Source organism: Grampus griseus (assembly GCF_964374135.1).
Source record: "Grampus griseus genome assembly, chromosome: 6".
Taxonomy (NCBI): Eukaryota; Metazoa; Chordata; class Mammalia; order Artiodactyla; family Delphinidae; genus Grampus; species Grampus griseus.
This window is the reverse complement of record NC_139000.1, coordinates 24938042-25010130: the sequence shown is the minus strand read 5'-3', so window position 1 is coordinate 25010130 and position 72089 is coordinate 24938042.

The following is a 72089-nucleotide window of genomic DNA, read 5'->3' as shown; positions in this document are numbered from 1 at the left end:
GCTGCCGCCACTCTGGCTGAATGACATTGAAATGGACGCCAACAAAGGGCTTCTTCCTGCAGTGTAGAATGTCACCTGACCAAGGCCCAGGAGCTATTATAATGCGCTGAGCTAAGCCTTCCAGAGCAGTGGGTAGGTGAAAAGAAGAGCTCTGGGCTGCGAATGAGATTGGAGGCCAGCCCAAGTCATTCTGAGATCCTTTCCAGCGGGGGACCATCTGTGATCCAGGACCCTCCTACCAGGCCCTCCATCGTACTCTTGGCTCCCCTCCCCCTTTCCTACCGTTTTCCAGCTCCACCTGTGTCCTTTCAGCTCCTCAGATGCACACAGCTCCTTCCTGCTTCAAGGTTTCTGGGCGTGTTGTTCTCGTGACCTAGAACACTCTTCCCTGTTCTTTGCAAGTCAGACTTTTCCACATAAATGTCCCCATCTCAGAAAGTCCTTCCTTGGCCACATAAATGGGTTGAATAGTGACCCCCCCCACCGCCCAAAAAAGATATGTTCACGTCCCAACACCTGGAAACTGTGAAGGTGACCTTATTTGGAAAAAAGGGTCTTTGCAGGTATAATCAAGTTCAACCTCTTGAGATGAGATCATCCTGGATTTAGGGTGAATCTTAAATCCAATGACAGGTGGCCTTATAAGAAGAGCAAAAGCATAGAGACACACAGGAAGATGAGGGTGATGGGCAGGTGGATGCAGGAATTGGAGTGGGCAGCCCAAGCCAAGCAATGCTGACAGCCACCAGCTGGACAAGGCAAGGGAAGGAGTCTCCCCTAGAGCCTTCAGAGGGAGTACAGCTCTGCTGATGCCTGGATTTCAGGCGTCTGGCCTCCATAACTGTGAGAGAATAAATTTCTGTTGTTTTGAAGCCACCAACTCTGTGCTATTTTGTTACAGCAGCCCTAGGACATAATACAGCATCTAATTTAAGCAGCTCCCCGCCACCCTCTGCATATACACATGGACACGTATTCACTATTCAGTCCATTTTGATACTTTCATGTCAATGATACGTTTTTAAGTATACCATCATCTGGGATGACTTGAGTTTTGTCCTTATTCCCACTTCTTGAGGGCAGGGACCACGCCCACACCTGTCCTTCTCACATTTCCGCAGCTCCTAGCACATTACTAGGTATATAGTATGTGCTCAAAAAAACTTATGAAATAAGATCTGAGTTTTCTGGCCTCATGTCTCTCCCAATGCTCCACTCCTACCACACTCCTCTCCCCACTGCCTTCCCACTTCTCAGTTCTTTCACACACACAACTCCCGTGGCCCAAAAGGCTGCCAGCCCCTTCTCTCCCTGGTGTACTCCAACTAGTTCTCCAAGGCGAAGTACACAGTGTTCCAGTGGAGGCACGGCCTAGTTCCTTCCACGTGGCCAGTGTTCCCGTCTCTGCTGCAACATGTAAAAGAGGGAACAGGATGTCTGAGTACTTAACTGACTTCCCACAGGCTTCATGCTCTTTGGGAGGCCAAGACCTTGCCTTGTTCATATCTGTAACCCAGCACCCAGCACAAGGCCCAGCACTGAACATACACGTCACACAAGTGTGTTAAATCAATGCATCCGCAGAAGAGGGCTATTATAATCCAGTTTTTAAAATATATTTTATTTTTCAGATTTACAGAAAAATTAAGAAGATATTGCATAGTTTCCATATACGCTGCACCAGTTTTCCCTCTTATTAACAGTATGGTACTTTTGCTACAATTAATGAACCAATTCCGACCTATTTTTATTAACTAAAGTCCATGTTCTGTTCAGATTTCCTTGTTTTTTACCTGATTTTTTCTGTTGTTATTGTTCCAAGACCCCATCCAGGACACATTACATTTAGTCATCATGTCTCCTTAGGCTCCTCTTTTTTTTTTTTTCTTTTAAATGATTTAGTTTCAACTTGACATTTTAAAACATTTTTTTTTTTACAGTTTTACTGAGGAATAAATGACATATATCACTGTATAAGTTTAAGATGTACAGAATTAAGGTTTGATTTACATATATTGTGAAATGATTACCACAATGGGTTTAGTTAACATCTATCATCTCATATAGATATGATAAAAAAAGGAAAAAGCAATTTAAAAATTTATAAATGTTATGAAATATAAAAGATTTAATACCTCTACCTCTCCTCTTTCATCCTCTCCCCAAAATTTTATCATGCTTTTAATTATATCAATAACCAGTGTTTGCTTCATTATATCAATGTAAATGTTGTTCACTGCAGAACCTATTAGTATACTGTGGTTACATGTCCCTATTTTTTATTGAAGTATAATTGACCTACAACACTATGTTAGTTCCTGGTGTACAACATAGTGATTCTATACTTCTATACATTACAAAATGGGCATCACAATAAGTCTAGTTACTATCTGTCGCCACACAAAGTTATTACAATATTATTGTCTATATTCCCCACTCTGTACGTTTTATCCCTGCGACTCATTTATTTTGTAGCTGGAAGTTTTTACCCTCTTAATCTGCCCCCTCCTTTCACTCATTCCCCTACCCTTCCTTGGGCTCATCTTGACTGTGACAGTTCTAGGCTCTCTTTGTTTTTGATGACCTTGATGGTTTTGAGGACCTTGATGGTTTTCAGGAGCACCTGTCAGGTGTTTTGCAGAATGCCTCCATATTGGAATTTAATGTTTTTCTCATGATTAGACTGGGCTCATGGGTTTTTAAGAGGAGGATGCCACAGGTGTAAAATGCCACATCATATTATCACATCGTATCAAGGATACATACTATCAACATGATTTATCGATCTTGATGTTGACCTTGATCATGTTGCTGATGTAGTATCCGTCAGGTTTCTTCACTGTAAAGTTATTCTTTTTCCCCCTTTCTATACTGTACTCTGGAAGGAAATTACTATCAGAAGCTACTTTTCATTTTTAAGCTATACTTATGCTTTAATTTAATAAGTAGTGCCCTAAGTCACATCCACCATTGATTAATTGTCACAACACTCTACATGGGAAACTGAGAGAGAGTTTAAACTATATTCCCAAGGTCATACAGTTAGTAAGAACAAAGATAAATTCAGTTTTATCTGACTCCAAAGTCTGACCTCCATGCCCTTTTTATACTGCTTCCCTAGAGTACTAATCCACTAAACTCTTTTTTTTTTTTTTTTTATTGCGGCACGCGGGCCTCTCACTGTTGTGGCCTCTCCTGTTGTGGAGCACAGGCTCCGGACGCACAGGCTCAGCGGCCATGGCTCACGGGCCCAGCCGCTCCACGGCATGTGGGATCTTCCCGGACCGGGGCACGAACCCGTGTCCCCTGCATCGGCAGGCGGACTCTCAACCGCTGCGCCACCAGGGAAGCCCTCCACTAAACTCTTTACATGGCCTTCTAAGTGTCCCAGGTCTTGCTCTGGTGAGAGTGAAATGGAAACCTAGACTGGCTGAGCAATAATTTACCATCTACACTGTCTCTGAAAGCCAGTTAACATGCAGATCTAGTCTGTGTACCAACATAAATTTCTTTATGCTCCCCCATTACCATGAACAAGAGTCACAAACTCACATCAGCTTTGCTTGGGGAATCAGACTCCAGCTTTGGCAATCTAGCTCAGCCATATAACACACTCAAAGTTGGGAGGAGTGGGAGGGCAAAAAGTGCTTTAGGATTATTTTCAAGGGTACAGGGAAGAAATGCAATGTAACATCCCAAACTTCAGTAAGTGACTTGAAGGCCCAAAGAGTGAAAGTGACTCGCCAAAGGCTACACACGGAGATACTGACAGAGCTGGAACTAGAACCAATGTCTTCAATTTGGCTCAGGACTGTTTTAATTTAAGACAAGTGCTTCTAAGAAGAAGCAAAGTCATGGCTGATCATTGTTTGCACTTGGCAGGCTCCATTGGTAAGAGCAGGGTCTGAGAAATGGGCTTCCCATCACTGGTGTGCCACTGTCTTCATACCACCCTGGTGCTATTTGGGGGGGCCATGTTGGGACATATAACTAAACTCCTATGAGCCTCATCTGTCCTCCATGAGTAAAATCCTTAGCCTTCTAGGTTAGCCAGGACTGACAGGTGAAGGAACCACAACAGGGTATATTAAAAGTTTGGAAGCACTAAATAAAGAGGGGGAGATTCAATGATCCAAGATCTGTTATCTTCCCTTCCAAAAAGGAAGACATCCTGGCTTCTCACTGAGGCCATTTCCAGAGCTTGGATATGAGACAGGATTGTAAGCCCACTGGTCTATAAGACCACAAACAGAAATCAGGTAACATGCATTGGACATGTTTTCTTTTACAGGGTTCTATGGGATTATAACATCAAGGGCTACTATGATAAGTCTAGGATATCAAAGACTATTTAGAGTAGATTCCTTTTAAAATAGTTGTATAATAATAACCTCCATTGGGGATTCCCTGGTGGCGCAGTGGTTGAGAGTCCGCCTGCCGATGCAGGGGACACGGGTTCGTGCCCCAGTCTGGGAGGATCCCGCATGCCGCGGAGCGGCTGGGCCCATGAGCCATGGCCGCTGAGCCTGCGTGTCCGGAGCCTGTGCTCCGCAACGGGAGAGGCCACAACAGTGAGAGGCCCGCGTGCTACAGAAAAAAAAAACAAAAAAAAAAAAACCAAAAAAAAACCCCTCCATAATGACAAACATTTGCAGAGAAATTTCTCTCCTATATCATCCCATGGGTATGATATAGGTGAACCTGATATTCCGGTAAACTTGACATGATTGTTCATTTTGGTGAACTTGACAGGATTGCCCCTATTTTACAGAGGAATAAATTAAAGTTTAGAGAAGTTAAGTCTCTTGCCCAAGGCTATGGAGCTAAAGCTGGGTTCAAGACTTCAACCATGATCTTTTGACAATTTGATGGTGATTATCTTTGTTTCCTATTTCTGTTTGTAACACACATGTGTTGATTCTACATAGCCCAGATATTCTAATTAGGTAACAACCAAAGAGGTAGTTTTAGGAGATGGATGAGATATTCTTTTTTTTTTTTTTTTCTTGGCTGCATCGGGTCTTAGTTGTGGCACATGGGATCTTTCATTGTGGTGCACGGGCTCTTTGTTGCAGTGCGTGGGCTTCTCTCTATTCTCTCTAGTTGTGGTGTGCTGACTCCAGAGCACACGGGCTCAGTAGTGGTGGCGCACAGGCTCCAGAGAACATGGGCTCTATAGTTGTGGCACGCAGGCTCTCTAGTTGTGGTGCACAAGCTCAGTAGTTGCAGCGTGCAGGCTTAGTTGCCCCGCAGCACGTGCGATCTTAGTTCCCAGACCAGGGATCGAACCTGCATCCCCTGCATTGGAAGGCGGATTCTTAACCACTGGACCACCAGGGAAGTCCCTGGATGAGAAATTCTAATTCCACAAATTGAAAATAAAAAGGAGAGTGAGGAGGTGAAGGAGTGTGGGTGGATTCTTAGGGGATCTTGTTGCTCTAGGGAAGGCCAAAGATGCACTGGGGAACTGGCTGAGGAGGAAGAGAAGAATAAGGTATAAGTGAAGCTACCAGAAGGGATGAGGGGAGTTTTGAGATGGGGACAGAGTGGGAGAGGTCTTAACCTTATACCTCTTTGACGTTTTCTCTGCCTCTCTCAGGCAGACTCTGTTTCTCCTCCCTCTGTGCTCCCTTCCCTACTTGTTCTGGGTAGCTCTTGGCACTACAGCTGCTCTTATAGGGGTGCTCTCTCCCATTCTGTGAGCTCCCTGAGGGCAGGAGCTGGTCTGATCCATTTCCATCAACCTAGCACTGCCCTGCAGAGAGCCTGCTACTATGTAGACATCAGACTAGTGCTGGTTAGTGAACAAATGAATAATGAATGAATGATGATTGATGAGATGGGTTGAAACAATCACTGGTCTACCTTCTTGGGACTTTGCTTTCTGTGATAAATCTCAAACAAAGTTCTTTTCAAGTGTGAATACAAAGGTTATGCAGAAGGAATCCTTAGAAATAACAGTGGTGGAGGGACACAAAGGGTAACTAGCTCAGTGGGGCTGAGTGGGTAGAGAACCCCTTTTGATAATGGATCAAATGGGTGCAGTGGGAAGACAACACCACCGTGCCAATAAAGTTTTGAGGGGCAATGACCGAAAGAGTTGGGTATTGAAGAGAAAAATCTTAAGACTATAGAGACAGATAGAGATAATACAAAAAATGCAAATACTTTTTAAAAATTCTAAGCAATAATCTAACTTCAAAGTGAGAAGTCAAAGGACAGGGAGGATTAGACAAGGGAAGAGGCATTTTCCTTCCCCTCCAGGGAGTGGTGGCTCAGGCATTGAGTCAGGGACGGCTACACTTGGAAGGTGCCCCCTGCTCACTAAAGGGAAGATTCTGAATATGAGGAAAATCAGGGTGTTTCTAGATGACAAGCAACGTCCATCAGTCAGTAAGTGAAGGCCACTCAAACTCCCTTTTTCAAGACTCTTTTCTGTTTAAAAACAAACGAAATGAGCTCTCCTAATATGTGGTTTCTGGTTATAGACATGACGACAGACCCAGCTCACCTTCCCCATTTCTATCCTCTCTCCAGGGCCCAGGAGTCAGGGATGAGAAGTGGGTGGAGGGTGAAGAGAGGAGTGACAGGACTGAGGTTTCTCAGAGGACAACGCTGGGGTGCAGGGGAAGTAATACTGGTAAGGAAAGCCAACTTACTGTGTGCTGGGCCCCGCATGGCATGTTTTTACCTAGATCACCACCTTTCATCCTTACCACAGCCCTGTGACATGGGCATATATATTACTTCCATTTTAGTACTGAGAAAACTGAGGCTCAGAGAGGTTAAGTAATTTATTCAAGATCATACAGCTCATTTGTGATGGAGTGAGGATTTGACTCCAGATTCTATGCTCTTAATTACCGTGGTGACTGCAACCCTCTCTTTTTCCCTGAGTGTCCGCAAAATATTGGTTGATATAATGGAAACATACATCACTTTGGAAATAGAAGTCATTAAAACAAGAGATATCTAGGAAAAACCAGAGAATAAAATGCCTAGCACACTGCCTTACATATAGTAGGTCTAAATCAACATTTCCCTTCCTTTTCACCTGGTCCCACATATAGGGCCCTACTATTATGGGTTCCTTTGATGAATAGAGAGATAGACCTATTAGTGTGTGCTTTGTCCTAAGGTTCCCTGGATGCATACGGGGTCTGGCTGTCAAGCATTCATTATACAGATAAGCAGGGACCGCTCTCTGAGACGGGGGTACGGGCCTAGTGGATGTGCACTTCTGGTCCTTGGTGGGGCGCAAGACCCAGGCCGCCTGCACGCTTCCTTCTTGCTGTGTTGGTTTTTGGGAAAGAATTAAATTCTCTCTGGGAAAGAATCAAAACATTTCTTGAGCAATAATGCAAAGAGAAGACGTCCAGCTTCTGGCATCTTCCACTTGGCTATTGTGAGTCAAGAGTCTTGTTGAGAAGAGAACAAAAAAGATTTCAAAATCCCCAAAGCTCCCTTACTTGTCCAGAACTACTTCTAGTGTGTTACTCTGAACAACTTGGAATATGAGGTGGGATAGGCTGCTGGAAACACAAAGAGGAAGAACAAAGGCATCCATTGCAGGGGTTCACGGAGAACAAATAGGAACAAGATCTCCTGGTCAGTGTTCTTACTGCCCCTGCCTTTTGAGGGGGTCAACACTTGAGGGCAGGGATAGTAGAACATTCCACTATGAGAGAATCAGAGCATTTCTTTGCTTCTCTTAGTATAGTAACAACAGTACTGACAAGAAAACATTAACAGCACCTAAGAGAGGTCACACTGTGGACACTTCATATGTGCCGGGTTTGAAGTCCGTTACATACACGATTTCAGTGAATTCTCACAACAGTCCCATGAGGCAGGTACTAGCACTCCTCCCATTTCAGAGAGGAGGGAATGGAAGCACAGAGAACTTGAAATAAATTTTCCAAGACCTCCAGCTACAAAGTGACTGAGCTGGGTTTCAAATACTCAAAAAATGATTCAGAGTCTGTGCTCTAAACCCCAGGACTCCACTGCTTCTTGGTCATGACATGAAGTTACACCTATTTTGAGGTTTACTATGTGCCAGGTTCTACTGTAAATGCATTACAAATATTATCTCATTTGATCCTTGATAATACTACAATACAGGTATCATTATCATCCCCACTTTGCACATGAAAAAACAGAGGCAGAGAGAAGTTTTAAAACTTTCATAAAACCATACAGCTAACAAGTATCACAGCAGAATTTGATTCCAGACAGTCTGGATCTGAGTCTCTGCTGACAGGCTGAGCCTCAGGATTCTGTAGGCCAGGAGGACTGGGCACATGGGGAAGACCCTGGGCCCTAAAGAGTGAGGGAGGAGACCTTGAGTCCATCAGCCACGGAAGGCAGCAGCCCTGGAAAAGAGTTGGTCCCTGATCTGAAGACAGCACTTATTCCCCTTCTCTTCTGTGTATTCATCAAGACTGACCTGGAGTAAAAGAAGTGTGACACTCCTCCCCAACCCCCTTCTCTCCTCCATCGTCATCAAAGCTCACCTGAGCTAACAGAAAACATTCCCAAATGACTTGTCTGTGATCTCTTCCCCCTGCAGCCAGACCCTCAGGTGTCACTTGAAACACAAGTCTGACCCTTTTACTTCTCAGGTTACAAACCTTCAATGGTTCTCATTGTCTAGAGCAGGAATCTGACAATGGAAATGGTCTATATCTGCATTGCCCAATACAATAGCCCCTAGACATACTGGGCTATTGAACACTTGAAATATTGCTTTTGCCACTGAGGAACTGAATTTTTTATTTTATTTAAATTAATTTACATAGCCTCATGTAGCTAGTAACTACCATATTAGACAGTGCGGGTCTAGAGTAGGAAGTCCCATGTCCGGAGCCGGACAATGAGACCCTTCCGGACCGAGGCACTGCCTTCTCACCAGCCTAGAGTGTCCTCATCACTCATCCTTCACCTGCAGCTACTTGCTGCGTCTCAGTCCAGCTGAGTTGTGCTGTGCTTCCACGCTTTGCACAGCACTGGGACTAGGGCAAGACAAGGGGGGCTTCTAGGACACGTGGTTTAGGAGGTGCTCAGGCTCAGTGTCGCGCAGTACAGAGTCTGGAAAGCCCTTCAGTGCCTTCCCTTCTCCATCAGTCCCCACTCATCCTTCAAGCCCCATCTCAAATGCTGCCTCTACTGGGAAGCCTTTCCCAACACGCCCAGCCAGAAGTGGGTCCCTTCCCCTCTATGTCACCTAGAGCTTACACAACACTTTGCCATTCTCCGTCTCACACTCAGCCCCTGCCTGTTTCCCCATCTTCTCCTCTGACTGGTCAGTTCTTTAAGACCAGGGACCATGAATCATCAACGTCTTCATTCTCAATGCTGTCCTAGCCAGAGAAGGGGTTTATTCTGTGAATGCAAATCAAATTACTGAATTGGATTTTTGTGGTAATGGAGGTCTTCCATTCATTTGGCCTGATCAGCAGTGACAGCACCTGTGGCCCCCCTTCCCCTGCCTCAATTTCAGACATGTTATAATTTGGGGTTAAGCCAGGACATGTGATGTCAGCAAACAGAAAGGAGGGGAGGAGAAGTGATTCTTATGACTTTACGTCTAAATTCTCTTCTAGGTCCACCTCGACCTCTCCTCTGCAGGCACCCCATTCCCCCCAACCCCTGGCCCGTCCACCCACGTGGCAGCACCTTCTCTTCCCTTCCTGTCACAACATGGCCGTGTTCTGTCGGCCTCAGCCAGACATTGGCCTCTGTCCCACCTCCTCTTTTATCTCCAGTAGAATTGGATACTATTGGTCTTGGCAACAACCTTGAGGCTACACTTGTTCCTCTACCAGCAGTAATTAGTTACTGAATAAACAGCAAGAGAGCCTCAGGATAGGCCCACATGCAGAACTTTCAAACTGGGTGGAAACAGTCAAGAGGTAATGAAACTTCTGCTCTGAATCACGTCTGGAGAATGAAATGTTAGAGAGAGCCAAATCCTGAAACACATGAGAAAAATAGGAGAATGGAGCACAGTTCTCGTTGGAGTTTCTGCGTCTTTGCAACATCGTTGGGAGGGGAGAAAAATTCATGTGGATGGGCAGGGCAAGGAGGCTGCTTAGCTAAACCTCCCTTTGCTCTGGGTTTTGTTCTCTTCTGTGCCCATGGTGTTGATGGAAGTTCTATGTCTGTGGATAGTTCAGAAGAGGTAAAAGTGTTGAAGATTCCTCTAAAATGTGGAACACCTAATATGGGACAGGAAATTACAGCCACCTGGGTTGCCTGGGGTCAGGGCTCATCTCAAACACACTCCTAATCGGAGGAGCTGCAGCCCAGAGTGGGGAGGTGCCTTGCTGAGTACGTGGAACACATTAGCAGCCAGGGATTCCGGGCCTTGAACCCGGGTTCCCTGACTCTCAGGTGATTGCTCTTCCTGCTGTAGCTCAACAACAGAGGGAACGTGGGTTTGGAAAATACAAGATGACTTTCTTTCTCAACTGTCTCCCCTTGTATCCTTACAAATGTCCCTGGCAGACAGAAGGGAGATTGAGAAGTTCATTATCAGCTTTGAGGCCGTCACACCTTCCCGATGGGGTGGACTGTGGGACAAGCTCAGAAGCTAGGGTCAAATAACCTGGGCACAAGTCCAGCTTCTTCCACTTTTTTGCTCCTGACTCTGAGCAAATTACTTAACTTTCTGGGCTTCGGCGTCTCGTCCACGAAGTGGGGCTGGTAACCCTGATTTCCCAGACAATTTATGGGATTAAATGAGATGATGGATATACGGTACCTAATTCAACAGATCCGTTTATCAAACTGAGCAGTTGCCCCGTGCCTACTCTGGGGACTCAGAGGTGCCAGTTAGATGCCCAGGAGGTGGTAGACGTCCATCACGGCCAGCTGGTAAGGGAAAGTCGGGGGTGGGGATGCCAGTGAAGGCAGCCCCATGGCTGCAGACGCCCAAACCTGAGGAATTGTCCTCACCCCCGGCGCACCCAGCTGCAGCCCCACTTCAGGCTGGGCTGAGCTCCGGCTGCCCCTGCCCCTCCCGCTCCCCCCAAGACATCTGGAGCCGCTGACACAAGCACCAGTGAGGTAATGTTTTTATTTGCTCTGTTTGTTTTTTGTTTATAAACCTGGGCTCCTGGGAGAAGTCAGATCCAAAGGCAGGTGGGAGACGTGAAGGTCAGCCCTGCGGCTGACACAGGACCACAGGGCCCCCGACCCAGCTGGGGAAAACCCCAGGCCACGATGCCTAATGAGCCTGTCCCAGCTGCCCTGCCCTTGCTCTGTTCCAGCCCTTTTCCTCCATGCCCAGGCCTGGGCGGGAGGCTGCTGAGGGAAAGCCGAAAAGGACCCTGCCCTGGAGACCCTCGGGGGCTCTCAGAAAAGGCCCAGAGGCCATTACACAATGCAATATGGTCGCGCTATGACAACAAAAGCTCATAGGATTCTTGGAGGATTAAATTTGTTAGAAAAGTTAATTATATTCAGAAAGGGAAACACAGAAGCTACAGAAGCAGCAAGGAGGCTTGGAACCCAGCGTTGGGGGTGGGATGTGCTGGAATCCATGCCGGGCTCAGCTTTGAGGGGATCACAGAGAAGTGTAAAACTCAATCCCTGGCCCCCCCAAAGCTCTTAGGTCTGATGAGAAAGAGGACATGTGAATAATCACATGACTGTATGACTCCTGCAGGAATACCCTCCAGCATCAGAAGCTCCTGAACTTCCTAGAGCCTGTCTCCTCTACCTGGACCTATATCCTCAGTATCATGATCCTTATCTTACATGGCCTTTGTGGGGAGCACATAGAAAGTGCTTCAAAATTGTCTGTCTGGGAAGTGGGGTCGCTAATCCACCTGCTTCCCTCCCCCATTGGTTAAGGATTTCTCTGTGGGGTGTTAACTTCCTTGCATTTGCAGGTTTGCCCAAGCATAGGTACTGAGAAGGTACCCATGGGTGTCCTACCTCATAATGTTAGAGAAACCCCAGGGCAGCCTGTGAGTGAGGTGGTGGTGCAGCTGGGGGACTGTGCCCCAGACCCCTGCAGCAGTGGCTGGAGCGAAAGATGGGTTGAAAGGGTGTGAGATGGGCACAGCAGACTGAATGCAAGCTCTCTGTGACAGCATGAGTGTGTAAAAATGTGAGAAGGAAGAGGGAGTCCATTTAGGCAACAGCTGTGACAGACCAGGTGAAAAATAGAGCACATCACTTGGAGTGAGTGAGGAGAAAGGGGAGGTACCATTCTGGAGGCCGTATTTTTTCTTTGAAATGGAACAGGGGGTTTCCCTTTCCCAGGTGGAGCGAAAACGAGTCCTCAGCTTTCCTGTAAGCCTCTACTAAGCAACTCACTGTCTGTGTGAAACAGAAAGGAATTCCAAAATCACGCACACAGGGCCGAGGCAGGGGCAGGAGTGTAGGCACAGGACTTTTTTTTTCCCTCCTCTACTTACTCTTACCTCCACAGAACTACTACCTTCTGCCCTGTCTTATAGACACTCAGTTCTGGAAAGACTCTTTTCATAGGTGGAGAATCTGACCACAATAAAGAGATATACCCAGGTTTACAAGGTAAGTAGGGATCAGAATCTCACCTGTAACCCAGGCCCAACTCTCATTCCTCTGCCGCTACCCTGTACCTCCCCTTTGTGCCTCGTTTTTGTACACTGCCAGCTTTCTCATCTTAGATTGGGCCTACAGATGCTCTGAGGTTTGGGGTCAGCATTCCCTAACCAAGCAAGCGAGCGAACAAAAAGACTTGCGTGTGTGCAGCCTTTAGAATATCTCATGCCATGTTTCAGCTATTACCTCTCTTAAGCCCCAATTCTCTCCTGTTTCACCCAGGATAAAACTGGTCCACAGAGTAATCAAACAACGTGCCCAAGGTCTCATGGCCAGAGGTGAGACCCAGGCCTGAAATCAGGTTTCCTGGATCTCTCTTCATTTCTAACATGGGATTAAAACCATGTCCATAGATGAAGCACACTAGCTTATAGCAGATTCTCATTAAATGTTGTTCTCCTCTCCATCTAGTCTGATGTCTTCCAACAAACCACGCTGTTGCTCCCATAGTTCCTCCAGCATGTGCATTCTGGAGGATTTTCTGGATTACTTTGCCCTTTATGAAAGGACAAGAATGCTATAGAGACCCCCTTCAGCTCAGACAACTTCTCTCATTGCTCTGAGCCCATGTCTCATGACCCTCAGGATAAAGTCCAGACCCCTTACCCTGACATCGAGGTGTCCCATGTGTACTCCAGCCCCTCCGATTCCGCCTTCTTTTTGAAACCATCCTGACCACGTGGGCACAGTTCCTTGCTCTCTCAGTTACAGCTCTATGGTGAGAGCACTCAGTAAAGTCCCTGCCTGTTTGGGGAATTGTACCCACTGGTAGACTGTGCTTCTTGAAAGTTAGACAAGCCTTATTCACATGGTGTGCCTCTGTTGATTAGCACAGAGCCTTGCACAGGGTAGTTACTCAATAAATATTCATTGAATTAATGCAGCAATAGATAAGTACACAAATTCAGGGAAACAATGAATGGGGATAATATAATGATACTTGCCCTTAATGAAAACGCAGAATTATTGTGGTAAAGATACAAGATGTGTGAGAGCAGGACAATCTATGAGGTGCCAGAAAAATATGGACCGTTATTCCCATGGGTTTATAAAAAGGAGCATGAGCAGTTAGCATGTGTGCTCACATGGTCTGTGTTGGTACCGTACGTGCTGCTGTTTGGATGGAAGGGTCTGAGGAGAACCTTTCAAAGTCACCCTGTTTATTGTTATGGAGGGAACCATGCTGTAGTGTCTGAATAGAGGCTGGCATAGAAAAGCACTCAGGTCATAATCAGATCAACAGGCAGATTCAAGATATAGGGCAGTCTACCACTTCCACATAGTGGGTCACCTGGAAATTCCAAAGGGCTCAAGATGATCTTAATTTCTTAACTTCACACAGCTTCTCGAAGACTCAATTTTCTCTACATTAAATGGAGACATAAGAGCAACTGCCTCCCAGAGTTGCTGTGTTAGGATCATGTAGATTAGACAATGCATGGCTGGAAGGTACCTGTCCTGGCGTCTGCCCCCTAGTAAATGCTGCCCTCAGTGATAACGGTATTGAGGAGGCTGGCAATAGACTGCTCCCAGATCCCAGGGCAGCACCGGGCTTGTAGGTTGTGCTATGTAATGTTTGTTGAGAAACAAATAAAGTCAGATAGTCCAGGAGAACTGAATCAGGCAAGAAGAATAAACATGTGGAGTGAGTTACTTGGGAAAACAATGGAAGCCAAGACTAAATGAGTTCATGAGAAATCAGGTTTGTTTCTTTGTAAGAGATAGATGAAAAACATGGTGAAAAAACAGGAAATTGGGATCCTGATGAACCAGAAAGAAGGGCAGTAATTGAAAAAAGCCAGATGGCTTCTTCTTTCTCTTAGCATTGGATCCACCCCACAACAAACAGGGAAGTACTTTATATGAATGATATTGTGGTCATTCAACCAGGCTGGACTGCAAGGCATGCTGGGGTCTCGGGGATTCTTTGGGATCCCTTGGCTGGGTGACTGACAAAAAGGTGAGATAAGGCTAATCTTTGATGAGATATGAATAGTGAGGATGAATGAGGGAGATTGATTCTAAGTGCCTACGCCAGCGACAACTAATTAGACCACAGATTCACTCTCTGGTTAGAATCTAGACATCAGGTAATGAGCAGCGGCCTTGAGAATCCAACTTGAGCAACTGCCCTACAGGAAAACTCCGTATTATTTGCTGACAAGGGGACCCAACCAGGTTCTCTCTAGAGAAGTTGTGAATATGACACGTAGAGAAAATTCAGTGAAAGAGTAAAAATAGTGCAGAAAGCTGTGAGTGGAGGGGGAAACAACTGAAGCTAGAAAGAGAAACAGAGGGAAGTACTGGAGTAGGGAGCCCAATGACAGCTCCTAAGGAGGCCAAAAATTCTAGGCTGCTGTTGCTTCTTGGACCACAAGGCATCATGGGTGCTGTGCTCCCTGAGGCCTGCAGAGCAGCTGCCAGTTTCTGGACCTTCCTTACTTCCCCGAGTATCTTTTCACAAAACCTCTGTATCTGAGGCAGCCCGACTTTTTGTTATCTGCAACCTGAAAGAGACACCTGTCCATGTGTCCAGTTTCGGGCTTGAGCTGAACCTACACTGAGAGCTACAGGGAGGGTCTGCAGAGGTGAGCCCTGAACCAGGTGTCTTCATTCCTCCAATCTGCACGCATGGTTGACCCCAGGTCTGCCAGGTTTAGGAAACAGCTCCATTTATTGACAAAAGGCCTGGGGTGGTAGGGAGAGCCCAGGCCTCAGAAAGAAGGCAATTTGAAAGAGACAGGTCCTTAGGACCCCAGCCAAGAGATCTAAGGTCTCAGACTAGGCATCTGTCCAAGCAAGAGATGGGGCTCATGTCAGGAGTCGGGGGCGTATGCCTGGGGTATCAGTGGGCATCACTTGTTGTAGATGGGGGTGCGCTTTAAGCAGCCCAGGGGCACAGACTGCCTAGTGGCACAGAGCCGCCCAGTGGCTACAGCCAGGCTCACTAGACACCAGTCATTGTTGACAGTGACCAGTGGCAGGAGCCATCTCAGAGCTAACTTGCTCGATTATGAACAAAACTGCTGAGTAGGCAGGGTAAGGCTGGACTTGTAAGCTGAAGGTTTCGCGGGTTGTTGGGGAGCCAGCCTGGGGAAGCAGGAGCTGACAGCTTCACTCGTGTTGCTCCGTATTGTACAGACATTGGCTAGATATACCCTCTGCTTTTCTCCAAGGTGTGGTGTTGTCAAGGCCATGTCCCAGTCTTTTCTGTACTTCCAGCGCTCAACGTGATGCCAGGCACATGGGAAGTATTTAGTAAATCACCACAGAATTTATGAAAAAGCATTTAGAGCTGGGGAAACATTGTCCTAAGAAAAGCACACACCTCAGATACCAGATCTCATCCTCTTCAACCCAAGATCTTCTCAGATAACTCTAGGTAGGATGTATTAATACACTACGTGCTTGCAGCAGACGCTGCTATGACATGGAAGGAACAACTTCTTACCTGCAGATACTGGCTCAAATCCTGCCTCTAGCAGTTACCAGCTGGGGGCATCACAGAGGGTTACCTAACATCTCTGGGTTTTTTCCTCATCTGTGAAAGTAGGAGATAATGCCTATTCATGGGATAACTGAGGCTTTGGTGAGACGACACAGCTGTGCTGTGCCCACAGCGCAGCTCGATAAACGTTTGTGGAATGGCAAATGCCGTTCTGGTGACTAAAGTTCACCATGGCTCGGTTCTGCTTTTTGCCTCGACTCATCCCCCCGTTGTCTGTCAAGGACCATTCAGCGTTCAGCCTGGTTCTTTCACAAACGAAGAGGGACATTCACAAGGTGGGCTGGCATCTGGTAGGAAGCCACAATTGGTCACCTACTGTCTATCCTTGGGAGATGCGCAGTGATAGGCTCTAAAAGGGGAGTCCTGGGCACCGAGCCTCTGAATACATCACTGGAGCCACTTCTCAGAGAAAGCCTGGGCACCTCCAGAGGGGAGACTCAGCAGTGCCAGCTGACTGGCACCCCTGGCAGCAGGGGGTTCATATTTTAGCAAGCCTCTGAGCTTATGCAAGTATCATTTGGGTTAGAGAAGCCACAGGTTTAGGTTTGCTAACTACATAATTAAATAAGGCAGAATGTCAAGAGAGAGGCAGAGAGGAAGGTTGTGGACTTAAAAAGCTGTATATTGAGAAAAGGCCATGATAATTTCTTTATATCTTCCCTGAGAAAAATGTGAACAGAGCAAGAGATTTCACCTGTGGAGGACTGGTGGAGGGCTGCAGGCTGGGGTGCGTCACTGAGGAGTGGGTGCACCATTGCACTCATTGCCTGGACAGGCTGAGCCACGCTCTCCGTGTATTATCACTCATCCACACTGTAGTCCTACACAATAGAGGTTACTACGCCTATTTTAGTGCAATGGAAACTGATATTCAGGTTCATTAAGCAATTCACCCAAACTCATGACATTATTTAGAGTCAGAGCTGGGACTTGTCTGTCCAAAGGGTATTGTTCTACTGAATCACATTGACCAGGGACTTTTCTGGTTTATAAATTACCTTTTAATGTAAATGGTACTTAATCTAGCAAAAGTCAGAGGAGAAGGATTGCAGGGTGAACCTTTTATTTAAGGAGGGTGTTGGGAACCTTCTAACCAACTTTCTGTTGCACCTCATCAACCTATGTATTTGGCATGTCACCGTAATTGCCCAATTGCCCAATGGTTCTACTGAGAGGCTCTATTCTCTTTGATCTCTCCGAAGCATGAAACTCTGTGGACCCATCTTTCCTCTTGGTTGGTTGCACCAGCCATGGACTTATGTGATAACCCCCCCAGTTGTTCTACCCGCTCAAGGCCCTCTCCACTCTAATCTATCCTCACAATGGAAGCCAAAGTGATCCTCCCAAAGTCTGGCTCTGTTTCACATCCCAGTTTTGCACTCAAATCTAAAGGGCTCTCTCTTTGCAGGTCACATTTAGTCCAGTTCTGTGGTCTGACATTCAAGGACTCCTGCAATTCTTTCAGTCGCCAACCTCTCACCTGCAGCCTATCAGAACTATTTACTGATCTGTAAACTCTGCTGTTATTTCTCACCTCTGTGCCTTTTCTCATGCCATCCCTAGAGATTTCTCCTAGGGATAAGTATCAAACTCACATTGATAACTCAAGCCTGAGGACAAACACTGCCCCTTTCCCTAATTCCACACCCCTTCCCCTTTGCACTGAACACAGTACCTAGAAAACGACTTGTGATCAAGAAATTCTTACACGATCATGCGTATATTAATGGAGTCCCTACTGTGGAGCACTGTGCTAGGTGCTGGAGAACTGCTGAGCTGAATTGCAGGAAGCCAGGTTTTTGCTATCTGGATAGACATGTTAATGTTTAGTCTCTTTTTGTGCTGCAATTAATTAACATTTGTAGTGAACTTCACAGTTTTAAAAGTATCTTTATATCCATGCTCTCATTTTATCTTCAACACGGTCTGGCGAAGATACATAGGTCAGAGCGTCACATCTAAGGCAAGGTTCAGAGAGGTTTGAATAACTTGTTTCAGATCATATACCCAAGAAGTAAGGAACTGGCTTTTCAATCCCTTAAATTCAAATTGCTTATGTTTGTGAATCTTAATTTCTACAGAGCTTGAGGCACATGTCTTTCTTTTCCTTTTTTTCAAATCAATTTTTAATTTTTCAACTATGTAATGCATGAATATGATTTTTTAAAAATCAAATACAACTAAAAGTCTTGTAACAAAGAATGGTAATTCTCGCTGTCCCTATTTACCAGTTCTGACCCCATATTCAGACATTTCAACTACTTTAACTGTTATTTAATTCATACTTGTGAATAAAGTTTGTATGCTATTTCTTGATATAGCAATTTTAGACATATATTGAGCTAAACATTATTTGTTGACATTATCCTGATATGGTAATTGAGTAATGAGTTCTCACACACCACCATCTTTGTGGGTGTGAAATCGTATTTCACTGTGGTTTTGATTTGTGTGTCTCTAATGATGAACGATGTTGAGCCTCTTCATGTGCTTATTGGTTATTTGTATAACTTCTTTAGGGAAATGTCTATTCACATCATTTGTCCATCTTTTAAACTGGGTTTTCATTTTATTATTGAGTTGTAAGCGTTCTTCATACATTCTACATACAAGTCCCTTGTCAGATGTATGAGTTAGAACTATGTTCTCCTTATACGTGGGTTATTTTTCACTTTATTGATAGTGTTCTTTGAAGTACAAACGTTTTCAATTTTGATCAAATACAATTAAATCTATATTTTCTACTGTTATTTGTGCTTTTGGTATAATATATAAGAAGACTGGGGCTTCCCTGGTGGCACAGTGGTTGAGAGTCCGCCTGCCGATGCAGGGGACGCGGATTCGTGCCCCGGTCCGGGAGGATCCCGCGTGCCGCGGAGCGGCTGGGCCCGTGAGCCATGGCCGCTGAGCCTGCGCGTCCGGAGTGTGTGCTCCGCAGCGGGAGAGGCCGCAGCGGTGAGAGGCCCGCGTACCGCAAAAAAAAAAAAAAAAAAAAAAAAAGACTGCCTAACACACTGTACTTTAAATGTATTCCTATATTTTTTTCTAAGAGTTGTAAGATTATAGCTCTCACATATAGGTCTATACAAATATTGAGCTATTTTTTGTATATAGTATTATTAAGTTTATTTTTAGATGGTTTATATCATTCAATTTATAAAATTAATTTACCCTCTTTTTACTATTAATATTTCAATTACCTACTACAGTTATAGAGAGAAGTTATTGATTTCTATATATTTATTTATTTGTAACCAGTAAGTTTTCTAAACTCTAATAAGTGCTTAGTGTTTTTCTTTTGTGATTAAGAACAGAATTTAATAACTGATTTTTAAATCTCCTTTTTAATAGATTTATCTCTTTGTACTTTATTTCACAGACATACTTCTAGAACAATGTTAAATCATAACAGATAATAGTGGACATCTGTGTTTTGTTCTTAAATTTAATGGTAATGCACCTGATGTTTAACTGTTAAGTCTGAAATTGACTTCTCATATTCTTTACCATGTAAAAATTATCCTTCTATTCCTTCTGTATTATTTCAAGTTTAACAAGGACAGTATGGTAAATTTCCTCATGACGATCATGGTTTTTTCCTCCTTTACCATCTGACGAGCGATGTAATGCAGTTATCAACATTTTCAGTATTGAACTATCCTTGCATTTCTGAAATGAATCCTGCTTGGTCAGAGTGCATTATTCTTTTAAGATACTGCTGGTTTGGATCTGCTCACATTTTATTTATTGTACTTGCACAAATGATGTTGCCCAACATCAACATATGCCAAAACCCCTTGCTTGGGCCAAGCCAAACTGTATTAGGAAAGTAAGGGGAGGTTAGCAAGAAAAGGCTCAGATGAGATTTCATGATCTCATTTCTATTCATTTTGGAGAATCTGGTCATTGTCCATCTGACAATGTGCTTCTTCTATATCACAGTTTCTCACTCCAAGGTCGTGCCCCTATTTTAGCAAAGCACAGAAAGAAAGTGCAGAAGTGTTACAGGGCAGTCCCAGTAACATAAAACTGCAATCCCACGGTAATGATACCACTATTTACCAAGTGTTTATAATATGCAGCGCTGTACTTGACACTACATATATTATTTCCTCCTCTTCTCCTTCTCCTTCCTCCTCCCCTTTTCTTCCTCTTCCTCCCCCTTCTTTCTTATTATTATAATAATTGGCTGGAAAACATATTGGGATATTAATTTGTGTTTTGCTTTTGATAAGAGGTTGGAAAAACGTGTCTGGAGAAAATTTCCCCCCTCTTGACAGAGTTATTAAAGGCCTTCGTGTTGCAGACCTGCAATAAGAAAGCATCTAAAAGACACCCTCATGCCTACTTCCACCTCCAGGCCTTCGTTTGAGGAACTCATTGAGGGAAGTTAGAATTTGGGGTGGAGAAGGAGACAGAACTGGCCCTACAAGGTAAGCAAAGGTTATCATCCCAGAGCCTGTGAGAGCTGTGAGGGAGCATGCTGTGGCAGGTCCCACAAGTGCCCAGGACTTATGCAGCATCCTTAGATGTGCCAGGATCTCTGATGGGGTGGTGCACAGTTGTCCCAGAATTGACCACTGAAGAGTGGGAGACTCTGGAGAGTCTGAGACCACTGCGATCTTTACAAAATAGTCCAATGCTCATGCTTAGCATGACAGCAAAGAGTTTCCTGTTTGTGAATGGAAATATTTTCATTTTAACATCTCAGTGAATAATTATGAACTTAAGAATTGAGTACGTTCTTCCATCTTTCAGGCACCATGTACATAGCCAAGAAAGGAGACAGAGCTCCCCTAAATTCCACCTTACCAAAGAGTGGTTAGGGAGCAAATTCCTATCTTTTATCTATACAACTCTCATACAAACCTTAGGAAGATTTTTGTTTTTACTATTATTCTCATTTTCAGATAAAGAAACTAGCGCATACCTGGAGAGGTTAAATAACTTGTCCAAGGTCATGATATCATTCTAAGTTGACCTGAGTTCAGAAACCATGGCTCAGCAATTCTGCTATGCTGCCTTAGTTTTAAAACAACAACATCAACAAAAAAGGTATTTCTTACTGAGAGACTATTTTGTGCCAAGCAAAAGCCTAAATGCCATATGTATGGATGGATAGATATGGATATATACATGTATGCATTTATTAATTTATTTATATAATCTCCAACCCCTATAAGAAATACTCAAGGATGTTCTTCCTATTATATTAATCATCTCACCTTATCATAAAGCAAAAGATGGAGAAGCATTCCATTAGTTGCTAGACCTAGTGTCTAGCCCCAGTTCTGCTGCTAACTCTGTATTTCAGTTTTTTCATTTGTGACATGAGAACAGCAAAACTTGCCTTTCTATATTATTATGGGTATTGAGTGAGGTATTGGAAATAGCGGGATCTTCTTAACTGTAAAAATATGTGCACACGTGGACCTTGCCTTCTATCGAAATTACAGTCTGTACTGGTCATTGCAACTGAGAGACTTTCTCAGCAGTTACCAGGATACTGAGATATACATTACAATGCAGAGGGGACCAAGACACCAGGAGTTGGACGCTGGCCTTGGAAACTGATTGTTTACATTTGTTTGTAGTCTCCTTGAAGCAGAGGTTAGGTCATAGTTCTTCTGGGTCTGGCAAAGTCAGCTGGAAACTGCTAATGGCCAAGCCATCCCAACGGATTGCTTCTTTTCCAGTCCTTCCCTGCATTCGGGGAAGGCAAACAGGATGCACTCTCATCACCACTCCAAGAAATCTCCTTTTGGTGGCTCTTCCAGGCAGCAGAAATGCTGGAACTTCCTGTTAGGCAGTCCATCCACAGGGCTCAGAGAAATGATCTCCTGGTATAAAGCAAGCCATCCCAAGAAATGTCCGAAGCCACTTGCTGTGCAGGTGTCTGCGCTCAGGATATCAAGGCACGTGGCTGTGTTCTGAGGTTGCTGCTTGGCATTGACCCCAGCCAGAGTTGCTCAGGACAAGCTGCTAATCCAGGAGAGTGAGGGAGGGGTCTAAAGTACTTGTAAGAGAGTCACTGCAGTCACCTTCACTGGGGTCACAGCTCCCCAAAAAGCAGCCAGACTATGTCAAAGGCCATGGGGGTTTCCGAGGAAAAGTAAGTAGGAAACCACTGAGATTTACAGATAGATTTCTTTTTCCATCAATATTGGGAAAGTGTGTCTGGAAATGAAGGTATTTTGGGGACCCAATAATAACCATGAGGATAGAGACCTGTCTTTTACTCTGTGCTCAAATGCCTGACATACTAGATGCTCTATAAATATTGGCTGGCCACTGAGGGAAGGAGTATTTTGGCAGCGATCGAGGTGGTCCCATTTGCTTGAGTCTTTGTACGATCGAACAATTTCTTCTTATGAAGGAATAAATTCTGCACTAACCCAGTTTCTTTCTCATCAAGAATTACAATGCCAGGTGTGAAGAGAGAAACAGCCCTAGGCACAGAATCAAAAGTTCTGGGTCTGAATATTGATGCCTCCCCTGACCAACTGTGTGGCCATGGAGAAGTCAAAGAATTTTGAACTTGAATCCCCTTACCTGAGAATTTAGAGTAATAATTCCTCCCTCAGAGTTTTTGTTTTTGTTTTTCATAATTCGGATCACACATTTGTGGGGAATCTGCCAGTACAGTTTCTGGGAGGTGGCAGTGAAGAGTAAGAGCACATCCTCTGGCATCAGAGCATCAGAATGTGTTCACACCCTGGTTCTGCCACTTATTAACTGTGTGTCTTTGGGTTAGTTACTTAACTTCTCTAAGTCTCCTCTTCTTCATCTCTAAGAAAAAGAATAGTAATATCTATTCCACTGGGTGGAGGGGATAATGAATGTAAATACTTAACATGCTGCCTTAGAGTATGATAAGAACTTATTATTATTATTAGAAAGAGGAAGTGATTTCTCATTTGCACATCAGTCTTTGATAAGATAAAAATGCTTATTGCTTCTTAAAGATTTTCCTTTCTTTCTTTTTTTAAATAAACCTTTAAGAGCATAGCCACTCCATGCCCTTGCAGAATTTTAAGGCAGCATATCATTTTTTGTATTTTTCCCTTCTTACTTCTTTTGGAATAGAACCACTAAAACATGAGAAAACTTTATAAACTGGATAACATCCTTTGCCCTTCCCAGATCTTCAGGATATAATCCAAGCTCATGATGCAATTAAGAAAGAAATATAAACCAAGGGACACCGATCCCACTGAGGCAACATGCAGCTATTTCTCCAGTGTGATCTTGCAGAGAATTCTCAGGTCAGACAGGGTTTCTGTGCCTCAAGTTTCTCATCTCTCAAAGGAGATTCCTGACTCACAGTGTTGAGGTGAGGCTCAAAATACGTGGTATATATGGAAAAGCCTTTAAACTGGAAGAAGACTGAGGGTACAAGTGCCATAATGCGGTCCTCAGCGCAAATCCTTTATGGTCCCTTCTGGGTGGTTGAAACACCCTCCAAGGATCCTGCTTAATGAATCAGCCACAGCTCTCAGAAGACGTACGATTTCTCCTCTACCATGATCTCTGCCCACATGCAATCGCAGCACTTCCATGATCGTCTCCTTTCACAGCTGACATCCCCCTTCTTCTTGTAAAGCAAAGAGGCTGCTTACAGAAATTCTGAAGGTCAGAATTCTCAGTCACATACTTCTGCTGCTTTGCGATCTTCATGAGTGACAAATGCATTCCCACAGGAAAGATCGTTCTCGCCAGAGCTGGCTCAACACCACCACCTCCATTCCCTACCTTATTCTCATTTTCCACTTGCTTCCTGTGAAACCCTGGGGAATGTTTGAATGAATCCTGTGATTAGAGGACGTTGGGGAGAGGAGCAAGGCCTGAAGCGCCCAGAACTAGTACAGGTTCCTATCTTGGCTACACAGGGCTCAACATTCAGAGGATTAATCGAGCTAGGTTACTTGTGGGCAAGACTGGGTCCAAATACCTGGCTGTCTGTGGTGTACCCTATGGTTTTACCAGATGCCGTGCTATATCTAACTTTATTCTCACAACATTGGGAGGTAGAAATAACTTCCCTGTTTTCCAGATTAGAGAATCGAGGCTCAGAGAGGTGAAGTAACCTATCTGAAATCACACAGCTGGTGAGTGGCAGAGATGGAATTTAAATGTGAATCTGCCTGACACTCAGCTTCAGGTTCTTTCCCCCCATAGCAAACTACCTCCAGACAGTGAGTTAAGATAAGTTTGTGGGCCAAATCCTGGAAATATTTGCCTTGGTAGTAAAGACATTTTCCAAATGAAAATAGAGTATTAATGAATAATTTCCCAAGGAGACTGAAATGCTGGAATGCTTGTGATAGCACTAATGAAAATCAGCAAATGTCTCAGCTGGGCAGTTTTCCTCCTGCATCTTCTAGTCTCAAAGACCCAGAGGTTATTTCTGATTACATCAGCAGCTTCACAGTCCCAGCTTAGGAATCTCGAAACCACATATGTGACTCACATGTCGTTGTTATAACAGTAGGAAACACATTAACTTCGGCTTTTAAGAGCGTTCAGTGAAAAGCCAGGCTTCCAGAAACCAGTTTCTCGGTTTGTGAAACACACAGTCTAAGCCTTACTCCTGATGACAGTGTCGTAGTGTGAGGCTGTACATTATGTGACCTGACAGCTCAACAGGACTATCTGCTTTCACAGACACATTCCATTGAACTTATAGCAGGTGACTAATGAGTATTTCAACACCGTGACATTTTGAGTTGCAAGCCATAGGGATTGCTATTTGATTGAAGAGTATATTAAAAATGTTTTTAAAAACTTGTATTACAAAATCATTCTGTGGAAGTCATAAACAAGAGTTCTTTCGGTCTCACTCAGGGCCGACAATAATGCTGGTCGATTACAGGCATTTCTGAAAGACGGAAGATGTCACAACTCTTTTTCCAAGAATATGCTGTTGATGTTTTCTTATAGATTTTTATGTGCTTAAAATCAGGGTTTTTCATAGCTGGATTACCAATGTGGAGTCTCAGAAATACTTAACATTCTGTAGTGTTAATGTGGGAGTTGAAGACCCAAAGCATGTTCCAGGGAAGAGGAATTGGGTAGGACAGGAATTCTTAGACGTAGATACAGCCAAACGTAAGTTCAGTGTCAACTTCTGCTCCCTCCCTCACTGCATGGTCTTAGAACAGTCATTGAACTTCTTTGTACCTCAGTTTTCTTGTATCCAAACTGGGGAAAACAATTTTACTTCACAGGGGAGTCCGTGAGGATTAAAATAAGATGATGGGCTGTAGGTGCTACCTGGTACATAGTAAGTGCTCAGAAATGTGGCTTCATTCATTTCTTTGTCTCCGTGGGAGCAGTGGACAACCAGATAAGCAGTGAAACAAGTTCTCAAGGCAAGACACAGGGACTGGGAGAGAGCAAAGGGGGAGGAATTTGGTAGGGCCAGAGTCACGGAAAGGGAAGGAGAGAGGACCTGGGAGCTGCTCTTACTTAATGCCTACCACCATGTGCCAGGGATTAGAGTGGGTGTCAGAGGAAACAGGATGAATTCTGTTCAGAGACATGAGAATCTAACTCGCATGGACTGGTTTGACACAAGAGCTTTGCTCTTTGGGGTTTTCTCTCATCTGCTTTTTTATATAAGGAGATATAAGGAGAAGGGGAAAGGAACATACGCTTTTATTTACTCAAGGGAGGAAATAAAAAGAGAGTGTAAGAAAAAAAAAAAAACAGAACCTAATTAGGCCATTAAAACTCTGGTGAAAACTGAAATGGCAGTGCCCTGAGATTCCCTTGTCCTGTTCTAGGTTCTTGGGCGTAAAATGATAGAGCACCAGGGGTCTAGTAGTTATTATTGGAAAATTAAATAAAAATATACCCACCAAGATAAAGACCTAATTTAATAGCTCTCTAGAGTTTGGCTTGTTTACTGTAAGGAAAGTAAAACCAGCTTAATTTGAGTTTGTATTTGTCTTTGCAGAGAAGTTTTATGTGGCTGATTTTGCATATACACAAGCACTGTTTTCCAAGAGATGCCAGCGAATGCACAACTGGGACATATCCTCCGGATTTGCTCATAAAAGTCTTTATCGTCTTTGGGGAGGTGACTCGACTGGTCTTGATGGGCAGCTGGATGGAAGACTCTAGTGAAGGAGGGGACACGACCAAGCTCATATGCACACAGAGGCTCAGCAAACAAGACTTCACAGTAGCCTCTATAAAGTGACTTCAAAAGATTTATTTGAACAGTGTCCATCAAAATGTGAATGTACACTAAAAAGTCACTATGGACCTAGACTGCATTATATCTACTCAGTGGGGTGTGTGATGAGGCAGAACTTTCCCAGTCCCACCCTACCCTGAGAACTCCATTAAAAGTTTGTTGACCATTTTTTACGGTACAGATACCAAGTTACGTTAGGGGCACATAAAGTCTAGGGCCAAGCAAACTCATTGGGGGTGATGTGGGTGAATGAGTGGACATGTTGATGCTCTGTTCAGATCCCCTCAGATCCCTTTTACATTTTTCTGCACCCATTCCCTAGCTTCTGGCGTCTTTGTTTCTAACAGATGCTACCTTTGGGCCGCTGCAGCCACTGTACCCAAAAGCTCCGAGAGCTGGAAATACCCAGGGGTTTACGCCATGCACCCAGGGGTTTACTGACTGGAGTGAACAACCTGAACACTCAGCTCCCTGGCCTTGAGTCTTGATAAGCGCAGGTGTAATTTCTACTCCAGAGCCTCCTGTGGGATCAGGCTGAGGCTGGACTTTGCTGCAATTGCACCCCTGCTTGCCTTCTTCTAAGTTCTCCTGGGAACACTTCCGTAATAAATCACTTGCATTTGAATCGTGATCTCAGGGTCTGCTTCTAGGGAAACTGACCTAAGGCAATGAATGAACCCAAATGCTTCATACTGAAATGGGGTGTGTGTGTGTGTGTGTGTGTGTGTGTGTGCGCGCGCGCGCCTGCGCACACACACTCATGCAAACAATTTTAACTATGGTAAGCCTCTTCTCATGGCATAAAGGGGGCCTGATTGGTAGGGGGATGTTGTAGCTCTCTTTGGAGGGATAAAATTGATTCTTTCCTTTCCCATGTTGGGAGTGAGGCAGGAATCCCTAGGATGGGATTGCAGACTGTGGATGTGGAGAGAAATCTCTGCTAGGAGCTATGAGAAAGCTGGTGCTTTGACTCACAGTGAATTAGGAGAGAGAGAGAATGAGAGAGAGAACAGCTAGTAGCCTGGAGTCATTGAGGGTCTGGTTGATGCGCAGTGTCCTATAACTCCTACAGCAGCTACTGTTTTGAGCTTTGGAAGCTGGAAGAAATCACGGATGTGTGAAGTGTGCAAGTTTTCCTCAGGAATCCCTAGGAAATAATGGGGACCATGAGATTCTGATGCTTTTCAAGAGACAGCTATCAATTCAGTAGGCATTCAGACCACATCATGACACATTTCTAATAATCCAAACAGCCCAAAGAAATAGTATGTATGCTTATAGACTTGGCTGCCTCTGGGTGTCAGAGCTCACCATCAACAAAAACATCCAAACAGAGACAGGAGGGGCTCCGATCAGGAACACTGCAGCTGGGTGAGAGGTAATCTACCAGGTGATCCTTTCAGGAGATCAGTGATTCCATAACTAACTAGAGCGTGAGCTTGGCAGAGACACTGTGGCATTTGCTTCTTTTTCCCTACGAGAAACCATTCATTGACATTTGGTACAATCCTCATAACTTCCCCTACTAAAGCGTGACAAGGACTGAAGCTGGACAAACTAAAGGTTCAGAATTCTATAACTCACCAAACAGGCAGGAAAATGATTCCCGCTTTCATCAGTACCTGGAGTTTCACCAACTGTGCTGTCTACCCAGCTTTCATTACACAAAGTTGATTACTAGAGGTTTGGGACACATGACAGGTAGGCTTGGCCCTGCCGTATCTTCTCTCACACTAAATTATGAGACTCTCTGAGACCCATCCCCATTCACCTCAGCTGGCCCTGTCTGCAGGCTGCTTCATACTGTCATTTCTACCACGTACACGAATTTCATCATGGTGCTGCTGGTCCGATGGGAGGATAAGTTTGAGCTCCTTGGACAGTGGAGAGGGGATAACAAGCATAGGCCAAGAAAGTGAAAAAAAGGTGTTAAAAAGTTGACATTGGAGTCAGGTGAACCCAGTCACCTCAATTTTTTTCACTTCCTCATGTTTGAATGAGTCTTTGAAAGAACACAGACTATTTTGGCTCTGATCTTAAGAGAACTTAGCTTCAAATATATGATCTGTTTTCTCTTCAGTACGAATGCTCGCTCTGGGCTCTGAGCCGGGTTGTCTCCTCGTGGAATAGTGGCTGAAGCCCATCCCTTCTCTTGGAAATTATCAAAAGAGCTGAAAACCCTGCGAGGGGTGGGAGGTGGGGAAGAAACCTCTCCTTACTTTGGGGGAAAATAACAAGGGCAATAGCATCTCCATCAGGGTCTGGGATTATCAAGGCCAAGAAAAGGTTAACTATTGATGGAAATTACCAAATGGTACAGAGAAGAACAAGGAAATAGCTTCATGAAGAATGGCTAGCTGTAAACTGCTGTAACACTTCACAAATCAGAGTGGTAATGAGAAAGAGAGGAAGCAGGTCCGGGCCCTTAGCCTTCCCTGTAGACGACGCAGTCTGGAGAAGAGAGGGTTACACTGTGTGTGGAGGACTTGCTTACTCTCCCTCTCCATTCACCCGAAATCCCACTGGGATATTCTAATCTCTTTGGAACACGCTGCATTATCTGTACTTTTAGCACAGCTCACGTTTCAAATGGCAGGCTGCGGAGCAATCTGATTGTTTTACGGGCCCAGCCAAGAGAGGAGCTCCGATTCCTTTCTCTTGGCCAGGTGCCCTCTTTGAGGGAGAAGACCTGTGGTGTATAGAGACCAGCCAAGTGCTTAAAGATTTCAGAAACTTCAAAGGCAGGGGAGGAGCCAGAAACAATAAAAAGGAAAATGATAAACATTCAGCTTAAAGACGGGCTGAGTTAAAATCCCTGAGAAATTACTCTGAGCAAAGTTAGGGGCCATTCTCAGAGGCCCGTGGCAACATTCCATGGTGTTACACAACGTTCCAAGAAGCAATTATTAGCTTTGTTTTAGTTGTGATTAGCACAGTTAATGACTCGTGGAGGTGGAAAGACAATGAAAGTGGGGAAGATGAGCCCACAGAAAGGGGTTTCTTCTCCGGTCCGGTACTCTCCAAATAAGGGGAACGGAATCCCACCTTCCAGTGGGCCTATCACGCCTCCACCTTTTTGAAAATTCAGTTTTGGAACTATTGCATAAGAAGAAACATGATTGTTTTCAAAAGGCAAAAGCCCCTCCTGTAGAATAGCTTGATGGGATCTGTGTTATTAAAGGACTCATCACTTCCTGTGGGCAAAGCTATACCATGGGGCTCGACACCTTTAGGGTCATGCCTACACAAAGGCCAGGGGAGAGTCAAAGTGATGAGCGGAAATGTTAGGTCCAAAATATTGGAAGAGCTCAGCCTGACTGTTCCAGGGATCTTAAATAGCTCAAGCAGAAGAAAAAAAAAAAGTAGACAGATTTAATTCAATTTAGCAACTGTTTGTGAGCACTTACTATGTGCCTGACACTTTTCTAGGGACATGGGATATACCAGTGAACAGGGCAAAGAGCCTTTCTCTCATGGAGCTGACATACCAGAGGAGGAGACAGATGGTAAATAAAAGTCACAGTACCAAGCTGTATGTTGGAAGTTGACAACTGCTGTGGAAGAGAAGGAATGTTGAGCATGGGAATGTTGTGCTGGGAATGTTGGGAAGTAGGCTGCAGAATTAAATAAGAGGTCAAGGTTGGTGTCGTTAAGATGGTGAGAGCAAAGCAAAGACATGAAGAAGGCGAGGAAGTTGGCCTAGAGGTTTCTGGGGGAGGAGATTTCTGGAAAGAGAGAAGAGTTCCCTCAAAGAGGCAAGCCAGGAGTGTGCCCTGTGTGTGCCAGACGTCAAGGAAGCCAGTGAGGCTACAGCAGAATGAGGAATGGGGAGAGAGTGTGGAGACTCAGAGAGATCAGGGCTTAGGTGTGGTCCTGTAGGGTCTTTGAGGTCATTGTGAAGATGCTGTCAGGATACACTATTGCAAACATGAAGTCTGAATGCCTAGGGGACTTGAATAGCTCAGACAGAAAAAAAAAATATATGGAGAGAAAACATCACACAGTCCCTGCCTTCAAGAAGCTCACTGTGTAGTGGGAAAGGTAGATAAGTAAACATATAATAATAATACATGTGATAAGTAGATAACACAGTAGACAAAGACTGTGATGTTGGAATAGAGGGGAAGATCAATGATCCTGTTTGGAGGAATCAGGGAAGACTTCTTAGAGGAAAAGATATCTGAGCCAATTGTTTAAAGTCAAGGATAAGATGGTTGGGCATTTTATATTATAGATGTGCCCGTGGGGACACTGAGGGTCCCAGAAGGTGGGTGGCCCCAAGTGGCCCAGTACTCAGCCTCCAGTCCAGGCTACTTCTTACCAGAGCAGCTGCCTTGCCCACGTACAGACCCAGTGGGACTGCTCTTTGAAGTGACCCTCTTCCAGCTTCCCAAGGCCATGGAACGAAGAGCTGTTGCTGAGCCTCCTCTCCATGCTTCTGATGTTACTGGCTGCGCTCTGTGGGAGCATCTCTCAATTAGATATGCCCCTTAAATAAAGTCTGGACTGTGGACATTGTACAGATGACCCTGTACAAATGAATTTCCCAGAACAAGGTAAATCCTAGAGTAAAAAAAGGAAGACCTACAATCAAACCGAAAAACATGTGGGTAGTCTAACAGGATTCACTGGAAATTTAAGGTCTTCGGGGTCAATAAACCAGAGCACTGAAATGTATTCTTGGTAGAGGAGACAGTTCGCAAAAGTTGCTATTAGGCGGACCTGGGTTCACATCCAGGTTTAATCCTTTGCTAGCTATGTGCCCATGGGCCTCTTTTCCTTCTCTGTTACATGGGATCATAATACTTGTCTTTCCCATCTCCCAGGACTGTTCTGAGGATCACGGATATGAAAGCATGTGGTAAACTGTAAAGTGTGGTACCCATGTCGCATGCCTCTATTCTGTAGGTGACATTTAAAAAAATTTTATGGGCTTATTTGGTCAATGAGTCCACAGCCTCTTTGTATGGGAAGTTTAAAACCTCACAGAGATTCTTGTCTAAAGCCTTCACGTTACAGATGCGCAAACAAGGGCACATTTAAGATTGCACAGCAAAGTAGAGGCAAAGCTGGGCCTGGATCCCTTGACTCATCCTTCAGTGCTCTTTATTCAAACAGACTATGGAATGTAACTAGCAGAGCATGTGAATGAAGGTTCTTCCTGCTTCTGGCTGAGTCAGAGAGACAGGAAGTATCGTGTCCTCCTGGGGCTCTTCCACTGCAGCACTTGCATTTCCTTCCACAACAAGTGCTTTCACTGGTTTTAATCGCATTTCTTTCTTTTCATAAAAGACAATTTATCAGGCATGTATGGGTACTAGATTGACATAAGTGCTTACATGAAAACTGCTCTCTTTAATCCTCTCAGTAACCCAATGAGTTGTTAGTAACACCATTTTGCAGATGAGAAAACCGAGGCTCTGAGAGCTGGAGTGCCTCTCCCAAGATCACATGGTTTGGAGGCAGCAAAGCCGAGTTGGAACCCACCCACCATGCCCCAATGTCTTTCCACTTTACCAAAACTGTAAACGCTACTTTCTCTTTTAGCCTCTGACAGAAATTAGAGGTCTGGATTAGAAAAAAACCTAATTAAAGGAACCAACTGAAAACGTGGAATCTGTCTTCATGAACAGACTTGACTAACAGAATTAACATCACAGATTTGACTTTGGGGATGACCTGATATTTTTTTTTCCAAATTGCAAAAACATGGAGCTAACAGTATTCTCCACATACACAGTCATCACTTTTATCCAAAGCAGTTTCACAAATACGAGGCAGATGAATCATAGGTAGGATTTACTGGTGAGTCTAACACGTAGCAATGCGGGAGGGCCTATTAGAGACAGTGTCTATGTAAGAACAGGGGCACTGAAGTCAGAACCGCTTAAATCAGAGACACTTGGCAGATGTGACAGATTCTTTACTATTGTAAATATATCAAAGAAAAGAAAGAAAAGAGCGAAAAGCACCCAAGCTTAGCTATCTAGACGCAGTCACTCCTGACACTTAGTACATTTTTTCCTTTTTGTCCTCAAACTTTGCTTCTGAAAACATTAGCTGGAATTAGACTATATGTAAATTTGTACATTTTTCTTTTTCACTTGGTGTTATTAGTATTATTTACTATGACATAAAACACACTTCAAAAATAATATTTAGTGGATAAATCATATTCCATGACTGGAATGAAAGAAAAACCTATCAAAGAAATACCCTGGAGGAGTGAAAAATAAGGACAAAAACCAAATGTGGAAAAAGAAAAGGTGAGATGGGTTCCTGGTGTTGAAACAAAAGATAAGGTCTTCGTGAGAGAAGACAGAATGCATGCTCTCATTTCAAGGATCTCTGGCCTCCCCAGTTCTAGTTAACGTTCTTGTGGCAATGGTTTGGTGGACTCAAACTGGCTGGCTGCCATAGTGCAGGGGTTGATAAACTTTTTCTGTAAAGGGCTAGAGAGCGAATAGTTTAGGTTTTGAGGGTCATATGTTCTCTGCTGCAACCACTCGATTCTGCCATTGTAGCAGGAAAGCAGCCACAGACGATATGTATGCAAATGAGCCTGGCTGTGTACCAATAAAACTTTATTTACAAAAACAGGCAGTGGGTGGGATTTGGACCTCCATAGAGGACTTTAATTTTTTATTAGTCTTGGTCTGGGATGGACTCTGTGTCGACCCTGTGTAGATACAGAAAAGGACAAAATTTTGTTTTTGCCATCAAGGAATGGGGAGAGATAAGAAAAGGGATTATTACAACGCAGCATGTTAAGAACAATAAACAAGAGATCAAAGAGAAGGAACCAAAGTACTCTGAGCAATGAGGAAGGACTCACAAAAGGAGGGATATCTAGCCTGAGTTCCAAAAATCGAGTGGGAGTTCCTGTACATATGCCTATTCCATTGGTTGTGTGTTGAGTTTCTTTTCCCATAAGGTTTGGGGGTGTCTCCATGGAAACACCCAAGTCCTGGACCAGGTCCAGGCCAGTAAAATTTCCCAGGAAACTGGTGGGCACTTTCCAGAGCAAACTTCAATAAACTATTGCCCTGGCTTATTCTTCATCCTTATTTGATCAACCTATGAAAACAGCCGGTGCCTCTTTTTTTTTTTTTTTTTTTTTAATTGCGGTACGCGGGCCTCTCACTGTTGTGGACTCTCGCGTTGTGGAGCACAGGCTCCGGACGCACAGGCTCAGCGGCCATTGCTCACGGGCCCAGCCGCTCCGCGGCATGTGGGATCCTCCTGGACCGGAGCACAAACCCGCGTCCCCTGCACCGGCAGGCTTACTCTCAACCACTGCGCCACCAGGGAAGCCCCGCCGGTGCCTCTCTGAAATCCTTCTGTGTCGTGTTTATTTGGTGTGTATACATGTTATACAAGGTACTAAACATTAAATCACCGGGAGTTGTTTCAAGATACAAATTCCACCCCCAGCTATGGGGTAACTGTGGCCTCCGTTCAATCCCATAATGAGTGCCTACTATGTGCAAAAGGATGTTTTCTTGGGCTCCTGTCCAAGGTAATTATCGGCCCTCAGTTTCCAGCACCACGTACACCAGGAGCTGTAGGCAATTGTCAAAGAGACAAAGGGTCCTGGGATGTTTGGCTCAAAGGGAACTTAAAGAATGAGGAAGTGGAAGGAAAGGGTCCTTGTATGGGGGCGGGGGCGGGGGGAGGGAGGTTAACTGTTCCTTTCGTGTAGGAATCCCGCTGAGGTGAGTGTTAATGATTCTACTTCTAGTCTTTTAAGAGTAACCAAGCTCTCCAGAGATACTTGAAACAACAGTGCTCTCTAAATACCCAGTGTTTTTCCTATACTAGCACGTTAATCCCTCCATCTCTGCCTAAACCAGCTGCTAAGAAAAACTTACAGCAATCTCAATAGATTTCTGTGAGGACAGCGATGAGGGAAAGATATGAAGTTGGTGTGTCACGAGTTCTAGAAATCTTTCTACTTAGGGGTCCAGAAGGTTTTTAAATTTACGTCTAATTCACATGTGATTAAAATAGGAAAAGAAATTTAATTTAATGTTCAAGTTTTCTACTTTAAAAATTATGAACAGGGAGCACAACCGTTTTAATAAGTAAGTACTAGATACACAATGTGAAGTTAAGAGAAAGATGTTGAGAGGTAGAGAGGGAGATGATATGGGAAAGAGAGAGAAAAGCAGGGAATGGGATTTATAATCAAAAAGCTAACTTTTCTACAGATGGTGAGAGGAAGAGAGTGAAGGTGGAGGAGAAATAATCAAGTCTTGGTAAAGACGGAAGAGGAGTTAGAAGGGAGAGGAGACTGGGGAAAAGAGCAGCCACATGCACGTTAAACTTGAGAAGGAATTACTGTCTGAAATCTTCGTGGGTACAGTGAAGGCCCGCTGCTTGCAGCTCCTCACATTCTCATCCTGAAAACTCTAGAGGCTCTGATCCGAATGGTACTGCCCTAGCAGTCCAGCCAGGGGGAGGGTTTGTTCTGGGCGGCTATGGCAGTACTCAGAAAAATATCATTGCAGGTACTGACATGGAAGCAGCTCTCCCATGTTGACTGGTGAGGGACTTGTACCCTGGGTTACTGGTTACCAGTTCAATTTTCTTTCTGTGCCTTACATAAAAAAGGAGCAAGACCCTGAAGCTTGGGATTTAGGTTGGGCATTTTAAAGCATTTTTCAGCAAAGATAAAAGTCTCCCTTTATATCAAGAAAAACTGCACTGAAGCAAGGAGGATAATAACTGCATCTGAGTCAGCACATATTTACTGAAGAACTACAGCGTGCCAAGCACTGCATTTGTCTCTTTACACACATGTCAACTCATCCTCAAAACAATCCAGTCAAGTAGTCATTATTATCTTTGTTCTCTTGGCGAGGAGACTGAGGCTTGGTGAGCTTATATGTGATTTTTCCAAGGACCTAAAGCTACTAAGTAGTGGGGTTGGGTTAGTGCCCAACACCGAAGCCCAAGTGCTTTCCACCATCTCAGCTTTACTAGCCTCTTGGAACTGCTACCAATCCACTGGGAGAGAGAACTTGGCTCAAGGGCCCTCTAAACAGGGGATCCTCAGGGGACATTTGGCAATGTCTGGTGACATTTTTGGTGTTACAACTGGCTGGAGGATGCTACTGGCATCTAGAGGCCAGGTGTGCTACTGAACATCAATGCTCAGGACATTCCCCACAACAAAGAACTACCTGGTCCAAAATGTCCACAATGCCAAGGTTGAGAAATCCTGCCCTGGCCAGAGCTGCTCTCCTAAAAGAGCATCTGTTACATGGATACTCAGATATAGTCAGACAGCACAATTTTTAATACTTTAAGAACATTGGAGGCCTCTCAGGGCCAAAAAAAAAGTGGGGGGGAGTCGCCTTTTCTACTCTGTTTGTTGCATAAATACAAGATTTAGCTCTGCAATCCCCAATCAGTCCTTTTAATACAGTGTATTAGGAAGAAAATAGAAAATGTTGACCAAAAATATTGCCGAAACTTTTCTTTGACTACAATTTATTTAGGCCTCTTCATCTTCTGCCTAAAACTCTGCAACAGTGACTTGATTGTTCTTCCTGTCTCCATTCTGGCTTCCCTCGAGTCTACCCCCTACCCATCATCTTTCTAAAACACAGGTAAGGCCATGCCACCGCTAAACCCTTCCAAGGCTCCTTCTTGCCCCCAGAACCAAGATAGTTCATCTTGCCTAGCCTGGCCCTTGGGGCTTCTATGAGCCTGCCTCGTCTGACTCCCCCAAACTTTATTTCCAACAACTTCTTTTCCAAACATTCTTTATATTCCAACCAAGCTATAACACTTGCTCTTATGGGTTGGTGGTGGCCAGAGTCATAACCTATGTCTTCTTGCCTCTGTCATTTTGTTAAAGCAATTCCTTTTTCTTGGAATGTACTGTTGTTTGTCAGTCACGACCAACTCCTACATCAAGGTACAGTTCAGATGCCACCTACTCATCAAACTGTTCTTTAATTTCTGATATTACAAACAAATTCTTTCACCTCTGAAATCCCACAGCCCTTTCTCAGTACCTCCAAATGTGACTGTGTATGCATATATGCAGATTACATGTGAAATATATGTCTACATATAATATATATTATACTATATATAATATATCATATTGTACCTATGTAATACATACAGAATATTCATACAATATATCATATATGCTATAGTAATTAAAATACTTTTGGGTGCTGATGCAAGAATATTTATATAACTCAATGGAAGAGAATAGAGAACCTAGGAATGGATGCAAGTGTATAATTTAGTATGAATTTAGTATGTAGTAAAAGTGCATTTTAAATCAGCAACTGACTATCCATTATATATGCAGCACTTTATACCATTTCAAAATAAATTCAGATGGACTAAAAACGCAAATCTTAAAAAAACACTATAATACTATTATAAGACAATATGTTCTTGGGATAGGTAAGCCTTAAATAATACACAAGAAAAACAAAAGGAAAACAAAAGAAATATTCTCAATTTAAATTTAAAAATTTATGATTGGAAAAGTTAACCTGAGCAAGGCTAAAAACAGGAGATATACTGGGGGAAAATATTTTTATATAGGAGACAAAGGCTTACTCCAAATAATATGTAAAGAGCTTCAACAATTCAGAAAATAAAAAATGACCCAATCAAAATAATAAGCAAATGATCTCAGAAGGCAGTTTGCAGACTAGAAAATACAAATGGCCACTGAACACAAGAAAAGATAGTGAACCTCACTGGTAATCAGCAAAACATAAAGCTGTCTGCCACATCCCATTTTTGGTCCATATAGTTTACAAAACATGAAAAAAGCTAATAATATCAAGTTATGGTGAGGATGTATAGAAATAGCACCTCTCATATACTGTGGGTCTGAATATAATTAGTAAGTTTATTTTCAAAAGTAATTTATTAAGATTCACTGAAATGTGAATTGTGTAAATTCTTTGGCATAGCAATTCCATTCTAGGAGTGGATCTTTCTGAAATGTGCACACATGTACAAAAGAATGGAAACTTAAATGTGATTCAAAGTGGAGATGGTTAAATAAATGATGGCATATACACACTATGGAATACTACACAGCCATCACAAGGGACGAGACAGAGATATAAACATGGACTGAAAAGTTGTCTCAGTCATATTCTACACTGAACAAGCAAGACATGTTTGTGGATAAAGAGATAGATATGGACTGTACACTTTCTGGAAGACTGTATACCAGTGGTTAATTTGGGGAGGGGTGTGAGATTAGGGAGAGAAGAAAGATTCTTCACTTTTTATTTTGACCATTCACGTTCATTTTTATTGCTTTATGGCTTGATTAAAAAAAAGCTAGACACAGTATCACTTTTGTGGTTTTGTAAATTATAAAATCAATATTTAAAAGAATAACTGCAGTCTGTTAAGCACCTAGTTTCAAAGCATTGTGAAAATTGTCATAAGTCTGTCATCCTATACAACTCGTGAGCTACCCACTAAAGGTCTGCCCTAAATCATATTACAGATCAAGAAACTGAGTTTCAGAAAGTTTAGGCATTTACGCTCTGGAAATGTGAAGAGTAAACCGTGGAGCCAGATTAGAACAAGAGCTGCCTAACGGCAAAGCCAACATCCTTGACTGCAAGAGAGGATGAGAGTATTGGGGAAGGCGGGGGCACTGGCAGCAGGGTTGGAAGAGGTGGGCTGGAGCACACAAACCAGTCAAGGCTGGGCAGAGCCAGGGAGAACTACAGGTGCAAACCTTAGAAAACACCAGAAGGCCACGTGGAAGGGTACACATGAGCCGCAACGTGAGCCCTGCCCAGTGAGAGGCTTCGTACTGTAGTGACTATGTTGTGGGGAGGGCAGAATTCAGGTAAAGGCACAGGGTCAAAGCTCAGAGGACTATCCTATAGAAGAAGGAATTAATTTTTTTTTATTTTTTTAATTTTTTTGCTGTCCGCGGGCCTCTCACTGTTGTGGCCTCTCCCGTTGTGGAGCATAGGTTCCGGATGCGCAGGCTCAGTGGCCATGGCTCACAGGCCCAGCCGCTCCGCGGCATGTGGGATCTTCCCGGACCGGGGCACGAACCCGTGTCCCCTGCATCAGCAGGCGGACTCTCAACCACTGCGTCACCAGGGAAGCCCAAGAAGGAATTAATTTGTTCTGGAAAATTCTGAGGGATGGAAATGGGCAGACTTCAGCTCAAAAAAAGGAATAGGTTTAATATATATTTTTTAATATCCAGAAGATTCTGAAGGAAAAATTGAAAGGCTGGACTGACTGGGTAAGGAAAGCAATCCCTGTTACTGGAGAAGTCCTGTCTTGGTCAGGGATGCCATATGAAAAACTGAAGCATGACCGTGTAGGTGACCCCCAGTGTTCAAAGTCTATGTCAGTAGAACCGGGGGATATACTTCCCATGAAAATGAACTGGTATGGAATGCTGTTATTGTTTTCTCCCTGTCCAGCACCACCCCCTCATCTCCTCCTTGTTTTATTTGAGAAACTACTTTTCCTCTGTTGGATGCAGTCCTGGTAAATCCATCAAGATCCCCACTCCTTTCCTAAAGCCCATGAGGCCAATCCTTCATTCCCCCTGGGATTTGAATCTTAAGCAGAGTCACACAAGGGCTGAATAAAATGGTGAGAGGTTTTTTCACTCAAAAGAGAGTGACTTGAAAAGGCAATCTAGTCATCTGGCCTATTCCCTGGAGCCTCTCAAGAGCCTGTCCTATTGCAGGTCTAAGCAGTTAGCTACGCTCTCTCATTCCAGTAAATTCCATGTCTGACCTAGGCTGGCCACAGTTGGCTTCCACAGAATCTTACCAAAGAACCGGAAGTGGTACAAGAGTATTTACAAGTTATCAGTGCTCAGAATTGGGCATTCATTCTTCTGGTCATTCACTCATTCAGAGCCTTAGATGTGCTGGGCTCTGTTTTGACACTGGGGATACAGAGTCGAAGGCCTAAAAGAAAAACAAATGCAAGAAGCTGAAGGAATCAACCAAGGAGGCAGGATGGGGGGCAGGGCGGGGCGTAAGGAAAGATTTCTTAGGGGAGACGACTCAAATTAAGTTAAGGAATTAACCTGCTCCGTGCCTGCTTCTTTCTCCATCCTACCTCATTTCCACGTTAGTAAGCCCATTTCCATTAGCTACTAGATGCCACTGGACTTGTGTCCCTGAAGGTACCAGTGGTAATAAAGGAGTTAAATAGATTTTCACAGGAAAGTGTGAGAAGCTGCTGCACATTTAGATAGTTTCTTTGGGAGAATGGTATGAGTTTTTAAAAAGCAACAAAAAAATGAACCCCTGGAGTCCAGCCCAATTCTGATTTCGTGAGGCAGAAGTCACTGTGTAATTGCATACTTTTTTATTACAAAGATAATGGAATAATAAAACATAAGGCACACTGGTAAAAATTGCAGATATGAGCTAAATGTGGTCACACGAAGTATTCTGTCTCAATGAAGTAGAGAGGAGTGTTATCTCCTTGACTTCAAGGCTGTTCATCTTGCATATTTAACACTTTGTATGTCTGTGTCTCATTAATTATGGCTTTTCGGCTTCTGAAATGCCATGACTTGTGGGAGATGTATGTGCATACTTGTGTTTATACACCATCATTAAAGGCAAGCAGGGTTTGGGGCAGACCTTTGAAATGATGATGTTAAACTATAACGTGATTTCTTTGAGCAAACATTTATTACGCACCCTCTTTATGTCATGCCGTATTACTGGAATTGGGACACAAAAATGAAAAGGACATTCTGCCTCTGAGAAACTGTCTGTCTAGTGGGGAAGACAGATTCAGAAAGAGCTACAAAGATGTGATTGAAATGAACTTAGGACCATGAAAACACAGGAAAAAGCAATCAATTTCATCAAAGCTACCAGGAAGACTTCACAGAGGAAGTGACATTTGAGAAGAGTCTGGAAGGGTATGGAGAAGAATGACCTAGGCAGCACAAGGACCTTTGAAAATGAATGAGCTCGGGGGCTTCATCCAGCACGGCATGGAATGCCAAGGCAGAACGAGGCAGAGGGCTTTATCAGCACATGTGATGGTGTGTCTCCCACTCAATTCTCTGTCAACGGGACTGTCATGATGGTCAGCGCAGCATGAGAAACTGAATTGCTCCTACTCTTCTTTCCTTTCCTACGTAAGAGCACATTTTCATCTGCCAATGTCTATAAATTTGATGGGTTGCAAATGTTCAGCCTTTCAATGAACATCCTCCATACACATTGTAATATGATTTTTCAGAATATTGTTTTCCAGGTCAAGTTATGTTTGTTTGGTTTTTTTTTGCGGTACGCAGGCCTCTCACTGTTGTGGCCTCTCCCGTTGCGGAGCACAGGCTCCGGACGCACAGGTTCAGCGGCCATGGCTCACGGGCCCAGCCGCTCCGTGGTATGTGGGATCTTCCTGGACCGGGGCACGAGCCCGTGTCCCCTGCATCGGCAGGCGGACTCTCAACCACTGCGCCACCAGGGAAGCCCCCCAGTCATGGTTTTATATTAAGCACACTCAGGTGATCACTGAGCTTCTACCTGTTCAGAAAAGCTAGCTATGGACCACTGGATCGTCAATGTTTGTGAAACTTCACTCATTTGAGGGCTTTGGAATCCTGCCTTGGAATTCCATACTATGAACAGTGACGGAAGATTTTATTTTGCCTTATCTATGAGAAAAATGATTAATAAACCAATGAATGACAGCAGCACAATTACTGTGTTGGTATTTTACCTGTTTGAGGGAGAAAACTTTGAATGGCCACAGAAAGGAACTATTTCCAAACACAGATATGCAAATGTACTCATTTAAAATTCATTCTTATTCATCCATTAAAGCTGTTCTGAGGACTTTTTAGACTTTTTACAGCACGTGTTTTAGCACTTGCAGCTAGACTTTCATCCTCGTTTAAGCCCCACAGTGCTGAATCATGCCTCTTCATGGCACGAGACACCTTCTTGTACTATAGACGCTCAAGGGTATTGGAACTTTTCTACTCTCCTGAGATTTCCATTAGAGTAGAATTTACATCTGGTTCACCTTTGCTTCCTCTAACCAACCGAAGTACATAGAACTGTATTATATGACTTAATTATATAATGTTGTGTAATAAATATTTTATACAAAGAGTACTTTGAAACAGGCTCATTATTTTTGTAATTATTGCAAGCATGTACTCTCTCCGCTGATTTTTTTTACTGCCTCACCATCCAGCTGCTCCAAATTAATGGCTTGTAAACCACGAGAGGTTCCTATTTGAAATGTCTCCCAGGTTAACTATCTCATCATCATACTACCGCTCTCTGGCTGAATGGAATTGATGTGTCTTATAATTTAGATTTGAAGATTCTCCACCTTGCCACCAAAGAGCTGCACGAATGAGTTTGGATGAGGCGTTTCAGCTCCCTTTCAGTTTTCTTAATTGATAAATGGTGACCTGTTTGCCTTCACTGTAGGATTGTGACAGTGAAGACAACAGGCATGAATATGTGAAGGATGATACAGAAAATTATTAGTCATTGCCATTAAATATTCAACCAGACCTTGCGCCTCAAGTTTTGGGTAGTACTTCCATTGGCAGAGAAGCACTAGGTCGTATGAAGTTTCATTTGTTTAAAAGCACCACTGAGGCTCCCTATCAGACACCAGGAATTAAAAAATGAATGAAACCAGTCTCAGCTCTCAAAGCTCTGTGGGCTTGGAAACTGCATAAGTCAATTACTGCAAAATATTGTGGTTAAACCTTCAAAAAGGGCATATTTTTCAAAGTACAGGGCGCACAAACCTCTTGCTCTGCCTGAGGAAACAGAAAATGCTCAGAAGAAACAATGAGATGAATATTGAAAGACAACAAAAATTTAATGGTATAGTAGGCAGAATAATGTTCTCCTCCCTAAAAGATGTGCATGTCCTAATCCCTGGAACCTGGAAATATGTTATCCTGCAGGGGATAATAGGGACTTTGCAGATGTGATTAAGATTAAGGATCTCAGGTGAGGAGATTGGCCTGGATTGTCCAGGTGGGCCCAATCTAGGCACAAGAGTCCTTCAAAATGGAGAACCTTTCTTTTCCAGCCACAGTCAAAGAGAGATGTGAATATATGAGAATGGCCAGGGGGATGTGATGCAAGGACACAAACCACTGTTGCTGCCTTTGAAGATGGAGGAAGGGGCCATGAGCCAATGAATGCAGGTGGCCTGGCAAAGGCAAGGAAAGGGATTAAGCCCTAGAGCCTACAGTAAGGACTGCAGTCCTGCCGACACCTTGTCTTCATCCAGTGAGATTCGTGTTGGACTCCAGAACTATAAGATAATAAATGTGTGTTGTTTTCTAGTCACTAAGCTTGTGGTAATTTGTTACAACAACAATAGAAAACAAAACGGGGAAGGTTTACCAACATGGAAACGTGAGCAAATGCCCAGAGGCATGCGAGAAAATGGTAAGTTCCGGTAACTGCAAGTAGTTCTGTGTGGCTGGAATGTAAATTGTATGGAGGAGAAAAGACAGGAGAAGGGCTGCAGAGAATCAAACCCTGGTGACAACAGCAGCAATCACAATGGCAGCAACAACATAAGTATGTTAATATTTATTGGGCATTTAACGTGTGCCAGACGCACATCTAAGAATTTTCCATGTATTAGCTCTAAAACTCAAAAACATCCTGTGAGACAGTAACTATTACTATCTCTCTGAAACCAAGTCACAGAGAAGGCTAAGTAGCTTGCTAGAGCTTAACACAGTCCAGTCCAGCCAAGCTAGGATTCAAACCCTGAAGTCTGGCTCATTTCCTCCCTATAATCACAACAATCTAATGGGCAATGTTGGAGGCCTTGGAGGAGTTTAAACAGGAGAGAGACCATCAGAAGTGAGGTGGGGAGTGGAGTGAAGAGAAATAGAACTTCCTTTCTTTATTATTTGTGAGCTCTCTCTCTCTCTCTCTGTGCTGGTCTTGTTTATCATGGAGTGATAGCAACACACGAGTAGACAGGCAACTAGAAAAGTCTAAGGGGAAAAAAAGGGAATTAAGGAAAATGAAACAGAGTGGGCCAAAGAGCTATTTCTCAAGGATGGATACATCTGCTGCAAATATTTCCAGTGAAATTGGCTGTTATTATTTCACAACACCCAGCACCTCTTTCCTTCCTGCCTTTTGACAAGAATCAGGAACCACTTCCTTGGTCCACACTTCCTGTCACTAGCGATCATTTGGGGTGTGCATGTGCATGTGTGTGTACGCGTGCGTGTCCTTAATTCTTAAAGACCAAAATGTTTTCAGATACAAGTTGAAACATTGTTAGATCATTTAAAAATAAGCGGTATCAGTTTGTCTTCCTAGAAGATCCCACTGGTGGTCCCATTTGTACACCTGTCACTCCACTTGTACAGACAAATTCCCATAGATCACGGGTCTTCTATTTTCTCCTCACCCTTGTCCGCTTAAGGATCTCCTCAATGAATAAGCGAGTGAATGAGCAAATAAATGAACGAGTAAATGAATGCCCCTGGAAGCAGACCTTACACTAGCTCCAGATGAACCAGGAGCTGCTCTGAACGCTGTATGTAACAAAACAAAACAAAACCAACAGGTTGTGTCTTAGAATCATCTGGAGATTTTAAGTTATACCAGTGCCCAGGCCCCATCTCAGACCATGAAGACAGAACTGTTAGGAGTGGGCTTTGGGTGTGGTTACTTTTAAATGGTCTACTCCTCACCTCAGGTGATTCTAATGTTCTCTCTAAGCTTGTGAGAGCTCTTTCAATCTTCAAAGAGGAGAAAAGCCATGCCTTTGGAGTCAGAAACACAGGTGGGATTTTTGCCTCTCTCCTTCAGCAATTTGAGGAAGTTGTTCAGTTTTCCTGAACCTCAGGCCTTCATCTTTAAACTGCAATTTAATACTTTTCTCATAGGGTTTTTGGAAGAATTAAATGACATCAAGTAGGGGAAGCAACTGGCCCAGCTTGACGCGCAGTAGGTGCTTAACACCTCAGAATTCTTGTCTCCTTTTCCCACATTTCTTCCCCCAGAAATCCAGGTAGGACATCTGTGAGGAAATAAGCAGGGTTATCCCCTGATAATCTCAGTGCTTCTCTCCAGCCAGAAGACTTGTGCACAAATTCTATTTTTCACCAGGTCTTGAAGGGCTGCTCCCAGCACTGGCCCACATCTTTCCTGGGCAGATGATGCTTGAACTTGAACACACTGTCCCCAGCTTACAGGAGTGCTCTCTCTCTTGCCCAATACCAGCGGATCAGCAGGGCGGCCCCTCTTCTGGAGTGTAATGTCACAGTGCGTTCAGCTGTGCCCTGGCCCTGACCACCTCTGCACTGGGCATTTGCTAGCATTTGCTGGCCTGCTAGCCCTTCCACCTGTGAGTTCCAGCCTGTACCCAGTGATGCCAGCTGCTGTTTGCCAGAACCTCTTACTCAACACCTTTCCAAGAGCTTGCCAAGGACGATTATTTGAATGCCTCTGCGGCAAAGGTGAGTTCTGAGGAACGCCTGTCAATAGTTCTCTCACGCTCTGCAAGCATCAAGCCTTTGGCATTCTTCCAAATGATCTATATGTTAAAACTGCTTGAGATGCTCTACTTTTGCTCCCAGTTCTGGTGTAGGCTTCTCCCCCACACCAAGCAATTTTCTGACACCAGTTGGGTGTCCTGCAATTCCACTCAGTTCTGACTCTATCTACCTGGAGATGGCATCAGATCCCACAGGTTAAGGGCTCGGTCCCAGTCCTACAAGACTGCCCTCCCCTGTTGTCACCTGTGCTTCTGACTGAGTGGCTGTAGGTCAGGAGTTCCAAGGACCCCTCCTTGGGTTTCATTAATTTGCCGGAGCAGCTCACAGAACTGAGAGAAACATTTTACTTACTAGGTTACCAGTTTATTATAAAAGGATATAACTCAGGAACAGCCAGATGGAAGAGATGCGTAGGGCAAGGTGTGTAGGAAGGGACCCAGAGTCCCCATGTCTTCTAATAGCAGGCCGCTCTCCCCAAAGGTCCATGCGTTCACCAACCCAGAAGCTCTCTAAGCCCTGTCCTTTGGGTTTTTGTGGAGGCTTCATTACATAGGCATGGTTAGTTAAATCATTGGCCACTGGTGATTGAATTTAATCTCCAGTCCCTCTTCACTCCCAAAGGTCCAGCAGGTATGGGACTGACAGTTCCCACCCTCTTATCACATGGTTGGTTCCTCTAGTGACCAGCTCTTAGCCTTAAGTGACCTAGAGGCATCCCAAAGTCACCTTATTAACATAAGAAAATATACCTTTACTGCTCTCATCAATTAGGAAATTCCAAGGGTTTTAGGAGCTCTGTGCCAGAAAGGGGGACAAAAACCAAATATAGACTTCTTATTATAAATCACGACACTGCAAATGCGCTTAGGAGTTTGTCCTTCACAGTGTCACTGTCATCTGAATAGTACTCTTATCCCATTGGGGAAGGAAAAGAAAGTCAGAAAGAGAAAAACAAATACCGTAGGCTAACACATATATATGGAATCTAAAAAAAAAAAAAAAAAAAAAAATGGTTCTGAAGAACCTAGGGGCAGGATAGAAGTAAGGACACAGAAGTAGAGAATGGACTTAAGGATATGGGGAGGGGGAATGGTAAGCTGGGACGAAGTGAGAGAGTGGCATGGACATATATACACTACCAAATGTAAAATAGATAGCTAGTGGGAAGCAGCAGCATTGCACAGGGAGATCAGCTCGGTGCTTTGTGACCACCTAGAGGGGTGGGATAGAGAGGGTGGGAGGGAGATGCAAGAGGGAGGAGATATGGGGATATATGTGTATGTATAGCTGATTCACTTTGTTATAAAGCAGAAACTAACACACCATTGTAAAGCAATTATACTCCAATAAAGATGTTAAAAAAAAAAAAAGCATTACCCTTTCCGCTACTCAGGAATGCCACATGGTGCTGGGAGACTTCCAGGCTAATCTGCCCGTTCTGTACAAAACACTTTACAGCTTACAAATACTTTCACAGTCCTAACTTCCTATGATCCTCCCCCAGATGCCACTGGGATAAGAGGAAAGAGATTGTTAGTACATCATCCCCATTTCACCAAAGAAAACTGAGGCTCAGAGTCAGACCTCAAAACTGTTTCCTCTCACCAAATCACATGCAAAATCACAGAAATGTACTTTACATGTTTCAGGCGATGAGTCCTGGGTTTCGTTTACATACAGGCATGTTGAACGGCTGTTTGCTCCCAAATGACTCAGTTGAGACAGGAACTGTAGCTCAATGGACCCATGTCATTGTTGCTCTTGAAAAATGAAAATCGCCACAACCTGGGTTTTTGCGCTGGCAGGTAAATGAAGTGGGACTCTTCCCTTCTCTCCCCAAATCCATGCGCATTGTCCAAGCTGTTCTAGATATATTTGTTGACAAGATTTCCAGAAAATTGCTGAAAGTCGTTACTCTTTATTTGCATGACAGAAAGAATTTCTCCTCTGCAGTAAATCCTTCCCTGGCTGGCCTTTGGGAGATAAAATCATCTCCCATTTGGAGATGCCCCGTGGCTTTCCTGGGATGTGTCTCCGTTTGGCGTGGAATGGATCAAGGCTCTTTCCCTAAGCCCCAGCTCTTCATGCCTGAAACCACAGACTCCTTTTCAATAAGACCAATAAGCTGAAATTTCTGGGGCCCTGGAAAACACACCACTTTCCCAACTCCAACTACTGGAGGATTGGGCTGGATCTCTGGATCTTGCATAAGCCAAAAAAAAAAAAAAAAAAAAAAAAACGAGAGAGAGAGAGAGAGAGAGAGAATCCATCCCTTCAGGGAGCCCTGAACAGCTGTCTTACTAGTTGTTTGCTGACAGATCCTTCAGAGGCACCGCTGGGATCTGAGTCTCAGCTTCCCTGTGTCCTGATGTCACAGCCCACCTAGGAAGCCAGGTCTGAGGGGTGTGGGAATCCAGAACACTCCAGATGCCTCTGAGATGGGCCTCAAGGAGAGATCTGCCAGTTGGTTACTGATATAGAAGACAGATGACCGACCATGTGACTCTGCAGTCACCAATAAGCCCAAATGGTGCAGAAGAACCAGGTGTAAGAGGAAGAATAACTGCAGGGCACACTCTGCCACTCACTGTGCAGGCACTACTCAGCCACCCACCCACGTGGCCATGTCCCTAACGTCACAGTGCTCTCTGAAGAAGGGCATGCTATCCCCATTTCTCAAATACTTAGAGAGAAGTCAAAACAAAGCCAAACAAAACTCACCTCGTAATTGCAGCCCCCAAAGCCACTGAAGGATAGAGAGTATTGAAATGACTCCAGTTTACACCCCCATCGGCAAAAAGTGTGTTAGCAGATTTTGAAACTTTTCCATTGTTTCTAGACCCTGTGAAAGAATGCCCAGCTTGTGGCTCTTTCCAAATGTACTCCTACTCCGCAGTTAGAGGCGCCCCCAGAGACCTTCAGGAGGAAAGTGTGAGAGTCTGCATGAATCTGCTTCCCAGCTGCTGTGTGGAACTAAGCAGGTGACAGATGATGTTCACAAACTCCACAGTGCTCTACAAATGCTGTTTAGTAGCAGTAGGGGTGCTTTTTTCATGCAAAACCTGGGGTGTCTTCCCTGATCTCCCCAGTCTGGGTGAACCTACTCTAGAAGGCTCTGTGTTTCTTTCCACCAGAGCACTGTTTTCATTGCATGATCTTTGCAATGTGTTTGTGTGTGTGTGTGTGTGTGTGAGAGAGAGAGAGAGAGAGAGGGAGAGAGAGAGAGATTCCCAGGAGTTTGGCTAGTCAGCTGATGTCATATCGATATCTTGGTGTTGCCTATGGCTGGCAGCATTCACACCATGAAAACTGGTAAACGCTATAACTGAGGACTTTTTTTTTCCCTCCAGAGAGCTGGTTGTTAAATATTTACCAACACACACCTGACTTAAGGTTGCATTCAACTGTGGGGACCCACAGTTTTGCTGGAAACTTCTGGATTGTATTCTCTTTCCCCTTCCTTCCATGGTGCTATTGAATCCTACCCCCATAGCTGTTTTTGTGCCCTTCTGGAGAAATTCTAGTGCTGTGTTCACAGAAGTCAAAGCAATTGACTCTTTTTTTTTTTTTTTTTTTTTTTTGTATAGAGCCTTTACATCATTTGAAGTAATTTCACACACATTTCTTCATTTTGATCTGTACCACAACCCTGAGAAAGGCAGAGCTTGCATTCTTATTTCCAATTTGCAGATGGGAAATCTGCGTTTCGGAGTGGCTCCGTGGGAATGATGGAGCAAGGTAAGGACCTGGGGATTTTCCCCACCACTCTGCTGCCTCTGAAAGTCCCTAGACAAAGCAGTCACTATTTCCAGGACACACTGTGGCTGGCTGGGGAGAGCCAAACTGCAGCGGGAGCAGAAATGGCTTTTATGTGGTTTGGGGCTGCATTCTGTGACTCTTTATGTAGAAGCAAATTGTCCTTTTAATTATCGTGTGGGCTGTACTGAAATAGACGCACATTCCTTGAGCCACTGGCAGCAGCCGGAATGGCCCAGGTGTTCGCCTAAAGAGCCGCCAGGTTTCAATCTTGATGCTCAGAACTGGGAGTGGAATCTGTACTTCCAGGCAGAGGGGTTTGTTTTGTTTTGTTTTTTAACGAAGCCTTTGGAATATTGTAAACAGGAAGCACAGTGGAATCACCAAGGCATTCGCGGCGTATTCCATGATGAGAAAGGGCTGGGGACAAGGCTGGTGAGCAGTAAGCAGTGGGTGTCCACTGGGAAATTAGAGGACTAGGTCCTGCTCACCCTGCTCTGTCTCAGGCATGGGAATCTTATAACTGTTGCTAAAGGGTAAGCTCATTTAGTTGAATGGCTGGGACTGTTATCTTTGGAAGATACCCTCCTATATTCTCATATAAGTTTGATAAAGGGAAGTATGTTAGCTTATCCTATATATAGAATTGGGGATTCCGGACAATGAAAGCCCAGAAAAAGCTGGACTCCTGTCATGCATTGTCCTTCTGCCTAGGGGCCAGGGTGATCTTCCCTACTTGCTGCCCAGCTCAGGTGACCATGAACATCCATCCCTTTGCTCCTTCCCCTCTCCACAAACCAAGCCTTGTCACCCTCTCCCCTTTTCCCTCCCCAGAGACTAGGTCCCCTTCCACCCCCAAACAACTTGAAAAGGAGGCACAGAGCTCACCTTAAATATGAATGACCTGTACAACAAGGCTCTGGCTCTCCCCTCGTGGAGGTTCACAGGATTCCCCAAGTGGGTGAGTGGGTGTCATTGCTTTGCCAGTGTCCCCTCCCTCCTCTTTTCCTAACGTCACCCAAATTGCTCATTAGGGCACTTCCGCTGCTCTGTGTCATGCTGTCTTTGTGGGACTGAGCATCAGCCTTGGTGGGATTTTTAATTAGAGCTTCTCCCCTCTCCTGGCCGAGGGGAACCCCTGTCCCATCTAAATCACTCAGACTCTCTCCCAGGAGCTCTGAGCAGTAGTCCCACAAGGGGGGGGGGGGGAATACAACTATAGCACTAGCCCATCCCAGGAAAGGAGATGTGAGAAGCCCACGCACAGCTTCCTGTAACCTGGATCCTCAGAGCTGCCCTGGATCCTCGTTTATCTCTGGCCTGATTATCTTTCCTATGAATTCACTTGTATTCTTCCGATAAATTCTTTTTCTGGTTTGATGTTCTCAAGTTAGCCAGTCAATCTATTACTCATGATCAAGACAACCCTAACTGGCAGAGTCTCAAATAAATGAGAACTTTACCTGCTGAGGCTGGGGGCTCTAGTCACAGCCCATTGGCGTCTCTGGGCAGGTTTGAATGTAGACTAGTAATGGCACATCCCCACTGAGCTACAGTAAACCGACGTGGGGCGTGAGGAGTTGGGAATGAACCTGAAAACAATGTTAAACTTTGGGTTATAAATGACCAAGACCTTTACTGGCACGGAATGGGCACCAACTGGGAACTTGTGTATATTCCCCAATTGGTTTCTGAGTTCACTCATCTGTAACGTGACAGAGCTGGGCCAGATGACCAGATCTTGGGAATCTATGACGTTATCACACCGGAGTTTTCATTCATTTGGTAAGCACAAACTGAGCACCTTCTCTGAGCTAGGCACTGGCCCAAAGAGATGGGTAAGGATACAGCCTCTGCCCTTGGGTGACATGGTAGATTTCTGTTGGAGGAAAATGGCCCAGGCTGGAGGTACAGTGTGGTGATGTCCTGGCGTAGAATAATCAGGGCTACGGTCACGCCATGGAGGCAGAAGGGGCTTCAGTGACCCGGTGACCCAGTGAGTCACATAGAGGGAGAAGTCCCCATGAGTCAGTTTCCTGGCTTAGGTGAGGGTAGGTCCCTGATTTAAATGGCCCCTTTTTTTTTCCTGTGGTGGGTGCTTGGGAGGGAATTGAGCTACTGAGCCTCAGAAGTCAGTCCCTTTATATTCTGTTTCTCAGGATAGTTGCACTTCTCCTGGCCGCTCCAGAAGGGCAGCCCCTCCACCTCGGAGGACTCGGAGACCACACAGCAGACCTCCCGGACACCTGCTTTCCTCATAGTCCTTGTATTTTCCAAGACCGCGAGAAAGGCACACAGCAGGAAACTGCTTAGCAACTGCACGTAGTAAATTAGGATTCCAAAATATCACTGTGGGTATTTTCCTCCCCGCTTTGTTCTGTTTTGTTTCCAGTTGTTCATGATTCAGTCATTGTTCCATCACACAACAACACGCTAACCGGTTCTGCAGGCCCTGGGATGGGAATTGCACTGAGGCCACAACTTGGTTTCCTGGGAGGCTGCAGGGAAAGGTCCTAAGCGATCGCCCCATGGAGCTGGCCGGTCAGGGGCAGCCGCAGGGGCTCCGGGTGGGCAGCTCCAGTGTGAGGCTGTTGTCAGGGCCCCCTGGGTTTCTCTGAGGCCGATACTGCCGGAGTTTCCTTGACTCTCATCCTCTCTCAGCTTGCCAGGCCCCTCGCTATCATTCTCTCTTCTTATCTCTGAGCTCTGGCCCGCTCCCAGCGTTTCCGTTTCCTCTCTTGGCAGGATGAGTCTCTTACCCATCAACTTCTGTCTCTGCCTCTCTGAATATACATCTGTCTCTGTGTTTCTGTGTTGTTCTTCCTCTCTCTCCAAGTTACTGTCTCTCTGTATTCTCTGTGTCTCTGTCTATCTCTGTTTCTCTTTGCTCTCTTTGTGACCTCTTTCTTTTTTCTGTCTCTCTCTGCTTCACTTCATTTCTGACTCTGGGTCTCTGTCTTTGTCTCTTTCTCTCTCTGTAAGTTTCTGTCTGTCTCTCGCTAAGTCTCCATCTCTTGGTTTTTCCTTTCTCTCTCTCTCTCTGTTTCTCCCTGTTCTTTTTCTCCCTTTGAATTTCTCTCTCTCTCTCTCTCTGCCTCTCTTCTCTTTCTCTCGCCTTCTCCTTTCCCTGCCCCCATCCCTCTCTCTTTCTGAATCTTTTTGAAGCTCAGCGGTTTGGCCCTGTTCCCAGACGAAATGGGTTCAGTTTCCAGGAGAGCTAATATTGCACATTGAGGGTTAATTTTTCTCCCTCATCATCAACTTTCCTTTCATTTCAGAATCCCTGAGTCTGGCTAAAAGCGCTTCCTAGAAGAGGGCCCACGTGCCGTGGCAGAAGCCACCCAGCCACGCTGCACCCCAGAGAGCTCCGAAGAAGGAGGGATTGACAACTGCAGCATGCAATGTGCCGGGATTTCTCTGGCCGTGCGCCAGCTAGTCAGAGGCAATTAATATGAAATCAATAGGCCAAATCGACGTTTTCAGAAGTTAGCTCAAAAAAATCCCTGAAGATTAACCAGCCTGTGGCCTTTGCTATGAAATTGTTACCACACCACTTTCTTTTCTTTTGAAAGTCCAGATGGGCAGATAAATCCAAAGTGGATCAACCACATCTGTCATTCCTCCACACAAATTACACCCCCTCCCACCACTTCCCTCTTTCCTCTCCAACATGCAACAGCACTCGGAGCCTGGGTTGAATTCATATTTTATGCCGCACAGTATGTTTTGAATTCCCCATTGTATTAAGAGGAACCACATCATGACCCCTCTGAGGCAAAGAGCTGGCAAATTCTGAAATCTGTTTTTTCCACAGGGGAGAACTCCAGCGGTGGAGGGGACCGCTTTCTTCCAGGCTCAAAATGGGCCAACTGTACCACCCAGCCCCGTCGGCTACCTTCTCCACTGTTCTGAACTGGTATTCGAACCAAAAAAGTGGCTGTCTTCCATTTCCAAAGCCCCTTTTCTACATTTGCTAGATAATGTAGTATCACGCCCAGTTTAGAGATGAGGTTATTACACAAATCCTTTCCTGAGAGGGGGCAAGGGAAGGAGAGAGACTGGAGGGCTCCTTGGGTGAATGCCTCTTAGGCAGAGTGGCCAGGGTGGACACTGCTGCTGGAATCAGGGTAGCCTACAAGGGTTTTGAGCCAAGTCTGAAAACTTGAGACTAGTACCCCAGGATGGCTGTCTAAATGGGTCCTTGAGACAAGGAGAACTCAAAGTAAATGTCAGAAATGGAAAAACTCCGGGAAGACGCAAACCAAGTGTAATGGGAACACAATATTAGGAAATGCTGAAGAGATTGATATCCACGCTGCATGGGTGGATACACAGGGGTGTTAAAAGGCTAAGGGCAGATAGACAGAATCTCAAGGAAACTCAAGAGACTTTTCAAGCCCAAGCCCCCTAATTCCAAAACGTGCTCCTCAGGTAAAATAGTAAGTGTTTCCCAAAGTTTCTTTATGACAAAGCAGCCAAGTGAATGTACATTCTTTCAGGTCAGGGACACCTACTACGTTCCCTTTAGGATTATTAAGAAAAGTATAGGGAATCTGCTATTTTGTGTGAGCAGAGACTCTTGGCACAAATACTGAGGTTTCACATGAAAAACTAAAACTGTAGAATTCCAGAGCTGGAAAATACTTAGAGGTTGACAGATTCATCCTCTTGGTTTGACAGACAAGGGACCAGAAGCTGCAAGATAGAATGTCATCTACTACAAGGCCACAGCACACAGCACAGTGTGCTGGAAGGTGAGCGCACTCCTCAACCCCGACACTGCAAGTTCGTCATGTAGTTGTGACATTTCTTCACGCCATGCTTGGAGGACCGGGGAAGGAAAAAGATGTTGTCTGAATAGAATGACGTTCCTGGGGTTTGAGGCTATAAAATATGGTTGTTTGGAAAGCTGAGAGGCTAGACTTAGAGAAAAGTGACATGTGTTTTGCATGGCTGCATCAACACAACACGCAGAAGCCCTGGTCTGTCCTGAGCTTCCAATACTGGTGATCTTTGTGCTTTGAACACAGTGCCTCTTTGCTCATGATCAGAGCATGGCCTAGGTAGATTCCTCCCTCCTTGTTCCCTCGCTGGACCCCACCCTGGACCCTGAGAAGCCCTGGCTGTGTCAGCAGCTGGCCTGGCCCTGCAGACCTGAGCAGGTTTGTCCCTTCTTTGCCTGGCCTGAGTCCAAAGCTTACTGCCTGGTCCTTGTCCTGATGTAGGATTGAACCGGAGAGTCTCATTCATTATCCCTGCTACATGTTCAAGGTTGGCACTGGGAATCAATAGCTCCTGCCATGTGCCAGACGTGACCTTGAAGTGCAGAGTTAGACCATCGTCCGGTTCAACCACAGTTTCTCCCCACCCCTCCCACCATCCGCCAACACCTGCATGCATACACATGCACCTGTGTGCACCTTTTACAGATTAGTAAATTGAATCTCACAAAAGAGAAGCAACTTGCTCCAAAGCACACCGTCCTTTGTGACAGAGTTCTGGCTCGAGATAGAGACTTCACTATAACAAGCCCTCCCTACTTTCAATTCTAATGAAGAGAATCCCTTTGGGTTATGGTCTCCACCTGCATTTTATAGAAGCACATTCTTAGTTCCAGTCTAAATGTTAGGTGATGTCAGCAGAAGAACAGCAAAGCCAGGTCTGGATCATTTCCTATGACTGCAAATTAATTGGAATACAAAAATATAGTTTTGAAAAATGTTAAAAAGCCAATATTCAATGAATGTTCCCTAGTACTGTGTCCTGTTTTACGAGCTTCATGTGTACTAACTCATTTAATCCTTACCATAGGCCCATGAGGTACGTACTAGCATTTTCCAGATGAGGAAACTAAGGAATGTGGAGGTTAGGTTACTTGCCCGAGACCACACTGTAGTAAATAGTAGAGCTGGGATGCAGCCCAGGCGGTCTGGCTCCAGAGTCTCACTTTTAAGTGCTATGCTCAGCTGTCAAAAATATTGTAGCAGCCGAAGAAATAGTCCAAATCAAATACAATTAGGTTTACTGAAGAGTAACTGCTAATCTCTGCACAGCTCTCTGAATGCAGCTCTGCATCTTCTCTTTCAGTGTATGGTCTCTCACTGGCTGCTCAGACCCCATGCAAGACATGGAGTTTTGGAGAGGAAAGCGACTTAAGTGGTTTATAACAGAATCAGTCCAAACTGTTACTTCATCCCCCCATTTTACATAAGGGGAAACTGAGGCCCGGAGGCATTAAGTGAGGTGTATCCCTCTCACTGCAGGGAGTTTGGCACAGCGGTTTGCATGGGGCCAGGGCTGAACACATATGAAGCTCTAAGTCGGATCCAGTCCCTGAACTGAATAATATGAAGCCACTGGACTCCTTAGACCCCTTGGGGGAGCCTGGGGTCTCCACTGCACTCATGCTGGAGAGACGAGACTTGCCTGTGACCTAGGCAAACAGTATAGGAGAACAAGAAGAGAATTAGGATGAGGTGTGAGGTACAGGGTAAGCAAGGCTGAGCCTCTCTGAGAATCTGAGGTGCAGGTTCCTGTGTGTAGGGGATGGACCCTTGATATGGACACCCTTGGAGAGGAAGAAAAGAGCAACAATCTGGTCCTGCAGGATAGAGGGTTTCCATCAGTCAACACAGTTCCGATCCCAGATCAGCCACTCTGGAGTCTTGTTTGCTTCATGTGTAAAATAGGGTTGAAATACTACTGATCATGCTATATTGTTTAGTGATTAAGATAATAGAGTAGGGCTTCCCTGGTGGTGCAGTGGTTGAGAATCCACCTGCCGATGCAGGGGACACAGGTTCGTGCCCCGGTCCAGGAACATCCCACATGTCGCGGAGCGGCTGGGCCCGTGATCCATGGCCGCTGAGCCTGCGCATCCGGAGCCTGTGCTCCGCAACGGGAGAGGCCAAACAGTGAGAAGCCCGCGTACCACACACACACACAAAAAGATAATAGAGTATTTTCATATTGATGGTACATAGCAGGCTATCCAAATTTTTTCCTTTCCCATCTTGTCTGTCAAACTCTATCCTCCTTGATAATGGTCTAGAGAAGGCATGGGGCGGGGGTGGGGGGGGGAAGATTTTTTTTCCTTGCAAGAATGAAATAAAATGAAAAGTAATTTTTAATGGTTTGCTGGCATTAGGGGTTTTCAACAGCCTCACACAACTGACAGCAAAGAGTAACTTAGGTGGCATTAGTCTCCTAGGGCTGCTATAACAAATTACCATAAACTGGGTGTCTTAAAACAAAAGAAATTCATTTTCTCACAGTCCTGTGGGCCAGAAGTCCAAAATCAAAGCGTTGTCAAGGTTTGGTTCTTTCTGGAAGCTCTGAAGGAGAATGCACTCCATGCCTCTCCCAGTTTCTGGTGCCTACTGGCTATCCTTGGTGTCCTTTGGCTTGAAGACTCATCACTCTAGTCTCTGCCTCTGTCTTTACATGACTGTCTTCTCTGTGTGTCTTCTTCTTTTCTGTATTTATAGGACACCTGTCATTGGGCTTAAGGCTCAGCTTAATCCAGGAAAATCTCATCCTGAGATCCTTATCTTAATTGCATCTGCAAAGACCCTTATGCCAAATAAGGTATGCCCGGAGATTCTGGGTAGACAGGAGCTTTGGGGAAGTGGTCCCTATTCAACTCAGCACAGACAGATTCAACACGAAAAAAGGATATGGATAAACAGGATTGGCTGTCGATCCTGTCTTCGCCACTCACCACTCACTTGCTGGGTAACTATGACCACATCGCTTCCCCTCTCTGATCCCCAGGTTGTTCCCCATATCATCTCTAATGAGACCGTGCATGAAAGAGAACTTTGTAAAATGTTACCCAAGACTAAGCAGGTTTTACAACAGGATAGTGGAGAAACAAGAACCCAGTGAGAAAAGAGACAGATCAAGTGGAGTTTTGCCGACATCCTGTGAGCAGCTGCTAAAATTATTTCCCCCAAATGCCCCTACATAGTTGGGGTGCCCCAAAGCCCTGTACTAAGTTGGCCAACTTGACGCCCTCTCAACTCAGCTGCTGTACCTTTCAGGAGCTCGCATCTCTAGGCTTAAGCAAGGAGAGGTGATGCCCGAGCAGTCTGCCCCCTGGTCCACACTCTCTCAGAGGAACCTGCAGATATTATATAACTGCATTGATAAACAGCCATGTGACCTGAAACCCATTCATTCTGTGTGACTTGTTGGTGGGCTCTCTGTAAGGACTATAACTGCTGAAATGCATGCATTCCAGACGTTTCTCTCCTAAACATGAGTTTCTGATGTGCCACTTCTGGTAATGTCCTTGTCCATGCTAATATTGACTCTTCCCCTGGAGGCTCCGCCAGGGTGGATGTGATGCATGGAGAGACAGAGCGTCTCTAGCGTGTTTTTGTTTTGCTTTGTTTTGTTTTGTTTTTTACTGGGGTATAGTTGTTTTACGAGGTTGTGTTGGCTTCTACTGTACAGCAGAGTGAAGTAGAATTCCCTGTGCTATACAGCAGGTTCTCATTAGTTATCTATTTTATACATATTAGTGTATATATGTCAATCCCAATCTCCAACTTCATCCCACCCCCCACCCTTTTCCCCCTTGGTGTCTGTACGCTTGTTCTCTATGTCTATATCTCTATTTCTGCCTTGCAAACCAGTTATTCTGTACCATTTTTCTAGCTTCCACATATATGCGTTAATATTACGATATTTGTTTTTCTCTTTCTGACTTACTTCACTGTGTATGACAGTCTCTAGGTCCATCCACGTCTCTACAAATGACCCAGTTTTGTTCCTTTTTATGGCAGAGTAATATCCTATTGTATATATATGTACCACATCTTCTTTATCCATTCATCTATCGATGGACGTTTAGGTTGCTTCCATGACCTGGCTATTGTTCATAGAGCTGCAATGAACATTGGAGTGCATGTATCTCTTTGAATTATGGTTTTCTCTGGGAATATGCCCAGTAGTGGGATTGCTGGGTCATATGGTAAGTCTATTTTTAGTTTTTTAAGGAACTTCCATACTGTTCTCCATAGTGGCTGTATCAATTTACATTCACCAACAGTGCAAGAGGGTTCCCTTTTCTCCACACCCTCTCCAGCATTTACTGTTTGTGGATTTTCTGATGATGCCCATTCTGACCAGTGTGAGGTGATACCTCATTGTAGTTTTGATTTGCATTTCTCTAATAATCAGTGATGTTGAGCAGCTTTTCATGTGCCTCTTGGCCATCTGTATGTCTTCTTTGGAGAAATGTCTATTTAGGTCTTCTGCCCATTTTTTGATTGGGTTGTTTGTTTTTTTGATATTGAGCTGCATGAGCTGTTCATATATTTTGGAGATTAATCCTTTGTCCATTGATTCATTTGCAAATACTTTCTTCCATTCTAAGGGCTGTCTTCTCGTCTTGTTCATAGTTTCCTTTGCTGTGCAAAAGCTTTTAAGTTTCATTAGGTCCCATTTGTTTATTTTTGGTTTTATTTCCATTACTCTAGGAAGTGGGTCAAAAAAGATCTTGCTATGATTTATGTCAAAGAGTGTTCTTCCTATGTTTTCCTCTAAGAGTTTTATAGTGTCCGGTCTTACACTTAGGTCTTTAATCCATTTTGAGCTTATTTTTGTGTATGGTGTTAGGGAGTGTTCTAATTTCATTCTTTTACATGCAGCTGTCCAGTTTTCTCAGCACCACTTATTGAAGAGATTGTCTTTTCTCCATTGTATATTATTGCCTCCTTTGTCACAGGTTAGTTGATCATAGGTGCGTGGGTTTATCTCTGGGCTTTCTATCCTGTTCCATTGATATATATTTTTGTTTTTGTGCCAGTACCATACTGTCTTGATTACTGTAGCTTTGTAGTATAGTCTGAAGTCAGGGAGTCCGATTCCTCTAGCTCTGTTTTTTTCCTCAAGATTTCTTTGGTTATTCGGGGTCTTTTGTATCTCCATACAAATTTTAAGATTTTTTTGTTCTAGTTCTGTGAAATACGTCATTCGTAATTTGATAGGGATTGCATTGAATCTGTAGATTGCTTTGGGTAGTATAGTCATTTTCACAATATTGATTCTTCCAATCCAAGAACATGGTATAGCTCTCCATCTGTTTGTGTCACCTTTGCTTTCTTTCATCAGTGTGTTTTAATTAGGCAGTTGTGCCCCAGTCAGAGCCAACACCAGGTGCCAGACCTGTTGCAAAGCTGTTCAGATTAACTACTATCCACTGATGTCTGTTCTGACCAGGCAGTCCTTGCTTTTGAGGGGTCTCAGCCTTCAGGGAGGGGACAAAACAGGCACGGACTGCTAATCAGCATGCAAGGTGATCAGTGCTCCAAACTAATCCTGAGGAGCAGGCTGTGGGCTGAGGAACTCCATCAGAGGCTCAAAGTTGAGTTTTCTCATGGGATGAGTAGGAAATGATCAAGCCAATGTAGAGCAGGACAGCATTCCTGGCAGAGGACACAGCCTGGGCAAAGGCACAGAGGTGTAAAAGGGCAGGGAAGTTTTGCATGTGGCCGACACTGGGTTATGGAGAGAGAGTGGGAAAGGATGAAGCCAGAGAGGTAGCCTGGAGACATATCAATTGGTGCCTTGAAAGTCAGGCCAAGGGGTTGTTTCTGCAGACACCAAACAGGGTATGGCCATGTTCAGTTGGGAAGGGACATGGTCAGGATGGTGCTGTAGATAAGTCAGTTGCTGCAGCCCAGAAGACTGATAAGATGAGGCCAAGGGAAGGAAGAAGGGAGAGAAGCTCCATATTCAAGATGATGGTGGCCTGAATGGGGCAGTGCCTAGGGAATGGGCAAGTAGAACTGACAGGATGAGAGAATTGTCCATAGGAGGGGGAGGCAGGTAGGATGAAGAACGATACTGGCGTTTCTGGCTGGACTGACTTAGATGCATGAAATTCTCCTAGATGAGGACTGCAGGAGGAGGCACAGTCTAGAGAAAGTGGTGGAAAGGGTGCAGTAGAGATGAGGAGGGTCGATTTGGGAGCCACCGGGTCATAAGTGTGGAAGCCTCCCTTCACGCTGATGGAGCTATGCCATTTTAGGTGCCTAAGGGGAATATCAGTTTGCCTATTCCAAAAAGCCTGGTTTGACCATGCACTGCAAGGACTGCAGCTGAGATTCTAATCTCCTCGTCCTCCCTTTCACTTCCTCCTTCCAACTTTCTCACTCCTCCCACCACGTTTCTTTTTGCATCTTTCTGAGGAAGACCTTGTGGTCAGTTGAGACTACAAGCTGAGCCTTGTGGAGCAGTTGTGAGGATGCTTGGTAGGCCTGAGTAATTCACAGGTATTGAAAAACTGGTCTCACTGTAACAGGCAGTGAACCAGTTGTCCCGGGAGACTTGGCATCTGCAGGTCTTTCCTCTCTGCAATCACCCAATTTCTTTTTTCTCTCTTTCTTCCATCTTCTTTCTTCCTTCTTTCAGTAAGTGTGAACAGAGCACTTCCTCTGTGCAAGATGGGGCTAGACTCTGGGGACACAGAGGCAGGTATGGCATGGAACGTGCCCACCAGGAGCACTGGGTCTAGTGGCAGAAAAGAAAGCAGACACTCACAGTTCCCCATACGGGGGCCCATGACAGAGGAAAGCCCAGAGGAAAGGAAGAAGCAGTTTCAGAAGAGAGCTTCTACTGAGGAAATGACACTGGAGCTGGGACTCAGAATGAGGTTTCCCAGGGAGAAAAGGAGGAGGACATTCTAGGCAGAAGCACAGAGGACCACAGGGCATGCCCACTCCTCTTCTCTTCCTTTCCTACCTCTCCTCCTTCCTTTCTCCATCTCCCCCATTCTCCTCTCTTCCATATTTTTATCCCAACAAAGTATTAATGAAATGCTTTGACTATATATATGCCAAGTCCTGTGCTGAACACTTTACATATATTATTTTTATCTAATGCTGCCTATGATGTAAAGGCAGCCCCCACTCTATTATTCCCATTCTAGAGGTGGGGAAAATGAGGCTCAGAGATTTTAGGTCACATCCTACTAGATGGCTAGTGGGTGGTAAACCTTGGACTTGGATGACAGACACTTTCTCCCCAACTCTGTATACTACCCACCTCCTTTTAGACATTTTAGAAAGTGATAAATTTGTTTCTAAATGCCTTCTTGCCTCTAAATGAGAAAATAATGTGAATGGAGTAGGAAATGCACTAAACAGGAAGTCAGGAGACATGGTCCCATTACCTTTCCACAGGGGACCTGAGGAAGAGGATGAGGAAGGTCCTTCCCTGTGGCATCCCCTGCCCTATGCAAAGGAGGGTTCCATGAACAGAAAAAAGGGGACCAACCATACAGGCTAGAGGCCTGGTATGGCTCTTACACAGGCGCTGGGGCCTATGCTTGTTTAATGCTATGCCGTTGCCATCTTAAAATTCTTAATAAGTTTAACAAGAGGCTCCACATTTTCCTTGTGCATCGAGCCCACAAATTATGTAGCTGGTCGTTCTTGGGAAACCAGCTTTGCTGCCCAACCCCTGTCACTTTCTGGCTGCCGCCCTTCCAGAGATTCCCCACCAGATCCCCTGTAGCCCGACTGCTCCTTTGATCTGAGACACAGGCTGGTTCCTGGGTCCACACAGAATAGCACAGAGATGGTGTCCAGCACCAGATGTGATTACCCAAATCATTTCCTCCTGTGACCAGGACCTGGCTTAATACATCCCAGGTACCAGGTGTTCCCCAAATATCTGTATGTGGAAGGGTTTGGGTGGCTCCATTCTTTTCTCTTTCGATAAAACAATTAGGTTATTTAAAATATGAAAAGCTTTGAAATCATGAAAGTACTTTATTTGAAGTTTGGGGAAGAAAGGACTTTGATGGTGAAAGAAAAGACAGCTATTTCTATTTTAAACAAGGAAAGAGTGGGAGAGATTTCTGTAAGAAGGTTATAGCTTGGACTCCACTGTCCAGGATACTAGTTAGGGACCTTAGAGAATTACTCTTTTAATAAATTGGACTTGGCTCAATAGGTTGAAGTGGCAGAAAGAAATCATTGGACTCAGAGTACTGAAGAGCTTCTAGCATTCAGAAATTTCTGGATGGGGATTTGACTAATTCACAAGGGACAGAAGAGCCTATCTCTGAAGGCACTGCGCCTGCTGCATGTCCGTGCCCACCCATAGCAGGGTAGAGGGACTTGCAGTGCCAAATGGCCACTTGGACCAGACGGAGTTTAAGGTTCTTAACAACCCTGGCAACATGTGTTTAGTTAATTATAATGACTCTGGAATACTGAGTTTTTCTGACCCAGTGAGTCTCTCATTTTTCCTGTTTATACGTTAAAGCTAAGGCCACCAACTTTCTTTTATATTTCTGTAGGAGACAAATGAGGAGGCCACATTCCTGTATCTACCATCTAATATATAAGCAGGAGAATGTTGATTGCTTCAAATTCCATCATGATTCCCTGAAGTTGGGGACCTTCTCTGAAATGAATGAAGACAATGAGAAGCACTCAATGTAGAAACAAGCAATGTGGATCCTTTTAAGATTAACAAGATCAGGGCTTCCCTGGTGGCGCAGTGGTTGAGAGTCCGCCTGCCGATGCAGGGGACACGGGTTCGTGACCCGGTCCTGGAAGATCCCACATGCCGCGGAGCGGCTAGGCCCGTGAGCCATGGCCGCTGAGCCTGCGCTCCGCAACGGGAGAGGCCACAACAGTGAGAGGCCCGCGTATCGAAAAAAAAAAAAAAAAAGATTAACAAGATCAAAAAGGGTAGACCCAGGTGGCAGGTCTCACAGGACATGGGCTCCCACAATCCTATCCAATCCTCCCAACTCAGCTCCTACAGAGCCAGCCAGCCTCTGGAGTGTCCATCTTCCCTCAGAGCAGAGCTAACAGTATTAGCACACACCTGGCTGTGGGCCTGGGGAGAGGATGTTCATGAAACACTAATAGAAACTTCTGTGACCCTTTAATGTCACAGTGTTCCCAGCATTTCCTCAGGCATAAGCCATATCCTGGAAATAAGCCATGCACAGGTACATGAAGACACAGCTGGAAAATGCTTGTGTTTATTCAGTTAAAAGCATGGAAAGTACGGGTCTGAGAGGCAGGAGGCCTTGGTGCTCATCCTGGCTCTGCCTTTGAAGACTGAGGTGGCTTTGGCCAAGTTCCTTTTCTTGGGGCCTCATTTTTCCCATTTAAAAAAAGGCAGATAGGGCTTCCCTGGTGGCGCAGTGGTTGAGAGTCCGCCTGCCAATGCAGGCGACACGGGTTCGTGCCCCGGTCCGGGAAGATCCCACATGCCGCAGAGCGGCTGGGCCCGTGAGCCATGGCCGCTGAGCCTGCGCGTCCGGAGCCTGTGCTCCGCAACGGGAGAGGCTACAACAGTGAGAGGCCCGCATACCGCAAAAAAAAAGGCAGATAATAATAGTCCTACCTGACATGATTGAGGACTGAATGAGTTAACATTAGTAAAATGTGTAGAAAAGTGCCTGTAACACTGTAAACACTATATAAATAATGAAAACAAAAGAATCACTAGTCTTTACAGAAACATTTTAAGATAGGCATTCATAACACCATTTTACCTGAGGAATCTGAGACTCAGGTATCAAGTGATGTACACAAGGTGACATACCTGGACCCATTTTCCACTGCCACCAGAGCCAGATCAGCTATGAGATGACTTGCAATTCTGATATTCAGTGCTTCTGCCTTTATAAACTGACAACTTTGCCTGTATTTCATCTTTCCTTGGTTCTGATGGGCCCAAGTTAGATGCAGGAAAAGTTCATGTTCAACCTCATCTCCAATTCCACTGGTGACGTGGAAAGCCATTTTCAGCATCAGCATTTTGCTCAGTGTTAGATATGGCCTCAGAGGCTGTGAAACCCAGAACTGCTGGGTCCCCTTTATATCAGTGATATGGAGCCTGTTTCTCCCAGCTCAGCAGCAATTTTGAATATGTTCCAGCATTGTCAAAATAAATGTCTAATCCTGTTACTCCCCTGGTAGGCTCTATGTAGGTCAATGGCATCAAAATCCTACAGCCTTCCAAGATACTAGGATGTCAGAGCCATTCTCCTCCCTCATCCTCATAGGTCATCAATCCTGTCTGTAAGGCAAGTCCCATCATGCTGCTTGAAACCCCTAAGTGAATAACCATTATTTATAAGATACAGTCTAAACTTATCATTCTGAGCCCCGCCCCTCCCTAACTTCCTCTCCTATTCTCCCATCCTCCTCCTATAGCTTCCCCCCACTGGCCTCCAGGACAGCCAACCCTGCAGCCATGGAGAACCTCTTGTGTAACTTGAACATACCAAGACCTCCTCAGCCTTCCTGCTCTACACTTGACACTTCCAGGAGAAATGTCCCATCCTTCCCTCCTCTCCTGTTAAGATGCTTAAATGCCCCTCTGCTCTAACTTTGGATCCCATCCCCTGTTGCCTTCTCAGGGGCCTCATCTTGTCTCTGGTTTCTTCCTTTTTTTGTTTACTTGTTCCTTTCTATGAGGCTAAAAATGCTGACTCTCTCCCATTGTAACAAAACCTTCTTACTCATGTTTCCCTCCAGCTACCACCTTCACAGCCAATACTTCCTGCCTCTAATTCTCTACCTCCTACTCACTCCTCAGTCCATATAATCTGACTTCTGATCTTTCCATTCTACTGAAATGACTCCTTCTCATGGTTCCGCAAACCATGTTTTTCCTAAACCGAAAAACCTAATCACTCCCAAGGCATGTTCAGTTTGACCTCTCAAAGGTACTGGATTACTCCCTACTTCTTGAAAGAGTCTCCTCTTGAACCCTGAAGTTTGTTGATTTTCCTTCTATCTCCCTGGCCACTTTTCAGTTTCCACTGCAGACTGCTCTGCCTTTCCTTTTAAATGTCTTTTTCCCCATGATAAATCTACCAGTCATAATGGGCTACGTTATGCCGCCCTAAAAAACAACGCTTAAAATCTTAGCAATAATCATTTATTTTTTGTTTGGGCTACATGTCCAATGCAAGGCAGCAGTAGGGCAGATCCAAGAACCATGGAGAGTCAAGAACTACTCCTCAGAAGGGCGTGCCGCGGGCGGACGGTGGGGAGCCAGTCGGAAACATTTGCCTTTAGTCAATTAAAATGGAGAAATTAAATAATCCATAGGAGGGAGCTTCAAGACGGCGGAAGAGTAAGACGTGGAGATCACCTTCCTCCCCACAAATACATCAGAAATACATCTACATGTGGAACAACTCCTACAGAACACCTACTGAACGCTGGCAGAAGACCTCAGACCTCCCAAAAGGCAAGAAACCCCCCACGTACCTGGGTAGGGCAAAAGAAAAATGAAAAAACAGAGACAAAGGAATAGGGACGGGACCTGCACCAGTGGGAGGGAGCTGTGAAGGAGGAAAGGTTTCCACACACTAGGAAGCCCCTTCGCGGGCGGAGACTGCGGGTGGCGGAGTGGGGAAGCTTCGGAGCCACGGAGGAGAGCGCAGCAACAGGGGTGCGGAGGGCAAAGTGGAGAGATTCCCGCACAGAGGATCGGTGCCGACCAGCACTCACCAGCCCGAGAGGCCTGTCTGCTCACCCGCTGGGACAGGTGGGGCTGGGAGCTGAGGCTTGGGCTTCGGTCGGATCGCAGGTAGAGGCCTGGGGTTGGCTGCGTGAACACAGCCTGAAGGGGGCTAGTGCACCACAGCTGGCCGGGAGGGAGTCCGGGAAGAAGTCTGGAACTGCCGAAGAGACAGGAGACTTTTTCTTCCCTCTTTGTTTCCTGGTGCGCTTGGAGAGGGGATTAAGAGCGCCGCTTAAAGGAGCTCCAGAGACGGGCGCGAGCCGCAGCTAAAAGCGCGGACCCCAGAGACAGGCATGAGACGCTAAGGCTGCTGCTGCCGCCACCAAGAAGCCTGTGCGAGCACAGGTCACTCTCCACACCTCCCCTCCCGGGAGCCTGTGCAGCCCGCCACTGCCAGGGTCCCGGGATCCAGGGACAACTTCCCCGGGAGAACACACGGCGCGCCTCAGGCTGGTGCAACGTCACGCCGGCCTCTGCCGCTGCAGAGCCCCACATCCATACCCCTCCCTCCCCGTGGCCTGAGTGAGCCAGAGCCCCCGAGTCAGTGGCTCCTTTAACCCCGTCCTGTCTGAGCAAAGAACAGACGCACTCAGGCAACCTACACGCAGAGGTGGAGCCAAATCCAAAGCTGAACCACGGAAGCTGTGTGAACAAAGAAGAGAAAGGGAAATTTCTCCCAGCAGCGTCAGGAGCATCAGATTAAATCTCCACAATCAACTTGATGTACCCTGCATCTATGGAATACCTGAATAGACAACGACTCATCCCAAATTGAGGAGGTGGACTTTGGGAGCAATGATATATATATATATTTTTCCTTTTTCCTCTTTTTGTGAGTGTGTATGTGTATACTTCTGTGTGTGATTTTGTCTGTATAGCTTTGCTTTTACCATTTGTCCTAGGGTTCTGTCTGTCCGTTTTTTTGTTTGTTCACTTGTTTGTTTTAAGTATAGTTTTTAGCATTTGTTATCATTGGTTGATTTGTTTTTTGGTTTAGTTGCTCTCTTCTTTCTTTCTTTTTTTATTACTTAAAAAATTTTTTTAATAATTTTTTTATTTTAATAACTTTATTTTATTTTATTCTTTCTTTCTTTCTTTTTTTTTTCTCCCTTTTATTTTGAGCCATGTGGATGACAGGCTCTTGGTGCTCCAGCCAGGTGTCAGGGCTGTGCCTCTGAGGTGGGAGAGCCAAGCTCAGGACACTGGTCCACCAGAGACGTCCCAGCTCCACGTAATATCAAACGGTGAAAATCTCCCAGAGATCTCCATCTCAATGCCAAGACCCAGCTCCACTCAATGACCAGCAAGCTATAGAGCAGGACACCTTATGCCAAACAACTAGCAAGACAGGAACACAACCCCATCCATTAGCAGAGAGGCTGCCTAAAATCATAATAAGGCCACAGACACCCCAAAACACACCACCAGACGTGGACCTGCCCACCAGAAAGACAAGGTCCAGTATCATCCACCACAACACAGGCACTAGTCCCCTCCACCAGGAATCCTACACAACCCACTGAACCAACCTTAGCCACTGGGGACAGACACCAAAAACAATGGGAACGACGAACCTGCAGCCTGCGAAAAGGAGACCCCAAACACAGTAAGTAAAGCAAAATGAGAAGACAGAGAAACACAGCAGATGAAGGAGCAAGGCAAAAACCCACCAGGCCTAACAAATGAAGAGGAAATAGGCAGTATACCTGAAAAAGAATTCAGAATAATAATAGTAAAGATGATCCAAAATCTTGGAAATAGAATGTAGAAAATACAAGAAACGTTTAACAAGGACCTAGAAGAACTAAAGAGCAAACAAACAGTGATGAACAACACAATAAATGAAATTAAAAATCCTCTAGAAGGGATCAATAGCAGAATAACTGAGGCAGAAGAATGAAAAAGTGACCTGGAAGAAAAAATAATGGAAATAACTACTGCAGAGCAGAATAAAGAAAAAACAATGAAAAGAATTGAGGACAGTCTCAGAGACCTCTGGGACAACATTAAACTCACCAACATTCGAATTATAGGGGTCCCAGAAGAAGAAGAGAAAAAGAAAGGGACTGAGAAAATATTTGAAGAGATTAGAGTTGAAAACTTCCCTAACATGGGAAAGGAAATAGTTAATCAAGTCCAGGAAGCACAGAGAGTCCCATACAGAATAAATCCAAGGAGAAACATGCCAAGACACGTATTAATCAAACTATCAAAAATTAAATACAAAGAAAACATATTAAAAGCAGCAAGGGAATAACAGCAAATAACACACAAGGGAATCCCCATAAGGTTAACAGCTGATCTTTCAGCAGAAACTCTGCAAGCCAGAAGGGAGTGGCAGGACATATTTAAAGTGATGAAAGGGAAAAACTTACAACCAAGATTACTCTACCCAGCAAGGATCTCATTCAGATTTGATGGAAAAATTAAAACCTTTACAGACAAGCAAAAGCTAAGAGAATTCAGCACCACCAATCCAGCTTTACAACAAATGCTAAAGGAACTTCTCTAGGCAGGAAACACAAGAGAAGGAAAAGACCTACAATAACAAACCCAAAACAATTAAGAAAATGGGAATAGGAACATACATACCGATAATTACTTTAAATGTAAACAGATTAAATGCTCCAACCAAAAGACACAGACTGACTGAATGGATAAAAAAAACAAGATCCATATATATTCTGTCTACAAGAGACCCACTTCAGACCTAGGGACACATACAGACTGAAAGTGAGGGTATGGAAAAAGATATTCCATGCAGATGGAAATCAAAAGAAAGCTGGAGTACCAATTCTCATATCAGACAAAATAGACTTTAAAACAAAGACTATTACAAGAGACAAAGAAGGACACTACCTAATGATCAAGGGATCATTCCAAGAAGAAGATATAACAATTGTAAATATTTATCCACCCAACATAGGAGCATCTCAATACATAAGGCAAATACTAACAGCCATAAAAGGGGAAATCGACAGTAACACAATCATAGTAGGGGACTTTAGCACCCCATTTTCACTAATGGACAGATCATCCAAAATGAAAATAAATATGGAAACACAAGCATTAAATGACACATTAAACAAGATGTACTTAATGGATATTTTTAGGACATTCCATCCAAAAACAACAGAATACACATTCTTCTCAAGTGCTCATGGAACATTCTCCAGGATAGATCATATCCTGGGTCACAAATCAAGCCTTGGTAAATTTAAGAAAATTGAAATCGCATCAAGTATCTTTTCCGACCACAATGCTATGAGACTAGATATCAATTACAGGAATAAATCTGTAAAAAATACAAACACATGGAGGCTAAACAATACATTACTTAATAACCAAGAGATCACTGAAGAAATCAAAGAGGAAATAAAAAAATACTTAGAAACAAATGAGAATGAAAACACGACAACCCAAAACCTATGGGATGCAGCAAAAGCAGTTCTAAGAGGGAAGTTTATAGCAATCAATCCTACCTCAGGAAACAAGAAAATTCTCAAATAAACAACATAACATTACACCTAAAGCAATTAGAAAAAGAAGAACAAAAAAACCCCAAAGTTAGCAGAAGGAAAGAAATCATAAAGATCAGATCAGAAATAAATGAAAAAGAAGTTAAGGAAACGATAGCAAAGATCAGTAATAGTAAAAGCTGGTTCTTTGAGAAGATAAACAAAATTGATAAACCTTTAGCCACACTCATCAAGAAAAAAAGTGAGAAGACTCAAATCAATAGAATTAGAAATGAAAAAGGTGAAGTAACAACTGACACTGCAGAAATACAAAGGATCATGAGAGATTACTACAAGCAACTATATGCCAATAAAATGGACAACCTGGAAGAAATGGACAAATTCTTAGAAATGCACAACTGCCGAGGCTGAACCAGGAAGAAACAGAAAATATGAACAGACCAATCACAAGGAATGAAATTGAAACTGTGATTTAAAATCTTCCAACAGACAAAAGCCCATGACCAGGTGGCTTCACAGGCGAATTCTATCAAACATTTAGAGAAGAGCTAACACCTATCCTTCTGAAACTCTTCCAAAATATAGCAGAGGGAGGAACACTCCCAAACTCATTCTACAAGGCCACCATCACCCTGATTCCAAAACCAGACAAAGACATCACAAAGAACGAAAACTAGGGGTCAGTATCACTGATGAACATAGATGCAAAAATCCTCAACAAAATATTAGCAAACAGAATCCAGCAGCACATTAAAAGGATCATACACCATGGTCAAATGGGGTTTATCCCAGGAATGCAAAGATTCTTCAATATATGCAAACCAATCAACGTGATACACCATATTAACAAACTGAAGGAGAAAAAACATATGATCATCTCAGTAGATGCAGAGAAAGCTTTCAACAAAACTCAACACCCACTTATGATAAAAACCCTCCAGAAAGTAGGCATAGAGGGAACTTTCCTCAGCATAATATAGGCCATATATGACAAACCCACAGCCAACATTGTCCTCAATGGTGAAAAACTGAAATCATTTCCTCTAAGATCAGGAAAAAGGCAAGGTTGCCCACTCTCACCACTGTTATTAAATATAGTTTTGGAAGTTTTAGCCACAGCAATCAGAGAAGAAAAAGAAATAAAAGGAATACAAATCGGAAAAGAAGAAGTAAAGCTGTCACTGATTGCAGATGACATGATACTATACATAAAGAATCTTAAAGATGCTACCAGAAAACTACTAGAGCTAATCAATGAATTTGGTAAAGTAGCAGGATACAAAATTAATGCACAGAAATCTCTGGCATTCCTACATACTAATGATGAAAAATTTGAAAGTGAAATTAAGAAAACACTTCCATTTACCACTGCAACAAAAAGAATAAAATATCTAGGAATAAACCTACCTAAGGAGACAAAAGACCTGTATGCAGAAAATTATAAGACACTGATAAAGAAATTAAAGATGATACAAATAGATGGAGAGATATACCATGTTCTTGGATTGGAAGAATCAACATTGTGAAAATGACTCTACTACCCAAAGCAATCTACAGATTCAATGCAATCCCTATCAAAGTATCACTGGCATTTTTCGCAGAACTAGAACAAAAAAGTTCGCAATTTGTATGGAAACACAAAAGACCCCGAATAGCCAAAGCAATCTTGAGAAAGAAAAACAGAGCTGGAGGAATCAGGCTCCCTGACTTCAGACTATAGTACAAAGCTACAGTAGTCGAGACAGTATGCTACTGGCACAAAAACAGAAATATAGATCAATGGAACAGGACAGAAAGCCCAGAGATAAACCCACGCACATATGGTCACCTTATCTTTGATAAAGGAGGCAAGAATATACATTGGAGAAAAGACAGCCTCTTCAACAAGTGGTGCTGTGGGCTTCCCTGGTGGCGCAGTGGTTAAGAATCCACCTGCCAATGCAGGGGACATGGTTCGCGCCCTGGTCCGGGAAGATCCTACATGCCGTGGAGCAACTAAGCTCATGCGCCACAACTACTGAGCCTGTGCTCCAGAGCCCGTGAGCCACAACTACTGAAGCCCGTGTGCCTAGAGCCCGTGTCCACAACAACAGAAGCCACAACAATAAGAAGTCCACGTGGCACAACAAAGAGCCAATGCAGGCAAAAATAAATAAATTTATAAAAAAATAAATAAAGTGGTGCTGGGAAAACTGGACAGCTACATGTAAAAGAATGAAATTAGAACACTCCCTAACACCATACACAAAAATAAACTCAAAATGGATTAAAGACCTAAATGTAAGGCCAGACACTATCAAACTCTTAGAGGAAAACATAGGCAGAACACTGTATGACATAAATCACAGCAAGATCCTTTTTGACCCACCTTCTAGAGAAATGGAAATAAAAACAAAAATAAACAAATGGGACCTAATGAAACTTCAAAGCTTTTGCACAGCAGAGGAACCATAAACAAGACGAGAAGACAACCCTCAGAATGGGAGAAAATGTTTGCAAATGAAGCAACTGACAAAGGATTAATCTCCTAAATTTACAAGCAGCTCATGCAGCTCAATATCAAAAAAACAAACAACCCAATCCAAAAATAGGCAGAAGACCTAAATAGACATTTCTCCAAAGAAGATATACAGATTGCCAACAGACACATGAAAGGATGCTCAACATCATTAATCATTAGAGAAATGCAAATCAAAACTACAATGAGATATCATCTCACACCAGTCAGAATGGCCATCATCAAAAAATCTACAAACAATAAATGCTGGAGAAGGTGTGGAGAAAAGGGAACCCTCTTGCACTGTTGGTGGGAATGTTAATTGATACAGCCACTATGGAGGACAGTATGGAGGTTCCTTAAAAAAGTAAAAATAGAACTACCATATGACCCAGCAGTCCCACTACTAGGCATATACCCTGAGAAAACCATAATTCAAAAAGAGTCATGTACCAAAATGTTTATTGCAGCTCTATTTACAATAGCCAGGACATGGAATCAACCTAAGTGTCCATCAACAGATGAATGGATAAAGAAGATGTGGCACATATATACAATAGAATATTACTTGCCATAAAAAGAAACGAAATTGAGTTATTTGTAGTGAGGTGGATGGACCTAGGGTCTGTCATACAGAGCGAAGTAAGTCAGAAAGAGAAAAACAAATACCATATGCTAACACATATATATGGAATCCAAAAAAAAAAAAAAAAAAGTTCATGAAGGACCTAGGGGCAAAACAGGAATAAAGACACAGACCTACTAGAAAATGGCCTTGAGGATACAGGGAGGAAGAAGCGTTAGCTGGGACAAAGTGAGAGAGTAGCATGGACATATATACACTACCAAATGTAAAACAGATAGCTAGTGGGAAGCAGCCGCATAGCACAGGGAGATCAGCTCGGTGCTTTGTGACCACCTAGAGGGGTGGAATAGGGAGGGTGGGAGGGAGATGCAAGAGGGAGGAGATATGGGGATATATGTATATGTATAGCTGATTCACTTTGTTATAAGCAGAA